Source organism: Saccostrea echinata, unplaced genomic scaffold (assembly GCF_033153115.1).
Source record: "Saccostrea echinata isolate AGI-Se365-2 ecotype Australia unplaced genomic scaffold, CSIRO_AGI_Sech_v1 ptg000033l, whole genome shotgun sequence".
NCBI lineage: Eukaryota > Metazoa > Mollusca > Bivalvia > Ostreida > Ostreidae > Saccostrea > Saccostrea echinata.
In genome coordinates this window covers 28,067,305-28,139,393 of record NW_026889782.1, presented here as the reverse complement: position 1 = coordinate 28,139,393, position 72,089 = coordinate 28,067,305, and the positions used below count along the sequence as shown (strand labels likewise).

Here is a 72,089-nt window from a genome sequence, read left to right as displayed (position 1 = left end):
TCAAAAGTCCATTAAACATTACAAAATAGGTGCACGGAGACCTCCAAAACATTAGAGGTAGGATCAGGTGCCATGGAGGAGTGAGCATCCCTTGCCGACCGGTCACACCCGCCGTGTGCTCCTTGTCATGATCGGAAAAATACCGGAAAAAATCTGTCGACAATTCAGTGTGTAAATAATGGCCTAACAAATAGTACGAAAAACGTCAGTCAGCATTTGACTCGATGATAAATTGTATTTGCTGACAAGGTCATTGTATCGACCACAGAACTTACGAAATGATACATGTAACAAAGAAAAAATAGCACTTGGATTTGAAACTTTGCAACATGCAGCAATAAATAGAATTATGTATCTTAATGTTGTCTACTTGTGTGCCAAGTTATATTGAGATCAAAAAAAAATGAAGGAGGAGTAGCGTTTAAAGGAAGTTCACAGAAATTTCTATTTTTAGTAACCATTGGCAACAACGTTCATCGAAATCAAAAACTGATGCACTAAATTATGTATCTTAGTGTAGTCTACTTGTGTGCCAAGTTATATTGAAATCAGACCAAAACTGTAGGAGGAGTAGCATTTTAAAGGAAATTCACAGAAATTTCTATTTTAAGTAAGCATGGCAACAACGTTTATCGAAATCAAAAACCGATGCACTAAATTATGTATCTTAGTGTAGTCTACTTGTGTGCCAATTTATACTGAAGTCAGGCCAAAACTGTAGGAGGAGTAGCATTTTAAAGGAATTTCACAGAAATTTATATTTTTAGTAAGCATGGCAACAACGATTATCGAAATAAAAAACCGATGCACTAAATTATGTGTCTTAGTGTAATCTACTTGCGTGCCAAGTTATATTGAAATCAAACAAAAACTGTAGGAGGAGTAGCGTTTTAAAGGAGGACATCGGAGTATAAATAGCAGCCAATGAAATAAATGGTGGGTTATTTGATTTTTCTGGCCAAATTCAGATTGCAGAGAGTTATTTACAAATATTAAAATACGGATTCCCCTTTATCATCAGATGTTTGTCATGCTTGTTCTTCTCATTAATGTGCATCTTTGGTCAAAAATTAAATTTACTGTAAAAAATTTTCTTAGCTGTATTTTTCATTGAAATATTTGAAGCAGGGCCTCTGTTTCTATTTGATATTCAAAACTGCCAGCAGTGGGCGTGATTTAGTTATTGTTTACACCGGATGTTGTCTACATCACATGCTGGCATGGCGGGCAGAACTGAATGCTGCAGTGTTTGACTTACTTTCATCTCTAGATAAATCCAACCTCCAAAAGATAAAATCCATGATTCAGATTTGTGACATCTGTATTGAAATTAGAATACTTATAAAATCCTCACAATATAGTATAAAATAAATATCAAGTCAAAACACCTAGCCTATACAAACAGAAACAAATAAACAGAGAAAAAATATCAATTTGATCATGTTGATTGACTGTCAACTGTGAAATAAAAATTATTCCCACAAGTGACCGATGTATTGTACATCTTTTGGATTTGGTAGCCATGTTCTCACAGTATTCACTACACATGTCGGCATAATGTCACGTCTGTGCTATTCCTGTCCTGGCTGAAAATGTTCCAAAGCTCGCATTTTGTTCTCAGCATATCGGGGATCACTCCAGACTCCACGATGTAAGAGCACTGTCCAAAACCTTTTATATTTCTCCTTTCGTAGTTTTGAATTCCTGGGATGGGGCGGTCTGAATGGTTCTACATCCCACCATAATTGCCTGTTGTCGTCGTCTGTGATACAGGGTTTGCAGAGGCAGAATGGGCATTCATCTCTGTAACTGTCTTGAAGGATGACAAATATTTCTTCATCTTCATCATTATTGCCACTGCATTCAGCTTCTATTAACTCCAGCATCTAATTCTATATTTGTCTGCACACCTTTGTCTACACATTCTGATCTTGCACTTGTGTTCCCGCCAAATTTCTCTTCCTGTGATGTGTCAATGGGGCGAAAATTCCAGTCACTATGAAAAAAGAAATGTTTTATGGCCTCCATTTGCATTTCACTCACATCCAAAATTAATCTCGGTCTTTCCCCCATTTTGCTTACAAAATACAATAACACGTTAATGGAAAATGACCTCTAAATGATTACAGTGTAGGTACTAATTGATGCAGTGTAGGTACTAATTGATGCAGCTGTGTGAAGTCCAACCTCTCCACATGATTAAATGGGTGATAAGAGAATAGTTTATTAGTTACTGCAATTTTGTGGATAGGGTCAAACAAAGGAGAATTTTATTTATATTAATATATATTTTTAATTCTGTTGATTTCTGGAAATAACAACTTAGATATTAAAAAAAAAATAGACAAATAATCAAAGTACTGAAAGTACTGATGGGAGTTGATTTTATGCAGTAACGACGAGAATCATTTTCAGTATGATACATTTGACATTTTCAGGGTTTCCAACTCATAATGACCTCAGAATTATTAATTGAATACATTCAAGATACCTATTTATGACTTTATGCTCACTATGTACTGAAAGTGTGCCTCTTGTTACTTCAGAACGAATATGGGTTAAGTACTTCTTGGATACCAATTACATCTTGCAAAGAAATGTTTTTATGATATTGTTTGGACAATACAATCTTATGTAGAGAGTAAAAGTATTTTAACCAACGTTTGTTGTGGTATTGACATCAAGACCAAAAGGCATCTTCTTTTTTAAGGATAACTTACATTTGTTTTTTGTTCAACATCCCTCTCAAGAATTTTCACTCATATGGAGACACCACCACCTGCCGGTGGAGAGCTGCAAATTTTGTTCTATACTCGGTTTCTTTCATGCCAGCACCTACTGCGACATAGGACCTTGATTTATACGACCAGTTTCCACTTCCCACACTGGGATCCAATCCCCCTATGTAAGGATCAACTCCTTAATCTGTGACTCTATAGCAGACGCTCTTAGCATTGCACCACACGGGTGATTACTTTCATTTTTATGTTTATCCTAAAAATTGTTCTAGAGATTTTGCTCAAACACTCTATAATAAGCAGTTAATGCAGGGAAATTGAAATTTGAAAAACTTCAAACATAGTGTTACAGGCAACATGCTAGAATAGCTTACAAAGTGATGTTGATTAACAGGTTTCATCAATTTTTTTTTCAACTAAAAAATTAATAAATGAACAAGATTATCAAGTATTTATTTAACAAGTATAATTTGACAGTTGTCAAGGCTATAACACAGAACAGGTTTATTATGCACCACCAAACGTATATAGACATTGAAGGAAGAATGAGCATCAATTTTTTTTTTTTTTAAATACAAAAATATGACTAAATACACAGATATGGACACAATGCTGCCAGATTTGTTGTATATTTAGAAAAATGTATTTAAAAAAATTAATGCTGACTAAATAAGTATGAGTACATGAAAAGTAAAAACAAACTACTCAAATTCTAGTATTACTAAAGAAAATGTATTATATTCTAAAACTACATATACATTTTAAAAGTAATTTCAAAAATGTAATACAATCATGCCATAATCTTGTATTCAACAACTTCTGTAAAAATGGATTATATATGCTTCAATAAAACTTATCGTAATCTAAACATTTAAACAGCAAGAAAAACTCCAACTAATAAATTCCAAACAAATCTTGCAAATGCTATCCAGCAGATCTACTCTCGCAAACAGGAAAAATATCAAAATGCTCTTTATGCTAGAATTTTTCGTAAATTTAGAGAAATGTAAAATTTGACGAAAGAAAAAAAATGAGATGTTGTTTAAAATCAGCCATGAGTACCTGAAAACTAAAAAAAAAAACAACACAAATTCTAGTACTACTAATGAAAATGTAAATCATACTAACTCTCCCTATTCATTTTAGAAGTAGCTTCAACAAGAGGCCCAGGTGCCACATCGCTCACCTGAGCACTGTGGCCAGGAAAAAAGGAAAAATCAGTTTAGTATTGAAAAACTTATATGCATAAATGGTCCCAACCTACCCCTAAAAGGGAGTGGGGGGGGGGGGGTATGACTTGAACAAAATTAAATCTACACTGCTTAAATATTTTTTTGACTAACTGTGACTTTTTCTCTACAAGTTTAAAGTTTCATTGTGGCCCCACCCTACCCCTGGAGGTCATGATTTGAACAAATTGGAATCTACACTATCTGAGGATGCTCCCATATAAATATTACAAACCGTAGCTTTGCTGTTCCTGAGCTTTTTAAAGGTTTTTCTTATATATTCCTATATAAAACTTTGAACGTTCATTGTGGCCCCATCCTACCCCCGGGGGTCATGATTTGAACAAACTTGAATCTACACTACCTGAGGATGCTTTAAAAAATATATCCAATCAAAGCTTTGCTGTTCTTGAGAAGAAGATTTTTCCTATGTACATCTATGTTAAACTTTGATCGTCCATTGTGGCCCCACCCTTACCCTGGGGGTCATGATTTGAACAAACTTGAATCTACACCACCTGAGGATGCTTCCAATATAAATATGACCAATCATAGCTTTGCTGTTCTTGAGAAGATTTTTCCTATATATTCCTATGTAAAACTTTGTTCGTCCATTGTGGCCCCACTCTACCCCTGGGGGTCATGACTTGAATAAACTTGAATCTATACCACCTCAGGATGCTTCCAAATAAATATGACAAATCATAGCTTTGCTGTTCTTGAGAAGAAGATTTTTGACGATTTTTCCTATCTATTCCTATGTAAAACTTTGATCGTCCATTGTGGCCCCACCCTACCCCCTGGGGTCATGATTTTAACAAACTTGAATCTACACTACCTGACAATAATTCCATATGAGTGTCATCTTTCCTGGCCCATTGGTTCTTGAGAAGAAGATTTTTCAATAATGCCATTAATTTTTTGCTATTTCGTAATTATCTCCCCTTTGAGGAAGGAGTGGCCCTTCATTTGAACAAACTTAAATCCCCTTTACCCAAGGATACTTTGTGCCACGTTTGATTGAAATTGGCCCAGTAGTTCTGGAGAAGAAGATGAAAATGTGAAAAGTTTACGACAACAACGACGACGACGCCGACGACAGACAACGGACAAATTTTGATCAGAAAAGCTCATTTGAGCCTTCGCCCTCCCGGTAATCTTTTCAATACTGAACTGATTTGTACTTTTGCCTACCAAATGTGCTCAGGTGAGCGATGTGGCCCATAGGTCTCTTGTGCATTATTGGTCCTAGGATTTCAGAAAAAAATAAGATGGCTCATAGCTGCCGGTTACAGGAAGAAAAGGTTGTTTATGATGTTTAATATGTAGCATTTGCACATTACGTTTACACTATCCTGAATATATATACATATATGTGCATCTTTTAAAATTTATGATTATTTGTTCCGATTTTGTTTGCTCAAAATCCAGTGTAGCATTTATTAGTAGCAAAGACTAAAACATATTGTATTAACGGGAAATCTTCTTTGCAGATGTTTAGCATCAAGAAACTTGAGGCTTCAAAGCCGAAGCCTTACTGCAATCCCCTGAAAGTGAAAGTATTTGGGATTGGAAACACCTCGACGTATACCACAGTGGATGGAAAAGAGAAAAAATGTGTAGCACTTGGGGTAGCTGAAAAAGAGGATGCTATAAAGGTGGCACTGTACGAGTTAGAAAAATTAACATTACTCAAGAGTGGGCAGTGTGTAGTTCTTACAAACTATGTATATAAAGCAGATCCAGTACCGACCGTAGCCTTGACAGCAATGAGCAAAGTTATGAAAACTTCAGTATTCCCTGTTCCGGGCAATATTGAAGTTATGGCGAAAGCCATAGCTAATCCAGCAACCGCCAAAATCATGACAATTCAAGATGCCAAAAAGAGTCCAGTCAAGTCCATGGTCTCTATAAGAGGACGAGTAACTTCAGTATGTTCATTTTCCTTTATATTTACTTGATTGACACATTGCTTTGGTTGCAAGATTGAATCTTGTTTATCCACTTGTTATTGTAAATATGAACTGTTGTCAGTACACAAGGAGTTGTAGGCATTTTTTATGGAGTCAAAACAACTTTAAACATAGGTAATCAGAGATTACAGAGCTCACCTCAATGAATGTTGTCTTAAAGTAAGGCAAAGTCCCACACTAAACTAATAATCTAGGAGTGTGCATCCCTAGATGCAACATTTATGCAATTTTGGTCTGATCGGGCTTCCAGTTACTTGGGAATAGACTTATCTGAAAACTTAAACTAGTCACTCATCCAGAAAATGCAAGTCAAATCGAGCATCCGAAGCAAGTTTTGAGATTGTTCGTCCCTTGATGCATCATCCATGCAAGTTTGGTCAATATAGGGCTTATAGTTACTTGGAAATGATGTCTGCTCCAAAAACCTTAACCTGGGCACTCATCCGGAAAATACAGGTCAGATCCAGCATCCGAAGCAAGTCCAGTAGTGTGCATCCTTAGATGTATCATCCATGCAAGCGTAGTCAATATAGGGCTTATAGTTACTTGGAAATGAAATCTGCTCCAAAAACTTTAACCTGGTCACTCATCCCAAAAATTTGGGTCAGATCCAGCATCCGAAGCAAGTCCAGTAGTGTGCATCCTTAGATGTATCATCCACGCAAGTTTAGACAATATAGGGCTTATAGTTACTTGGAAATGAGATCTGCTCCAAAACTTTTAACCTGGTTACTCATCCGGAAAATATAGGTCAGATCCATCATCCTAAGCAAGTCCAGTAGTGTACATCCTTAGATGTATCATCCATGCAAGTTTGGTAAATATAGGGTTTATAGATACTTAGAAATGACATCTGCTCCAAAAACTTGAACCTGGTCACTGATCCATAAAATATAGGTCAGATTCAGCATCCGAAGCAAGTCCAGTAGTGTGCATCCTTAGATGTATCATCCATGCAAGTTTGGTCAATATAGGGCTTATAGTTACTTGGAAATGATGTCTGCTCCAAAAACCTTAACCTGGGCACTCATCCGGAAAATACAGGTCAGATCCAGCATCCGAAGCAAGTCCAGTAGTGTGCATCCTTAGATGTATCATCCATGCAAGTTTGGTCAATATAGGGCTTATAGTTACTTGGAAATGAGATCTACTCCAAAAACTTTAACCTAGTCACTCATCCGGAAAATGTAGGTCAGATCCAGCATCCGAAGCAAGTTCAGTAGTGTGATCCTTAGATTTATCATCCATGCAAGTTTGGTCAATATAGGGCCTATAGTTACTTGGAAATGAGACCTGCTCCAAGAACTTTAACCTGATCCAAAAACTTTAACCTGCTCCAAAAACATTAACCTGGTCATTCTTTAGCTGAAATTGCAGCATCTGAAACCTTGACTGGTACAATAAAACACACTAGAAGCATCCTCCATGCATCTCTGACTAATATAGGCCATAGAGGTACTTGAAAAGAAAACTGCTCCAAAAACCTTAACCTGAGACGCCGACGCCGAGGGTATTACATAAGCTCCCCCAACTTCGTTGAGGTGAGCAAAAAATGTTATTTTCTTTTTAGAAGTCTTTAGTGTTGAAGGAAAATACAAAGTTTTAACACGCTTTTCAAACTAACTTGCAACAAAGTTTAACAATGAAAAATTCCCACAAAGTTTTTATCCTGAAGAGCTTTTATTTTGTACACTTTTGACAGGAGGAAATGGTCCGTACAGTACAAGTTCGAGGGAATGACGTTCTTCAAGTCAGGAATGTCAGAATCAATGATGGTTCAGAAGAAATCAAGCTTGCCTTGTGGAGAGATCAAGTAAATGGATGCAACTTGGTCACTTCCTCCTACATGGAGGAGGTGTCCCTATCAACAACACAAAGAACAAAAATAGAGGTATGAATTATGATTATTTTTAAAGATATATTTACAACGGTTCACATTGTAGTGTGTAATCCTCTGACACCCTTGTGTAAACCAGGGACATGTTGATCAACCGGATATCACAGCAATCTGGAATATCAGTTTTTCAATATGCCTTAAAAATTAGACTTCACATCTTTTAACTCCTTGTTTGAGAGGTAGAATTTTGTATAATTGATGTTTCGTCAAGGTTGTGTTTGTAAATTGAAATTTCATTTATTTCCATAACTTTTGAGACTTATTTTTCCAAGTAATCATATAACAAAAATTATATGTGTGCATGTCTCCATAATATACAAAACCCCCCAAAAATTGTTGCCCAGAAAAGTACTTCTTATTGCCTCAGTCTGGGTATTCGAGTATTTGGCAAAAGACAATTATATTCATTGAAAGAAAAATACTTGTAATGTTTCTTTCACAAATGCATTGTTTCATATTGCAGCCCTGTGAGGAACCTTCATCCATTGTGAATGGATCTGTTGTCGCCTACGAAAAAACAGATGGGGGATATTCCCTTCTTATTGAAGAGAATGAACGATTCTTCACACACAGCATTTCTTTAGGAATACTGTGTGCAGGTCTCGGTTCTGAAGAGGCAACTGTAGAGCGCACAATGTCTCTCTTAATACCTCTTGACTGTGAAGTACAATACACAAGGGGAACTGTGGAAACATTTTCATGCAGATCTACCCTAACAACTCAGCAGAAATGATTTCTATGCTAATTAGGTACAGTGGAGTCTCATTAATATGGATACCTGTGTTCCCAGCAACTTGTCTAGATAAATAAAACCCATGATTTTTATAATTGGTACAAATGAATGTTCACTCCGTTTTCCACAAACTTCATTTGGAATGTGAAAGTTTAAATTATTTTGCATCTGCATTAATGAGGCTCCACTGTATCGGAATTGGGTAATTGTGACCCCTTTCTTTAACACAAGAGACACAGAGAGGTATTTTTTGTAACTGTGAAAAAAAATTGCTTTATCACTTTTAAATTTATTTGAGGCATATCATTGTGATTTTTGTCAGATTGTGTAAGTGTATATTGTATTGGAATTGAAAGTTCTATTATTATGAACTCTTTTTTTGTGTATCAGCAACAGAAATTTTTAAGCAGCTGTGTTTTTTTTTTGTTAATTAGTAACATTATAAAATAATATGGCTGCACTCCTTAAGGGTTTGGTTTTGTGTTCATCCAAGTGAAACTCGTACGAAATAAAAATCTCAATATCTTAATAAATACTTCTTGCTTACTCTTGAAAACTGACCTATGACACCTTCCATGGGAATGCTGTCTTGATATGTATGCAGTTTGATTGTCACTTGCAGTGTCATGCAGCAATAATGTGCATATTACACTTGCAGGACTGCACAGCTACAGGTCTAACAAAACAATAACATGACATTTGTTGTATATGTGCAGATAGTTGAACGTCATGGGTACAACTATTTGTTTCGTTCCTAACAATTCTGTGCGTACTTTTTCCATAACTGTCTGTTTTTCTTCAACTAGGCATGTCCGCCATGCGAAATCTGGGGGCTGCCATTCCGGTATTGGAACCAACTGACTATTTCTGTAATCTGATGTCTCTAGTACCCCGATTACACAAAGCAATTAGAGAGATATTTCGTAAAACATCTCCAGCTATTAGAATGTTTCGATCTAAATGTTTAATATTGTTTATTATAAAAGTAACATCGATGTTTACGTCATATCAGGGAATGCTCCGTCTTCGATTTTACAATGGACAGATAAATTAATACGCGCCCAGTTTTAGCAGTTCCGACTGAATTTAACGTCTGTTATTTCTTTTGCAGGTAAGGCTATTAATTACCTTTTATCAAATAAGCATATTAATCCTACAAATGTAGGACAATGTCATATAATATTGAAAAATATTGCACGAAAATTAAGAACTATAATCACTCAGCGTAGTTTATTTCTGAGGTCTGTCATGCGATATTCGGCTAAAGTGAAAGTAGGAGCTGGTAAGTCGATTTGTTGTGTTTATTGTGATTTATGAGCCTTATCTCAGAAATACGATATAACTCCTAGTATCAGTAATGCATTTTGAGTGTGACAACGCCTGCGATCTGATGCACATCAATTTTAAAAAGGTTAAACGTTATACAAAGGATCTGAGAATTTCCACGTGTTTCATGCTGACCACAATTTGGTAGCGGGCAATATTTAAGGTTCCTCTAATAAATATTACTGTGTTTCAAAATACTAAAAGTATTCGTTATTGTATAAAAATATAGTTCAGTCAAAAACATGGTTTCAAATATTATGAGTAGAGTAAAGAACTAAATTTTGTTTTCATTAATGAGCGATTTTTGTGTAAGATCCTTCATTGAGCCTCAGACACACCAAGTTAAATGTCCAATGACAGCTAAGTGAAGTGGCTCTACGTAGTACACATATATGGTAAATCAGATGTGTTATTTGTAGATCAAAATTTTGATATTCAAATTTTATTGCTTTTTTGTTTTACTTTTTGTAAAAGAGATGCAAGTATTATTAATTATTTATATAAATAATTTTCACATAACTTTGTACTGTATACAAACCATCATTTTGGACTTGGTCCTTCTGATTGCAGATTAGTGCAGTATATGTAGTTCTCATGGGGAAAAGTAAATTAAACGATAAACATTTTCAAGGATGTCAACTTCATTTGCTTATTGCTTGATATGTAAATTTTTGAATGTTCATCAATTTGATGAAGAGTGCAGCAAAATTGAAAAATATTTTTTTTTTAAAGATGAAAATTGCATAAAGTATTAATAATTAATATTCTCTAGTTGAAATGGTTAAGATTGAAAACTTGAATTTCTGCAGCTGCATTGGTTTCATCAAAAAGGGAGTATCATAAGGGGGTCTTACCTGATCTTAAGTTACCATTGAGCATGCTGAATCAAATGCTACCAAGCATGCATGTTTATTTTTAGTTGAATGTTCATTTTATGAAAGTTTTTCATATGCTCAATCAGACTTAGGTTGTTGGTTGCACTTGTAAGGAAGAGATAAGGTGCTGGGGGTGGGGTGGGGGGTAAACCTTGGTATTGATCCATAAATACCATAATATTCTTGTAGAAACCTCTAAGATTTTTCTATAAAATTGAAGAAAAAAAATGAATGTACATGTAGCCACCACTTTATCTCAAAGGTTATTATTATTATATTTTTTTTGAGGACCTGCATTTTAATGGTACAGGCAAACCTTGTTATTTCTATCCTGATGGGACCAATAAAAAAAAATCAAGAAATCTGGTATAGTTTGACACATTGAGGTTAAAATGCTTAAAGAAAAAAATGGAAGAGACTTTCAATGAAATATGAAGATAACAAACAATAATCAAATTCAAATTCACATAATTTCGAGAGATGGAAGCAAAACTCTATTCTTATAATGTCTCATAGAAAAAAAGTTTTATCGGACACAGTTTCAGGAAATAAATACCATTCAGTTAAAACACTGACACCCTTCAACATGTTCAACAAAGATTAATATGAATATCTAGATTTAAAAGAATTGTTTTTGAACTTTTTTCCTAAAATTTATTATAACTATGTTTACCATGTTTACAGAATGCCTTGTTTCACAAAAAAGAACACTGTTGACAGATATTTTCTCTGGACTGTCAATTTCTGCATTTCATAATCATGTGATACCTGTGTTGAAACCCTCCCAAAAACCTCCCCTGTAAGGTAAGTTTTATATCCCAATGAAATGATTCTGTAAATTTAATAGACATGTGTATAAGGGTATAAGGTAGGTGTTATAATCACAGTGAGCTGACTAGTCATTTTCATTTTGTATAATTGGATTCAGATGTTATTCTATGTGTACAGAATGAAAGAATGTACAATTTTTATGATGAGAAATATATATGCGGTTGGATGAAAAGAAAGATTTTGTTTAAGTAAATGTTGTATATGTGTCCATCACATTGTCTCAAGCCATGGTTGGAGTCCGCCTACAGTTCTCTCCTACCCGAGGCTGCTTGAGTGAATTAAGTATTGTTATCATGAATAATCAAACCTAATATGTGTGATGTCACGTTATAACCCAATAAAAGTAATTGTTTATATTGCAGTTGACTTTTAACGATAAAAAAACAACTGTTAGGTAAACAGTGACTGAAAAAAGGAAGTCACTTCAGAGGTTATTTTTAAATAATTGAAAACTTCAATCTCTTTTGGAAGGAACTGTTTTTGATCATCTTCTTGTAGCTTACTAACACACATGTCATCATATCAGGTTTTTAAAATTCTGCCATCAAATCCTTACCTTGTCATTTAACCTTCAGATTTTGTACTTGTTTGCTTTATTTCATTATGATCTTATATGCTTGTCTCATCTACTTCCCAAGGCAAGATGACATGACCATCACTTGGGTTTACCTTAATTGATGTTATTTATGTTTGACCTCTTTGTATACATACAGATTAGACTCATTTATCTCTATATGGATTAAACTACTCTGATCTACACTAATTGTAAATTAAAATAAGATATATTCAGTCCAACAATCAGTGTTAACCAACATTTACAATGTGAAGATCATTGCTGAGGGATGTGTAGCCTTTGACCCTGAAATTTACATGTCTATCTTTGCATACTTTTTACTTAGTCATGATGTAAAGATTTAACTTTCAATTCAAGTTCCCTCTTTGAGAGTGATCAACAGTATTGTTTTTTTAGTGGTATGTTATAAATTATTTATATTTAATATTTTACAGATTTCAAAGTCAAGGAGATCATTCAAATGACAGAGGGTTTGGTCCATGTTGGTTTGTCTCAACAGTTAATCTTTTGGAAAGCAGTGTTGGAGAAAATATCAGCAAAATGTGAAGACTGTGATTTAGTTTCATATGATATGACTAAAGAAAGTTAATATTTTTGATTTCATGGTTGTATGAACAAATGCTATGAACTTTCCAAACATCATTTAAAAAAAGTTAATATGATGACCAAACAAAAATACATATTAATTTGAACTTTCCACGAGTTTACAATGAAGAACATTTTGGGATCTTGATACAGGATATTATAATAGTGTTTTATCTAATTTATTCATATTGTTTAGTGCATTAAATGCAAAAAAATGTTTTAAAGTCACTCTTGTGAAACCCATGCTAAGAAAACAGGTCTCAAATATCTTAGAGAGTTATATTAGAGTTATATTGTTAGAATTGAAGCTTATTTATAAAATTATACCTTATATCTTTAAAGAAAGTTTCACAAAAAATAGTCAAACATACACTGATTAACATATTAAAAGAAATATAATATCCTGGAAGTGATTGAGAATAAAAAAAGGTCATTTATCATCCTTTTCTTTTGTTCTTCTTGGTGACTTTTTTTTTTACAATAATCAAAGACATTTACATTTTAGCTCATCTGAGCAGAGGCTCTATTGAACTTTTCTGATCAAAGAGTCTCTGGTGTCTGTCCATCTGTCATCCATAAAAATTAAACCCTAAAATAGGGGTATCAAAGTTTGACATGGGAATAGATAGGAAAAAATCATCCTTTAATGAAGAACAAGGTAATGATTTACTCATAATGTATGCAAGCATCCTCAAGTAGTGAAGATTCAAGTTGGTCAAAATCATTTGCCAGACTTATTATTATAATAATATTAAAATATTCCCTATTTGTATTTTTTTCATTTTTTTTTTTCTTCAATTAAATCTGAGATCAGATTTTATATATAAATTGGTAAATGCATGTATACATGTGAAAAAAAAAAAAACTTTAGGAAACATATAAGCCATGTTAGCCATATTGATAATGAAATATCCTCATGTTGTGGAATCAGTTTTGGATTAGACATGGCCTTATGACCCAAGGTGGGGCCACAATATTGGCTCAAATTTGTTTTTATGAGAATTAAGGGGGATAAGAATGTCTTAGAAATCTGAAGAACACCAAGGTAACTCAAGTGAATGTTGTGGGCCAGGCCTCTTATTTAAATTGCCCACTTTCATTATCCCTGCAGCTTTTTAACATCTTATTTGGCATATTTTGTTAAGGAGAAAATTATTTTTCTAACATTAATTTCACTGTGTTTTGTACACACCATAGAGTAATATTTTAGATACATCTGGGCTTTCATATAAAGTGCTATTTTAGATCAACAGTGAGTCTCTTTAATTCTATTTTTAACACATTGCCATGTGGTTGGGACTACTTTCATGGCTAACATTTTCTTGTTTAACAAACAAGTATGCATTTAAAGAAATGTACCTATTGTAGTGAGTTTACATTTAAATCAAAGGTTCTTCACAAATAGTTGTAGCCACTTAATTGGTTTAACTATTTCATATTTTTTTGGATTTTTTGGTGCACTACTAAAACCTGTGGCTGCGCAGTCCTGCAAGTGTATTGTGCACTTCATAGCTGCAAACTGCTGCAAGTGTCAATTAAGCTGCATATACCCAGAGATTGTTTTCATTATGAAGATGACATGGACCAGTTTTCAAGTGTTAGCAAGGCTTAATTTTTGAGATATTAAGGTTTTTATTTTTAGTGAGTCTCACTTGGCTGCACACAAAACCAAACCCTTAAGATATCTTTATTTGTCAAGTAATGTAAAAACTGTTTCGTTAACGTATGAGATTTTTTGGAGAGAAAAGAAAAAAGCAGACTTGCTCTTATGTCAGATAGAAATCGAGCCTTTTTCATGATAATTATGCAATCAAAAATATGTATAAGCCTTAACCCTTCTGAACTGAAACATTTTTTTTTATGTTTGTGTGTTTCTTCATACTATGTTTTTTAGAGCTTTTTTATTTTCCATTCATCTGTAGGAAGTTTTTCAAGCAATACTTCCTGTGAATTAATTAGCTATTCATGAGAAATTGTTTGGAAAGTCCTATCATTATATATTTTTGCTTTTTGTAAGTGGTTTAAATGTAGATTTTGTATACCCTATTTTCTGAATTTTGCATAACATGGAGAAAAACAGTTCACGGGAAATAATGAAAATTAAAAATATTTTTGAGATTAAAGGAAATATGTGTAGTCATGAGTAGAATTGCGTCATTGTTTTCTAACTCACCTGAACCAACAGGCTCAAGTGAGCTTTTCTGTTTAAATTTGTTCATTGTCTGTTATTGTGTCAGCCATGATAAGTCACTTTTATTAGAGCATCTTTAGGTAGTATAAATTCAAAGTTAATCAAATCAGGATTTCTGGGGTAGCATTGGACAAAAATATATGATACAAATATATGGAAAAAAAGAGCAACAGGGTCCTAGTGACTCAGGTGATCATTGTGGTCTATGGGCATCTTGTAATCATTCAGCCGTTTTCCAGAAATTGCTGAACAAAGGCACATGACATTATTGATTGATATGTCTAGAATTGCTTTATATTGAAGTACCTTTTGTATTAGAATGCAAGTACCTTTTCTGACTTCATTTACTGTCATAGTTTTTTGTGTGTGTGTCAATGTATAATTTTCTCTGAAATATACATTGTTTTTAATAGGAGAACAAATTTGATGACATTCTTTTCAGCCATACCATGTCTGTCATTGTCCTTTAGTCGGTCCATCTGGAAAACTCCTGTATAACTGATTCAAAGAAACTAATCAAAATATCTCCATTAAGTCTTGTGTGCTGATACATATTTGATGAGAGCATGTATTTTGTCTTAATGTTGACCTTCATCTCATGTTTCTTAAATTTGCAAAGAAATTATTCATCATATTTTTTTATCTTGACACTTACGTAACACATACACATACTGATACATATCAATGAAATTTATTCAACTGTGTCCAAAATATATGACCCTAACCTTAATATGTTTTAGTTTGTCTTTAGCTCACTGTCTTCAGTTAATAAAAATATTCCGAACATTTTTATTCAAACTTGTGCATGATACATAATATGATGAGAATTTATCATTTCTTTAACTTGACCTTCTTAATGACCTTTGATTACACAAGATATTTTCATCAGACTGCATACACTAATACACATTTTCTATTACATAATTGATGAACCCTGGGCAGAGCATATGTTTCTGATTTACTTTTGTACTTTACTTAGTCACCAACTTTTTTACCCTTAGTTTATAAGGTTATACAAGAGGGACATTTTGATATTTTTCCTGTTTGCAGGATAAAATATGTTAGTCATCATTTGCAAGATTTGTTCATTGTTAATTAGTTTGAGTTTTTCTTGTTTAAATGTGTAGATTAGAATAAGGTTTATTGAAGCATGTATAAGCCGTTTTTACATAAATTGTTAAACACAAGAATAATAGAATGATTGTATTACGTTTTTAGCTCACCTGAGCCAAAGGCTCAAGTGAGCTTTTCTGATCAAAATTTGTCCGTTGTCTGTCGTAGTTGTCGTTGTCAACTGGGCCAATTTCAACCAAACTTGCCACAAAGTATCCTTGGGTGAAGGGGATTCAAGTTTGTTCAAATAAAGGGCCACGCCCTCTTTGAAGGGGAGATAATAAAGAATTAGTGAAAAATTAAAAGCATCTTTTAAAAATCTTCTTCTCAAGAACCACAGGGCCAGGAAAGATGAAACTCATGTGGAAGCATCCTCAGGTAGTGTAGATTCAAGTTTGTTCAAATCATGACCCGCGGGGGTAGGGCAGGTCCACAATAGAGGATCAAAGTTTTACATAGAAACGTATAGGAAAAACCTTTAAAAATCTTCTTCTCAAGAACAGCAAAGCCCTGATGAGTCATATTAATATGGAAGCATCTTCAGGTAGAGTAGATTCAATTTTGTTCAAATCATGAACCCGGGGGGTGGGGCGGGGCCACAATAGAGGATCAAAGTTTTACATAGAAATATATAGGAAAAACCTTTAAAAATCTTCTTCTCAAGAACAGCAAAGCCCTGATGAGTCATATTTATATGGAAGCATCCTCAGGTGGTGTAGATTCAAGTTTGTTCAAATCATGACCCCCGCGGGTAGGGCAGGGCCACAATAGAGGATCAAAGTTTTACATAGAAATATATAGGAAAAATCTTCTCAAGAACAGCAAAGCCCTGATGAGTCATATTTATATGGAAGCATCCTCAGGTGGTGTAGATTTAAGTTTGTTCAAATCATGACCCCCGGGGGTAGGGCGGGGCCACAATAGAGGATCAAAGTTTTACATAGATATATATAGGGAAAAAACTTTAAAAATCTTCTTCTCAAGAACAGCAAAGCCCTGATGAGTCATATTTATATGGAATTATCCTCAGGTAGTGTAGATTCAAATTTGTTCAAATCATGACCCCCCGGAGGTAGGGCGGGGCCACAATGGAGGATCAAAGTTTTACATAGAAATATATAGGAAAAACCTTTAAAAATCTTCTTCTCAAGAACAGCAAAGCCCTGATGAGTCATATTTATATGGAAGCATCCTCAGGTGGTGTAAATTCAAGTTTGTTCAAATCATGACCCCCGGGGTAGGGCGGGGCCACAATAGAGGATCAAAGATTTACAAAGATATATATAGAAAAAACCTTCTCAAGAACAGCGGAGCCCTGACGAGTCATATTTATATGGAAGCATCCTCAGGTAGAGAAAAATGATGATGATTATGGAGGATTTAGATATGAGACCATCCTTCAGGGCTGATAGAATAGGAGAAATTACAGATTTGGTTAAGTATAGTTTTTTGGAGGATCATGAGGATACATTCTGAAGCACTTCCAGAAGACGTACTATTGTTCAGCAACATATTAAGAAAGTGACGAAAGTGAGGTTAATCAGCTCTGGATACTCGAGACTATTGACATTATAGAAAAACTGCCTTTTTAATAGAGGTGAAATCGTAAATTTGAATATCTTGTCATATGCATACTTATTTGGAAAATAACATTCTGATTCTACTTTAAGGTTGATAATAAAAAGATTAAGTCTTCTGTGCGGTTTGAAATTTCTAAGGGTACTCAATGTTCTGTTTAATTTGAAATCTTTTTTTTTTTCATTTTCAACATAAATTCAACAGAATTTTAACATAAATTCGACAGAATTTCAACATGAATTCAACAAAATTTATTTAAAACGCTCTACATTAAAAGAAGTCCCTAGAGGTGGCTCTCAATTCGACAATTAGATATAGCGACGGTATTTATCTATCGGTTAACGCTCGATCGATTAACAATGTTTATTTTCATTTCATTTGTTAATCGATACCCATAATCATGGCAAATACATATTAAAATCGGTTTTTTGTCATTTAGTCTTCAAAAAGCTTAAAAAAAGTACAGAAAGGGTTAATCCAGACGAAAATATGTTATTTCATCTAAATGAATCGAAGACTCCTTTGGTGTCGAAAGAACCTTTCGTGACTGTGCCAACTCCAAATGCTCTAAGCTATCCAGAAATTTTCAGTATCTTTCAAAAGAAATTGACTCTAAAATTGATGAAAGTTATGCTACAACTTTATTGATGAATAACCTTGAAAAGTATGCAAAGTTTATAAAAAGGGGAGGAAATAATGTATTACGGATTTATATTTTCTTTGGTTTGTATAATAGAATAAAAGCAGTTCTGTAATTGCTGCTGGCTCACATGTTATTGTGCAGATTTGAGCACCATAACAGGTATGTTGTTTAATATTAATGAAAAAATTGCAAACACAAATTTTTGCATCACAGGGAAGAGAAACCATGTATAGTGTCTTCAATAGAATGAAAGATATGAATTTTAACGTTAAAACACAGTTAGATATGTTTGAGAAGTCGACGTAGATCTTTGGTCGTGGACGATAAAGAAGGGATGGTGGGATGCAGATCATTTAGCGACGCTAGAGCAAAGTTAAAGTAAAAATTATCACTTTGTTCTTCCGAGTTGTAGTCCTGCTGCTTTAGAAGGGATTAACTTGTAATTAAAGCTCTGTACTTTAATCCATAGGTAAACATCTACTGTGAGAAATTTTATTCCCCTTTGATTAACATTCCATAGCGAATAATGTCACCGTGGACTTGTATCAAGTCGGCCGATTCCATGTAACCTCGTACGTTTTTGGGAGCTATTTTCCAGGTAAATGCTTACAATTCTGTTTGTTTTGATCTGAGTTCCATTGTGTATGACCGCCATTGTTATGTAAACATTGTATGCTGAATACTCTGTGCGTTCTTTTTGTGAAGTGGCGAATGTTTTAGTAGTCGGCCACAGTTTTATTCGTCGCCTTGAGCAGTCAATAGGATAGAATGCAGGGTGTAGTGATAATTTTGGACTAGATATAACTTTTGCACAATCAGATTCTACGGAGTCGTAGGTACCACTCTAAATAAACTCGATGAGTGTCGATGGTGCGTTTTTCACGAGCTTCAGAACTTAAATTTCACCCGTGTTATTGTAATTCAGCTGGATGGAAATGATTTGTGTCATTGACATTGAAACTAGAAGTTTTTCGAATCGATTGTTTACAATTACAGCAGTGATTCATTTTGAAAATGGTGATCATGGGTCCAAAGGACCCCCCTTAATGACAACAATGAGTCCCATGACAAAATCAGTGCGTCCAAATCCAAGGGTCATATAATAGATATTACAGAGGAAATTCTGGTGAAACATATAGTTATTGCACGAAAGAGCAAATGCTTTATTGTTGCTGTGAGTAGTTTTATAATTTTACTATCAATTGTCCAAGTAAGAGTACATGATTTTGTGTCATAAATATAATATATAGTCAACTGTGCACTTCGGTTCTATTTTTAGATCGTACATACGATCTCACACATTGTAATGTATCAGTCATAAAATGCACAGAAGCAGAATGAAGCAAAAAAATTTTAAGAAGAAATGAAAAAACAGTCAGAAATAAAAATGATTAAATTTTAAACTTCTTAGTTTGTAAGGAAAAAACAAAAAACAAAAAAAAAAAATGATACAGGTTACATGTATAGCTTTTACAAAGGTACAGTATTCGCTTCAGAAATGTTCCACAGTACAGACATAATCAGTGATAATCGAACTAAGCTATCTAACTTTCAAATATTTTCTGATAATTGCTGGTTAATTGGCTGCAATTGTGAAATCTGACCTGTTGTTGGCAACCTTATATATACCTGTTAAAATTGTTCATGCATATCGCTTAGCACATGGATATGATGTAATCGGTCAAGTTTAGAATCGGATTATACCAAATAATACACGTTCTTCTATAAAGAACAAGGCACGGTTTCAATACATATCTGGCCCTGTATTTTTCTAAAATTTAGAAGTGATGTAAGAAATTTAAATTAATCCTTTCTGAATTATTGAAATTCCATGCAGTAAGAACATTCAAATCGTTTTTCCAATATGACCTCCTAAATGCTAATTGTGACGTCATGAACTTGTGCATTTTCCCGTATTTTCTTTAAAAGTTGCAGAAGACATCAATTTTCAGTGGAATTTTCTTTTAGAAATATACAGCGCATGCATCGCCCACAAAGATTTTGAGATATGTGATTTTTCAAATCATTTTACACAATATATCTAAAAATTGACGTGGGCGAGGGCTGCGGACACTATTTTCTAAAGGAAAATAAACACAGAAATGAGTCATTTCGAGGCTTTTCTGCATTAGAAATTTACCAAATTAATGACCTCATATTTCCAGAATGGTCCTCCTTTATGCCATATTCTTTAATGATTTATCATATTCATCTATTCAACTCATTTTATAGCCAATTTCATAACCTTTTAAGAACATTAAACTTTTAGGGCACAATGAAGCCCAAATCGTACCTTCTTTATTGCGTCCATTGGGATGCACATTTATTAATATAATGCGTCCTGAGCAAAATTTGTGCATAATTTACGCAGGACGCACACCAAAATGAATCATTGATTACAGTTTTATAAAGAGAATAGCTGTTTGTGAGTTTTTCAGTCGTTCAGATCCACAAAATGTGACGGTCGGAATGTACTCTTTTCGACATGATATTGTTAATTAAATGTTGAAGAACATGTTAGAAATTCACCCTAAGTTGATGTATTTGGGATATTTACGTTTAATGAACAGTCCATTAGCCATCTTCAGTGTAGATGGTGTGCATCTGCTGAAATAGGAAGTTCTATAGGAGCTTAAGTCTGGCAATTCTCCAGGCTATAAGGTATTGTTTACATTAGTCCGAAATATCTGACGTTTTCCAGGCTTTTTTCACGATTTTGATATTTTACGTGCCAGGAAAACTTCCTAGCACGTAACATATCAAATTCGTGAAGAAAGCCTGGAAAACGTAAGATATTTCGGACTATGTTTACATGGTAAGTTACACATGTAGTCTATAATAGACTAATTTAGTAAAAACAGAACTGTTGTTAGAAAAGTATTCAGAACATTGCAGACCCGTTTACTCTTACGATTTCGCCGTATTTTGTACGGATTTTCAGTCCAAAATACGTCTTACGTTTTGCTATAACGAAAATCCGTTCATATGGATTTTAGCAATTAGTTTTCGTTATCTGTCTCAGTTTGACGCTTTTTAATCGCTAAAGAAGAGAGAATTTTCAAACATTTAAGTTGCCAAAACGCGGTGGTTTAAAAAATGACAGAAATCACTCAAAAGAGAGCAGTGTATGACGTTTTGCTTTGTTATCAAACCATGTTTTGGTTATCAGATTTGTAGCTGTTTTCTAGTAATATATGTACAGTCGATGAAAAGTGAAATCTTACGGGCAAATGCCAAATCTCACTGACAAATCTAATGAAAAATACTGAGAGACAACAATATGGGTAAACAGGTCTGACATTGGTTCAAATTCTTTTACTCTCATACCATATAATATTGTGAGTCTTGTGCAACCACTTAGGAGATTGTTAATATCTTAGTTCTTGTTTATGCTCATTTCTTTTCATTGCTCAGATTTCAAATGCTAAGGTATTTTTATTTTTTGTTATGCATTTAATGCTTTATTACCTTAAGGGTAAAATTGACCATTCTAGCATTCTATTTGTTTAAGTAGATGGGGTAGACATTGAATTATCATTTCAGATTATATATATTTAATTATCCTAATGGTCAATGAATAGTGGCATCTGACATAAGCATGTGAACGTTTTATTTTATGCAGTAGCATGTTGCAAATTAAGCATGAAAATATATATTATTGTTAAGAAATATACATCAATACTTGATGCCTGTTTAAAGGTTAAATAATTATGCTGGCTGTGGCATGCTTTATAACTCAAGTATGTTAAAAAAAAAACAAACAACAACAACAAATGACCAGGCTGTTGCTTCATTAAAATATATATAACACAAGTTTATTGGCCTAACACAAAAATACTGTATAGTTAACTATAGTTTACTATAGTATAGTTAATTTACTATAGTTAACTATAGTAAATTTTGGTTAGGGATGTTCGATTTTGTATAAGTAATGTTTTACAAATTATAAGGCAGGAAGATTATACCTGTTATGAATTGTTAGTGCCAAGGATGATGGTATTTAAAAAAAATTATCAAAAAACTTTGGCATGCTAAAATGAAAAGCATGTATGTTGGCATGCTAATGAATATTCTTAGCATGTTTTTGCTTTATTTGCATTTTGTTATTTTAGAACACCATAATGGGTCCCAAAACGTACTTTTCCTCAGCAACCCTTGGACAGAGACCAACAAAGAAACAGCGGACATCTGACAGTGCAGTGACAAATAAGTCTAGCATCATTCAAAGTCTGACCCATTCCATTACTGCAAACGTTTTGTCCGAACTTTTAAAAAATGGGGTCCTACCTTCTGTTGAACAAAAGAGGCTATCGCAACACAAGCGCAAAGTGGACAGCATATCAACAGGAGCAACCTCAGAGGAAAATGTGAGTGAACCTCAAGCACCTCAACAGGGAACCGCTTCACCAGTAGCATCTTCCCCATCCTCAACCCTACAGTCCACTTCAGCTCATGGTGGGACAGCACAGAAAACAACAGTGAATGCAGCACCAGTGCTTACATCAAATGAACAGCAGCTAGTTTTGTGAATTTGACAACAATTTAAGGGTAATGTCGAAAGTACATCTGAGTACAAACCTCTTGGTAGACCCCTTCACACGTATGTTCCTAGCAAAATCAAAGTGAATATATTAGCTAATGAATTTGTCCAGATGGGTTATATTTTAGACTTCCCTACTAATCTGGAATTTGTTGACTTCCACCTGTCAGTAAAAGTTAGAGTTAGATTAAGTTCTAATAAAATGAAAAAAATCATATATAGTGATGTACCGATTAAATCGATTATCTAATCGAAATGGCCCCCGATTATAGATAATCGATTATACTTTTAATAATCGATTGATCAAAATAATAGTTAAAAGCAAATCATTCCTTTGATTTTTGATTCATTCTTCTTTGAATTGAACTAAAACCAAATAATAATCAAATAAATGAATCAATGATACAAAGTATTTCAAAAATGTATCCTAGAAATCACTCCAGAATTTTTTTACCAATTTATTCGTCATTCAAAAATGAACAAATTTAATACTTGAAATCAATCAATAATTAATCAATTATAGTGCATCCGATTATTCCAATAATCGATTATGGGAAAAAAAAAATCCGATTTCCCATCACTAATTCATGGCATAACCATCGAAGAGTGGACTGATGCATTCAATATCTTCAGTTCAGTGGTAAGGCATGGCAATCCGAATGATAAAAACCTACCAGAAGCTCTGGTAGTGTATCTGCACTTAATACACTCCATACATAAAGATGGGTGAGGGGGCTAATTTCATTATGATATTACATTTAGAAAGGCCAGACGAGAGGATATGTTGATAAGGTTTTGTATAGTCGGACTTCAATGAAAAGTTGGAGGCACCTGTAACTCTACTGCTACGAATCAGCTTTTTCGTCCCCACTGCTTCAAATTTAATGAGGGAATTTTTAAAAGCTCAGTGCACGTCGCATAACAGAACCTTTTTCTAACTCTCCATTTAACTCTTTAAAGATTTCTCCCCTAGGTATAGTGCCTATCAATATTGAATGGTTCATCACTTATCTTACCCTACCAAAATGGAAAGGTCAAGCTAATATGGGTATATTTGACGAGGCAGCTCCCATTCAGTATGCAGGTATATTTCTTTTTATGTTGTTTAACGTCCATCTCGAGAATTTTCCACTCATTTTGTCCTATACTCGGCACTTACGGCCTTTGAGCAGTGCGGGGTCTTTTTCGTGCCAGCACCTACTGCGACACGGGGCCTCGGTTTATACGGTCTCATCCGAAGGACCGGTTTCCACGTCCCACAGTGGGATTCGAACCCGCGACGTAAGGATAACTTCTTACTTCGCAAAGTATGCAGGTATAAATGATGCTGTAGAGTATATTAAACAACTAGGGGAAACTTCATTCTGTTGCAAAACAGACATTCGGTCAACATTTAGAATACTGTCTGCATTACCAATGGATTATGAGCTTATTGGCTTTTATGTGGGAGGACAAATATTTCTATGACAAGTGTTTTCGAGCAGTTTAGTAATGCAATTGAATGGATCGCTAAGAATAGGTTAGGCTGTAGTTCATATACTGGATCGCCGAAATATGGCTGAAATATTGCCAACTCGGCGTTAAACAATAATAATCAATCAATCAATCATGTACTGGATGATTTTCTTTCTATTGAGCAATCCAAAGTTTTATGTTTACAGAAATTTAAATGTTTTCCTGAGCTTTGTGCGGACATTGGAATTCCCCATCGCAGCAGAAAAATCCGTTCTTCCTACACAGATTATTGAGTTTGTTGGAGTAGAGGTAAATGTTAGGTTAAGGAAACCCGCTTGTCCAGAGATAAGATTTTAAAATGTACATATTTGCTTCAAAGTTTTATTAAAAAAAGACAGATGTTCTATGAAAGAGATGCAATTACATATACGGGTTTTGTCAGGTCGTGCATTTCTCGAATGTTGTATAAATGTGCTGATGAAAGTTTCTGAAAATAAAAGGTTTATAACCATTGATACGGAATGTAAACAGGATATGTTCCTGTGGTTGACATTTCTGGAAGGGTATAATTGAAAGACTATGTTTTAAGACGAGAAATTTCTGTATAGCAACACCCTCCAGTTGTATACAGATGCTGCACAGTTAAAAGGCATTGAAGGAATCCATAAACTCAATAGTTGTATGGTAGTTTTCCTGAAAACTGGAAGAACTTAAATATTACGACTTTAGAGTTTTACCCAATAGTCCTTGCAGTTGCTATTTGGGAAGATTATTTGCTATTAACTCCATTCTGTTCTTTACTGACAATGAAGCATTAGTTCTGTTATTAATAAACTAACTAGCAAAGATTCAGTAGTGTTGCAGATGGTTAATTATGTGGTCATGCAATGCTTGGAGCATAATATTGTATCTAAAGTAAAACATATACCTCGTAAACACAATAAGTTGGCAGATAGCCTTTCTCGATAACAGGTTCAAGAATTCTGGAAGTTAGCACCGGGTGCACAAGCAGAACCAACCATGGTGTCAGCAGCACTGATGCCTCAAAACTTCTGGACGACATTGAAAAGCTTACAACTGCAGCTATAGCACCATCAACAACAGCTACATATAACAGAGCTTGGCGGGCGTTCGCATCTTTCTTTTCTTCTTACAGTATGCTATTGTACTGCCTTTGACTTCAACCATAGTTGCTCTTTTGTAGCGCATCTATTTTCTGCATCATTTTTCTAGTCTATCAGCACTAGGAAACCTGCACAAAATTTTGAATTACTAGGATCCTACAAACTCTTCTTTATACAGAAACTAATTGTTGGAACTTATCGTTTGGGCAATACATTTTATATTAGATTACCAATTATAAACCATATATTACACCAATTTGTATCATGTCTACCACAAGTGATTCCGGAAGAAAACAATCAGAAAATGTTTCTATCTTTATTCCTATTTGCATTTTCGGCATTTGCACGCATTTAAGAATTAGTCGGCTCTGAGGGTCATTATGACCAAGTCATCCAACTTTCAGATGTCACTTTTACATGTAAATCAAGAAAGGCTTATAGGGTCAATGTAAAACTTCATCCAACTTTCAGATTCTCTAATGGGACGTAAAACAATATATAATCAATCAACAATAGACAGAAGTAAAAAATGTTCAGTGAGATACGAATGGGCTATTCCTTGATAAATATTAAATAAATGGTTACATCTAAGCTGAGTGACTCTATCTTAGATATTTAAGTACAGGTCCACGTAAGAATCAGGCAAAATCAAATTTTCGTGATAAGTCAGTGTTTGAGAATTGACTTGAAACTTCACATGGTTATGCATCAGGACATATATATTGCATATGTTCAATGATTTGGAAATATTCAGGCTTGTTCTAATTTAATAGGCAATATATTGAGAAAGTATTATGAACATGAGTAGTACAAATCTATACAATGGTATGGATATTGAAACCTTAAAAAATTAAAACAGCAAAGGTTATGAGAGAAAGTGATAATGAACAACGAAACAGATATTTAAAAATTATAATTTTAAATTTTAAAAAGTTTGGAAAATTGCGAGTCTAGCGTTTACTACCCCGATAATTACTTCCAATATTAGTGAATTTCAGTTATCGTTCTTGATTTATGACTTAATTTGTCGCTTGAGGGCGCTCCGTTTTTAAGTACGCTGATGCCGAAAAAACAGAATCAAATTGATTAAACATAGAATTTGGCATTTTATTTTGGTTTAATTAATCTACTGAAAATTAAGGAATTTCTAACTTCAAACTAAACATCTTTTTCCTTGAAATCTAGCGATACAGTGGATGTCAAATTTGATCGGGTTCAGGTTGCTCGAAACTTGTCTGTTGTCATATGGTGATATGCGGATTTGGGCAGGATTATTATAGTTTTACAGTTTGACTGCGTTATCAAAGATGCACAAGAGTTTATAACAGACTTCAAAGAAAATTGGTCTTCGAGTTACACAACGCACTTTAAACAATCGTTTCCAAACAGCAGTTTTATCGAAACTCTCAATCATAAAGTCATGTTGGCGAGGAAATGCGGACTTTTTCGAGTCATGCGACACTCGATTTGAGAACAACAACATAGCCTATGTAAATTATATATCTAACATTTATGGATTTATTTCCCGAAATCCTGCTGAAATATGGAAATTATCTTCTCACAAAAAAAGGAGTTCATGTGATGCAACACGTGCAAGTAAATAGTTTGTTAAGCTAACAGTGAGGAAAACCCTTTTGATGTCAACCAAAAATAATAAGCAAGCTTTTTCCACTAAGCTTTAAGTGCATTAATTTTTGGTCTTTTTCAAAATTATTTCAAAGTTGGGTGTAATTTTTTTTCGTCTTGAAAGTCCTTCCTATGAATTAGGCCAAAAAAAATAATAGTCTTGTTTCCTGCTACCCAACCTACCCTATTTTTTTGCACCCGACCCTAAAGTTTTTTTTCAAGTTTTGGGAGAAAAAAAAATCGGGAATTTCCGGAATTTCATCGTTCTGTCACTATAATCGGTTTCCGTGTTAACACAAAACAAGCATTTCATGAAATTCTTGTTTTAAATATTGACTTTCATAAAATACCACTTGAGTTGTGCATTAAAGACATGAAATTCAATTTTAAAAGACAATGTTGACCTGTGACATGTTTAATTTTACCTTGTATTAGTTCATATCCAAAAAATGCTGTCGGAAAAAAATAAAATAAAAATAAAAAATGAAGTAATTTTCCTACCTACCTACCCTATTTTTTTCAGGCTGGTAGCAGGAAACAAGATTATTTTTTTGGGCCTTAGGAGAACCCCATTTTATAAAATGGGTATAGATATTTTTTTTTTATTTTAAACTACCAATTAAAAAAAAAAATCTTGCTTAAGACTTTAAAAATGTTTTTTAGAGATAAGGAATTAAATTGTTTCATAATATTAAATTTTATGCTTATTCAGAGTTTAAAATACTTGGTAATATGCCACTGCATTTAATTTTTCAGACAAGTTCAAGTTGCAGAAGAGTTCTTTGGTCGAGTTTTTCTTCTCCTGTCCAAATTTCAAAATTTAGTGAAAAACGAGGAAACAAACTTTACAAATGAAAGAATTTTCTAAAATCACATCGAGCAGTGAATCTGGTGCCTTTTGGTGTGTTTAACCATCATAAAAGCTAGTGACAGTAGTGTAGGTAGAACTTTAGTCCTACATTGCTCATTAACTTTTGTAAACAAAGGGAATAGCATACCAATTGAGAATTAGAGTGGCGAGTACTATATGAGAAAACAACGGAAAACATCCAAAAGTAGAAGCACCACAAGTCCATATATTAAATTGATCAAGTTCAGAATTTTGAATGTGCATGTCTGCTTGAGAAGTACTGTAGTTTAAAAAGCATTTTTTTTTTTAAAAAATCATGGGATGGAATGATGATTATAAAGAACTGATATTGTAACAACTTTTCTTCTACAAATTTTGATCTTTGTATAATGTACAATGTAATTAATATATCAAGTAAATTGTTAACATTTAATAAACATGTTAAACCTTTTTGCAAATTGGTCATTGTTGATTTCTTAAGAATAAACTTGGAAATTTTTATATAAAAACATTTAGTTTAGTGTGTTGAACAACATGACATATTTATTAAATATGCAATTAAAAATAATATCATATTGTTGCTCATATAACGGTACAGTAAATCAAATGTTGCAGCTGCATCATTTTCTGCAGTTGAACAAAATCCTTTACATTCCTTTCATATACATGTAGTATGATTTAGAAGGAGTCGAAGAACTTAATGAATTTATAATTTTATCTATAAAAGTTGACAGTTTTAGGACATTGCTAGCAGAGACCAACATACTCTGACTTGTTTATACATAATAATTATGTCTTCATGTAGCATAATGTATTCTCAGACTTTGTTGTTATATATAAGTTAGTATTTGACAAACAGTAAAAGCTGAAAAACTAAATGAAAAAAAAAACATAAATGCTTATATAAGAAGAGTCACCCAGATAGATAGTGATTGGTCATCATGTTTACTATATGAAAAAAGTAATACAAGAAAACTGGATGCACCTGCTTAGTTTTGACAGCTGTTTAAAATAAAAACAGAAAAAAATCTGGAATCATCAAAGTTGGGTACTTAATATACATAATTTCGATCCCGATGATAATTCTCTCCAAAACTATTTTAGAGATATAAAATTAATTCCAGAGTAAACTTGGTACATTGAATAGAAAAATTCATAATAATGTGATAAATGTAATTAAGAAACAATTCAATAAAAGTTAAATTTTACACACAATGCACTTAGATTTAGGAAAAAATCTTGTCGAACTTCAAGCAATTTATCAAAATTTCTCAATAGTTTTCCTTTTCATAAAAAGCTGCTAATTTATTTTTCGACACTTTTTAAAGTGGAAAACTAATAATGAGCAGTTGTTTTATTTTTCCATGTGTAATAAGCTACATAATGTGTTTGCTGTTTTTAATAATATTGTTTTAAATTCACAATGTTTGTGACATCCGAAATGTATTGACATATAATTACAATGGTTACTATGGATACGACCTAGATATCAACTCCATGACAACTAATACAAGAAGGATACAGACTACTCTCAAAATAAAATAAGGTTAGATAATTTATGAAAAACAACAACACTTGTTACTTCTGTACTGAAATTCCTCTTTTTTGGTTGACATTTTGGCCCTTAAATGCCCGAATCTATTTATAGTAACATCACAGCCTGGATGTGCCTTTTTGGAAAAATCATGATTTATTTTAATTACTACTGTATCAAGTAATAATATAAAAAAATATTGGCCGAATATGAAATATTCGACTTATCACCGATTGCCTGATTCTTACGTGGACCTGTACTTAAAAATGTTTGCTCTTGTGTAGTTGAGATGGTACAAAACATAAGGGAAACAGCTGCTACTGATAATATACAAATTAGGTTTATGGGGCGCTGGCAATCCAATACATTTTAAAGAATATATAAAATCAAATCATGTGCCCAGAAGTGAGTAACCTCTCATTGGTCTTGGCTTTCAGCTTGTGTTTATCGAATACCTGCTTGGGCCGGTATTCAGTTAGTTGGTATACATTTTACCCCGGCTTAACCATGTTCTATAAATATATTGTTATAGTCTTCCTACTGATTCACAGTGTGATTTTGAATACCTGCTAGGGCCGGTATTCAATTTAGTTGACAGAAACATGTATCGATACCCCTTGCTCGGCTGTTGCTAAAACGCGGAACGGAAAACGGAACGGAAAGCGGAACGGAACGGAAAGTATGATTCAGGTTAAATCCCTTAAAATATCAAAATAATACCAGAAACAGTAAATATCATATAATTTTTTTCATATTTCATCCTTAATTATGAAAATACGAGTTGATTTAGTCATGTTCATTCTCTTATTTATGAAGATGTCTGAACATAGACAAAGCACAGGGTACGGAAAACGGAACAGAAAATATCTAATGCCGTACATATATATACATGTAACATGTTTTGAGCGAATGCATATGTACCCATGCACCTTAGGTGTGGATAACATACATCTCTGTAACCCCCCCCCCCCCCCCCAATATAAATAACAATTTTATATTTTCTCGAAAATATGTCATTTCCCAATCAATTTCATCTAGACGTTATTCTGTGGAATAAGTTTGTGCTGTTTTGCACAATTTGGCCATATACATGTATGCTATATTTCTTCAATCCCGGTATCAGGTCCCTGTGGACTGCATCAACGCGGATCTGTATTAACTTTTTGTACTGTTTCCAGTGATCATTATCTCTAACACAAATGTATATATACTCTGTTTTTCTCTTTCTTACTGTCTGTTTCAAAACAACATTGCCCCTTTTATAATCAATAATGATGATTTTGTCTTTGACGAATAAGCCATTTTTAAATTCAGATTTGGATGAGTGATAAGTGCAGGCACGGATCCAGGAATTTTTTCCGGGGGGGGGGGGGGGGTCCACCCCAGTGAAAAAAAATTCCAACTTAGAAATTTCTTAACAAGCAAAAAAAAAAAAAAACAAAATAAAAATAATTGAATTATACCTATCTCTAATTCATTTGAAGATAGGTACAATTGATTTAAAGATAGGTACAATTCATTTGAAGATAGGTACAATTATTTGAAGATAGGTACAAATATTTGAATATATGTTAATTTGGCGTTCCATAGTTTTTGAGGAAAAAAAATCATGAATAAATCACATTGTTACGATAACTTTTAATGAGATATGATTTACATCTATAAGATAAAGAATATTGACTCCTAAGTCTGAATTATACCTGTGCTTAGTGAAAACTTGACATCAAATTTTCCGTTTTCCGTTCCTTTCCGCTTTCCGTTCCGTTTTCCGTTCCGCGTTTTAGCAACACCCCCCTTGCTCGGCCAGATAGTATAAACTTTATTACATAAATACCTGCTGAGGCCGGTAAATGTATGATGGCCCCCATGACACCCGTAAAAACAAAATGTTTAAGCCCAACAAAAGAATGTTGTTTGCCCTGTAGACGTTTAACGAAAGCGGTTGCATTGCCTAAATAAGAAAATTATACTTGGATTTTAGAGAGTTTTTCCGACCAAAGGTTGGATTCTACAGTTCTTGGTTCTGTTTCTGTGTGTGAAAGTTGCGTCCACAAGTGCCACTTAGCGAGTGAATTTAAGAAAAATGTGCTTTAGCAATATCACTCATTTTCTCTCCCAATACACGAGACAAAAATGCATGTACAAAACGCCTCCATCTACACTAAAGGCGTCGGTGGCAAAGGATATCCAGAGGTCAGTTGAGATATTTATTAATCTTGCCATTCATGTAGAAGACAAGAAATTTTTTTTCGCCAGGATAAACAAATAAACCTGACCATGTCTATTGCAAAATGAAGACAAAAAAATAATGAAGAACATGATGATATAACGACTGCTGAATTGTTGACAAAATTGAACAATAAGATATCTATTATATCAAGTATCTTAACTCAGTTGAAGGAGTTTCCAGATTTGGACAAAGTGTATTATTTTTAAAGGAAGTAGAGGATCTCTGCAAGAAGAATTGGAGACCTTGTAAATGAAATGTGTGAAAAGTGCCCTGATCTTTTTCAGGTGCTTTTCTCTGCCATAGGTATGTCATGTTCATGTAAACTTCATATCCGTTGTAACATGTATTCTTGATTCCATACCTTGCATATGAGTTCAAATGTATAAAACACGTATTTTCAAGATATTTATTTTTATTAGATGTAAGGAATAATTCAGATTAATATTATTGCAACTTTTTTTCATTTTAATGTTAAGGTAACAAAAGTCAATGGAGTCAAAACTTGCAACTATGTCAACAATATATTGTATAGTCCACTGTCAAAATGTGAAGGCCTGCGCTGTGCAGCGCATTTTTCACATATTATGTTGAAAAGAAATATGAAAATAACGAACAGTATTATTTAATATCGAAAGTCCAACGATACGATACAAACAAATTTGGAGGAGCGCAAACACGAAGCTCAAAAATTAGAGGTGATGTCAGGTGCCATGGAGGAGTGAGCATCTCCTGCCGACCGGTCACACCCGCCGTGTGCTCCTTGTCATAATCGGGGGAAAAAGACTCAGTTCCGTGTATAAATAATGGCCTAAGAATTAGTTTGTATGTGCTGACAAGGTCATTGTATCGACCATAAAACTTGCGAAATGATGATTTGAAACGAGACTGTTGATATCCTTGTTTCATCAACTTGTTTCTCAATAGCTTGCCTCGTTTTAGAAATTTTTCGTACGTAAAGCATGCTCTTCCGTATCGAATCAACTGAGAGACATAAACCCCATATGCAGGTGATCAGGGTATATTGCTACACAAGTAAGGGAAGTTGACAATTGAAAAAATTGAAGTCATCACGTTTATCATAAAGCTTTGTTGTTGGATTACCATGAAGGTCTTTTTCTAGTAAAATATTTAAATTTGAAACCGATGAGTCAGACTCGGTGGTTTCTTTTATTTCTGGCTCACCGGGATATACCGAGTTGATATGAATGAAAGTAACTATTGTTAATTGATAATACGTCGTAAATATATCTAAATGTCGAGTTGAAGGCTACAACAATTGTTTTCTTCTTCTCATATAGATTGTATGATGTTTTACGCTCTATTCGAGAATTTTTCACTATATGGACACGTCACCTTTACTAGGCACTCCGGGCCATCGACAAGTGAGATATCTTTATCGTGCCAACGCCTGCCGTGACACATGGCCTCGGTTTTTAAGGTCTCATCCAAAAGGCCCGTGACTTTCACTTTCTTGTGCCACGCGCTTGCTGAAGGAAAAGTCACTACCTTTGTTAGCGTCTCAGGTTTGACGCAGCGCGGCAAACGAGACTTCCCGAAGCGAGCGCCCAACCACTGGGCTACCGAGACCGGTTGACGGCATTGATGATGAGTCGCACTACCCGAGTTTCATGATATTTTGCATGCAAATAGTAAATTAATGCAAACAATGATACTTATTATGAGTCCTTTGTGTTATAAAAGGTAAAAGAACTAGGATGTATTGGAGGAGAAAACTTCAAAACAACTGTTCGAAGAATACTGTCCCACATCAAAGGGAAGGAACTGGCAACCCATGTCAACTGGGTGGGAAAAAGGGACAAAACTTCCTTTAAAAGCCTGAAATTGCGGAATGTTTTGATCCGTACGTTTTAATGATATTTCTTTAGCGATTTGGTTTCATGTATTTATTTGTAATGAGGATAAATAGATGAATTCTTGTCTAAAGTTTAAGTAAAAGTGATATATACTGCAAAGATTGTAATATGGTGTTCACACATGCTATCAGTGTATATGTGAACATCCAGATACTGATGAATTACTGTAAGTATAAGAATGATCCAATAAAAGTATCAGAATACATTTATTGGATCAAGAACTTCTGAATGCTTCTTAATTTTTAAAAGGTTCTGTGAGGAAAAATAGATTTACATTCAACAGCTACTGATTCTGAGATAGAGGAAGTTGCTAGAGATTGGTTCAGATTTGCCAAAGATGGGCACGGCGGACGCAAGGAGAGGGAAAGGAAAAAAATTAGTTCAAAAAGGAAAAGGCAATGCCAAATGAAGAAGATGAAACAAGTGAAAGTTTGTAACTTCTGAACTGGGACTTTTTGAATGTAAAAAGTAAAAATCTTTATATGATCAAGCTTTGTATCAACACCTTTAATTTTTATATACATTGTGTATAAAGGGAATTAACAATCAGTGAAGTATATTTTTCCTTAAGGTTTTTGAGGTGATCAAGTACACGAAGGACCTTGATCTTAAGAATCCAGAACACCATGTTGATTAATGTTCAGGACTTGCTGTTGTCAGGTCATTGAGACTTGTTATGAAATGTGTGTTTTAAGAATAACATTTATTTTTATGTAGGGTTTACGTATTTGACCAAAGTTGACTATCTTTCACTTTACTATGTAGAAGCAATGTTCATATAAAATTTGGTTGGGATATTGCTGGACCAATATGCCAATATTTATTGACAATGTTACACCAGTTTGCTCTTGCTAAACTAAACTACTAAACTAATCGTTGAAACGGCGCATCATTTAACGTCCCATCCGACGGACCAAAAATTAAAAAAAAATATATGAAAACAGTTTATCGATAACAAATCTATTGATAAACAAATGCTTGTTAAATAAAAACATCTAGATCTTACTGTAAAATTCAGTTTCTTGTTAGTGTTATTAAATTGAACAAGGATTAATGTTTGTAAAAAGATCATGCATCGACTACAAATTATTAAAGTGTCTACTTCGAATAGGCGAAAAATCAGTACACTCTGAAAGGGTATGGTGTATGAATATATTTTTTTTCTATAAATTGACCAATAAACTCACAAAATCTGTATATTTTATCAATTCACAAAATCTCTGTATTTTCATTAACCGAGATAGTCTCCATTATGTTTTGTATCACTATATTTTGAAATAATAACTTTGAATAATATTTTGATTCTATATTTACTTCTTACTACCTTCACAATGTTGATGACTGTTTGAATTCAAAATATACTTAAGAGAAACAATAGTTTCAGAGAAAAAAAGCAAAATGTACACAAATATCCGTCAGAATTAACTGAAACTCGTTATATAATTGTTCATATAAATAGGGAAAATTTCTCGAAACACGAATGTTACAGAGATGTACGAGACATGTCTTGTAAAAGGAGAGACAACCGCCAGTGGTCTTTGCTATTGAAGGGTAACAAGAATGACCTATTAATGAATTCAAGGGGGATTTTTTTTTCTTTCACACCCAAGTTATGAGTGTATATATGCTTCCATATAACTTTATATTTATCTCTCTGTGATCATTCACTCGACACATTTAATGGTAAGCCATTCTATGGATAATGAATAAATTGAATAATAAATGATATATTATGTTTATTACAGACAATAGCGAAGAAAGATCAGTTTCCTAACCAAAAAGGAATTTTTTCATTATAACATCACCCCCAACCAAGCCAAGTCCCCCCTGTTACGGGAGGTGGACAATTTCGTTAATTTCATGAGACCACCAAACCCCACCTGTCCCAGCGACCCCGTAAATATATATACCTAAAATGAATCGTTAAGCTTTAATCATAATCATCACAAACCCCACCTGTCCCAGCGACCCCGTAAATATATATACCTAAAATGAATCGTTAAGCTTTAATCATAATCATCACAAACCCCACCTGTCCAAGCGACCCCGTAAATATATATACCTAAAATGAATCGTTAAGCTTTAATCATAATCATCACAAACCCCACCTGTCCCAGCGACCCCGTAAATATATACCTAAAATGAATCGTTAAGCTTTAATCATAATCATCACAAACCCCACCTGTCCCAGCGACCCCGTAAATATATACCTAAAATGAATCGTTAAGCTTTAATCATAATCATCACAAACCCCACCTGTCCCAGCGACCCCGTAAATATATATACCTAAAATGAATCGTTAAGCTTTAATCATAATCATCACAAACCCCACCTGTCCCAGCGACCCCGTAAATATATACCTAAAATGAATCGTTAAGCTTTAATCATAATCATCACAAACCCCACCTGTCCCAGCGACCCCGTAAATATATATACCTAAAATGAATCGTTAAGCTTTAATCATAATCATCACAAACCCCACCTGTCCCAGCGACCCCGTAAATATATACCTAAAATGAATCGTTAAGCTTTAATCATAATCATCACAAACCCCACCTGTCCAAGCGACCCCGTAAATATATACCTAAAATGAATCATAATCATCACAAACCCCACCTGTCCCAGCGACCCCGTAAATATATACCTAAAATGAATCGTTAAGCTTTAATCATAATCATCACAAACCCCACCTGTCCAAGCGACCCCGTAAATATATATACCTAAAATGAATCGTTAAGCTTTAATCATAATCATCACAAACCCCACCTGTCCCAGCGACCCCGTAAATATATACCTAAAATGAATCGTTAAGCTTTAATCATAATCATCACAAAATTCCTTAAATGATCTTATTTATTTAAGATAAAATATGTAAAATAAAAAAAAAACACATATTGATAATTGAATGTTTGTTAAGAATTCTTTGTTTACCATTACATTGTTTTCTGAAGTATCACGATGAAGTATGAATGCTGAGGAAGACGATAAACAGACAATATCCTAATCCATGCGATGGTGATGATTTAACAGCCATGATGAAATAGTCCACGGTCTAATAAAGCGAATGGAAAATGCAAATATGGCCTTTGACTAGACAAAACGAGTAGTTGTGGTGGTTAGATTATTAAAAGGTTATTTTAAAAGTTAAATGAAATAAATTGTCTTCCAAGATTTGACAAGTTACATGAGACCATCAGAATTTAGTCGAGGTTTCGGCTGTTAAGGAATTATAAAGGGAAAATGATTCCCCACAACTGGGGATAAGTTTATGACACTACGTAGAACAATTCTGTTTGCTGAAAGCAAACATGGTATTTCAAGAAGATAGAAAAAAGAAAGAAGCAAATGAATTTCAGGAGATGTTTGCAGCACACTGGAACTAAAGAGTAGCGTGCGTAGCAAACAGAATACAAAGACTCCGTACTCTTAACTCACCAGACAACATGCCATCATCAAAGGATCATATCTGCTTGAAGAATCACGTAGAACTAGAAATATGTCCATAGGACATGAATGCCCTGCCGAGAGTATATTACTTAAGCAACATAAAAATTTGTTATTAGTGTATGAAATTTGATGGGAATATCTTGAATAGTCTTTAACATTGAAATTGAAATCTAAAAGTTGGATATAGATGATAAATTCTTACCAAATTATATATAAGTGCATAAGCTTACATAAGTATATCTTGAATGTTTCTTTACAACCAAGCAAAATGCAAGTTTATGAAAAGTGAAGTCAAGGTCACAGGAAAGTTCAGGCGTTTTTCTGATGCAGTTGAATAGTTCTCACAAATTCATATCAGCATATTAAGTTCGATGAAAATATTTTGTATGGTTTATCAAAAACTGAGCTTTGAACCTAGCTAAACGCATAGCGCGACGGAAGGACGGAAGACGGACATGACAAACACTATATGCCCCTCCATATTAATGGAGCATAACAATAATTAAAATTACAAATGAAAGTCAGGAATCCAACATACGACCAAAATGTGCATTTAGCACAATTGCTGATTGTGAGAATAACATTTTCCAATAGAAGGAGAATCTCTGAAGGTGAATTAATTTCTTGGTAGATTTTGAGAAGAGGATATCCGAACGAGATATTGGAGACAATTAAAAAATTATGCATTCTCTTGAATATTCAGAGAGGGCTCTTTTAAAGAGGTAATTGTTCTATTTTGTAAATGAAACGACTCATTTACAAATACAACAAAACAAACAAGATTCAGAACACATGCAACTGGAATAAGGTCTTGTGTAACTTAGTTTTTATGCAATCAAGTCAAAGATCAGTCATGCTTATGTATTAGAGCTCAAGTATTTCAATTTCATAAATTTTGCCCATTTATGTGTGGAAAAAATCATTCAGAATTAAAATTTATATCAGAATCAGTATGTCTGTACATAGTAAATGCAGTGTACAATGATACGTAGGTCACTTATGATAGTATTTTGACGCAAATGGGCATGGGTTAGGTAAAGTACATATTACAGATAATGTAAGTGATTTTGTTATTGACTTGTTAAAAATTGCGTGGATTAAAAGGGATTTCTTTGCAGAATGGAATTATTGGAAGTTTGTGGAAAAAGTACCAGGAAACTCCGGAAAGTCTTCATTTTATTATCCCCCGAGATAACTTCAGGAATCAAGCATCTGTTGTCCAAGGTGTACATGCTGATGTAGCACCGAATAGCAGACACGTTTTTCATGATCACAGACAGACTTGCCATTAGATGGATGTGCAGCAATGAGGCAGATCAACGCCAACTGCACCGGGTAGTCAGAACTGGAATTAATCAGAACAAGATTTATAAGAAAATATCTTGCTATATCAACGCAGGTAGGAAGTTTTATTTTGTACATTTAATTTGTTTCCCAATAGTATATCAGTTATTCCTCTTTATTTTAAGCATCTGTGGTTATTATTATCTCTGCTCTCAAAGACTAATATAAGCTTCAGATATTTAAACAACAACATGCTTTCTGCGTTAGCGGGTTAATTCATTTTTTGTGTAATGATAGCTACTTTCATAGTCCGCATGAATTGCTAAAGAAGGCATTTGCTGTTTATACATCATTGGAACAGGTTATGTATTTTTTTTTTATATATAAACCGCTTTGCAGTTTATGAAGCCGAAAATGCCCAACCAGTTTACATTTAAGGACATTCTGAATTCTTTTAACGTCACAATCGGTTTTTGTAACTACCACAAGTTGTCAAAAACAAAACCAAATATACCAATGGTTGAAAACTATAAGGATTTAAAGATAGTAAAGAATGTATATCAAATGTATATCTATATGTGCAGTCACATAAAAGAAGTGGTCAGAAGGGGATGTGACATTTGCTAATTACCCAACTTTTCAGAATTCTTTTTTTTTTGCCCATGGAAATGAACCTACAAAGAAACAATTAATGAAGATCCTGACAACTTATTCAGCAGCCCTCATGACTTATTTACAAATACAACAAAACAAACAAGATTAAGAACACATGCAACTGGAATAAGGTCTTAGTGTGACTTAGTTTTTATGCAATCAAGTCAAAGATCAGTCATGGTTATGTATTAGAGCTTAAGTATTTCAATATCATAAATTTAGCCCATTTTTGTGTGGAAAAAATCATTTAGAATTAAAATTTATATCAGAATCAGTATGTCTGTACATAGTAAATGCAGTGTACAATGATAAGTAGGTCACTTATGATAGTATTTTGACGCAAATGGGCATAAAAGTTAGGTAAAGTACATATTACAGATAATGTAAGTGATTTTGTTATTGACTTGTTAAAAATTGCCTGGATTAAAAGGGATTCCTTTGCAGAATGGAATCATTGGAAGTTTGTGGAAAAAGTACCAGGAAACTCCGGAAAGTCTTCATTTTATTATCCCCAGAGATAACTTCAGGAATCAAGCACCTGTTGTCCATAGGGTACATGCTGATGTAGCACCTAATAGCAGACACGTTTTTCATGATCACAAACAGACTTGCCATTAGATGGATGTGCAGCAATGAGGCAGATCACCGCCAACTGCACCGGGTAGTCAGAACCGGAATTAATCAGAACAAGATTTATAAGAAAATATCTTGCTATATCAACGCAGATAGGAAGTTTTATTTTGTACATTTAATTTGTTTCCCAATAGCATATCAGTTATTCCTCTTTATTTTAAGCATCTGTGGTTATTATTATCTCTGCTCTCAAAGACTAATATAAGCTTTAGATATTTAAACAATAACATGCTTTCTGCGTTAGCGGGTTAATTCATTTTTTTTGTAATGATAGCTACCTTCATAGTCCGCCTGAATTGCTAAAGAAGGCATTTGCTATTTCTATCATTGGAACAGGTTATGTATTTTTTTTTTATATATAAACCGCTTTGCAGTTTATGAAGCCGAAAATGCCCAACCAGTTTACATTTAAGGACATTCTGAATTCTTTTAACGTCACAATCGGTTTTTGTAACTACCACAAGTTGTCAAAAACAAAACCAAATATACCAATGGTTGAAAACTATAAGGATTTAAAGATAGTAAAGAATGTATATCAAATGTATATCTATATGTGCAGTCACATAAAAGAAGTGGTCAGAAGGGGATGTGACATTTGCTAATTACCCAACTTTTCAGAATTCTTTTTTTTTTGCCCATGGAAATGAACCTACAAAGAAACAATTAATGAAGATCCTGACAACTTATTCAGCAGCCCTCATGACTTATTTACAAATACAACAAAACAAACAAGATTAAGAACACATGCAACTGGAATAAGGTCTTAGTGTGACTTAGTTTTTATGCAATCAAGTCAAAGATCAGTCATGGTTATGTATTAGAGCTTAAGTATTTCAATATCATAAATTTAGCCCATTTTTGTGTGGAAAAAATCATTTAGAATTAAAATTTATATCAGAATCAGTATGTCTGTACATAGTAAATGCAGTGTACAATGATAAGTAGGTCACTTATGATAGTATTTTGACGCAAATGGGCATAAAAGTTAGGTAAAGTACATATTACAGATAATGTAAGTGATTTTGTTATTGACTTGTTAAAAATTGCCTGGATTAAAAGGGATTCCTTTGCAGAATGGAATCATTGGAAGTTTGTGGAAAAAGTACCAGGAAACTCCGGAAAGTCTTCATTTTATTATCCCCAGAGATAACTTCAGGAATCAAGCACCTGTTGTCCATAGGGTACATGCTGATGTAGCACCTAATAGCAGACACGTTTTTCATGATCACAAACAGACTTGCCATTAGATGGATGTGCAGCAATGAGGCAGATCACCGCCAACTGCACCGGGTAGTCAGAACCGGAATTAATCAGAACAAGATTTATAAGAAAATATCTTGCTATATCAACGCAGATAGGAAGTTTTATTTTGTACATTTAATTTGTTTCCCAATAGCATATCAGTTATTCCTCTTTATTTTAAGCATCTGTGGTTATTATTATCTCTGCTCTCAAAGACTAATATAAGCTTTAGATATTTAAACAATAACATGCTTTCTGCGTTAGCGGGTTAATTCATTTTTTTTGTAATGATAGCTACCTTCATAGTCCGCCTGAATTGCTAAAGAAGGCATTTGCTATTTCCATCATTGGAACAGGTTATGTATTTTTTTTTTATATATAAACCGCTTTGCAGTTTATGAAGCCGAAAATGCCCAACCAGTTTACATTTAAGGACATTCTGAATTCTTTTAAAGTCACAATCGGTTTTTGTAACTACCACAAGTTGTCAAAAACAAAACCAAATATACCAATGGTTGAAAACTATAAGGATTTAAAGATAGTAAAGAATGTATATCAAATGTATATCTATATGTGCAGTCACATAAAAGAAGTGGTCAGAAGGGGATGTGACATTTGCTAATTACCCAACTTTTCAGAATTCTTTTTTTTTTTGCCCATGGAAATGAACCTACAAAGAAACAATTAATGAAGATCCTGACAACTTATTCAGCAGCCCTCATGACTTATTTACAAATACAACAAAACAAAAAAGATTAAGAACACATGCAACTGGAATAGGGTCTTGTGTGACTTAGTTTTTATGCAATCAAGTCAAAGATCAGTTATGGTTATGTATTAGAGCTTAAGTATTTCAATATCATAAATTTTGCCCATTTTTGTATGGAAAAAATCATTTAGAATTAAAATTTATATCAGAATCAGTATGTCTGTACATAGTAAATGCAGTGTACAATGATAAGTAGGTCAGTTATGATAGTATTTTGACGCAAATGGGCATAAGAATTAGGTAAAGTACCTATTACAGATAATGTAAGTGATTTTGTTATTGACTTGTTAAAAATTGCGTGGATTAAAAGGGAATCCTTTGCAGAATGGAATCATTGGAAGTTTGTGGAAAAAGTACCAGGAAACTCCGGAAAGTCTTCATTTTATTATCCCCAGAGATAACTTCAGGAATCAAGCACCTGTTGTCCAAAGGGTACATGCTGATGTAGCACCGAATAGCAGACACGTTTTTCATGATCACAAACAGACTTGCCATTAGATGGATGTGCAGCAATGAAGCAGATCACCGCCAACTGCACCGGGTAGTCAGAACCGGAATTAATCAGAACAAGATTTATAAGAAAATATCTTGCTATATCAACGCAGATAGGAAGTTTTATTTTGTACATTTAATTTGTTTCCCAATAGCATATCAGTTATTCCTCTTTATTTTAAGCATCTGTGGTTATTATTATCTCTGCTCTCAAAGATTAATATAAGCTTTAGATATTTAAACAATAACATGCTTTCTGCGTTAGCGGGTTAATTCATTTTGTGTAAGATAGCTACCTTCAGAGTCCGCCTGAATTGCTAAAGAAGGCATTTGCTGTTTATACATCATTGGAACAGGTTATGTATTTTTTTTTATATATAAACCGCTTTGCAGTTTATGAAGCCTAAACTGCCCAACCAGTTTACATTTAAGGACATTCTGAATTCTTTTAACGTCACAATCGGTTTTTGTAACTACCGCAAGTTGTCAAAAACAAAATCAAATATACCAATGGTTGAAAACTATAAGGATTTAAAGGTAGTAAAGAATGTATACCAAATGTATATCTACATGTGCAGTCACATAAAAGAAGTGGTCAGAAGGGGATGCGACTTTTGCTAATTACCCAACTTTTCAGAATTCTTTTTTTTTTTTTTTTTTGCCCAAGGAAATGAATCTACAAAGAAACAATTAATGAAAATCCTGACAACTTATTCAGCAGCCCTCATGACTTATTTACAAATACAACAAAACAAACAAGATTAAGAACACATGCAACTGGAATAAGGTCTTAGTGTGACTTAGTTTTTATGCAATCAAGTCAAAGATCAGTCATGGTTATGTATTAGAGCTTAAGTATTTCAATTTCATAAATTTTGCCCATTTTTGTGTGGAAAAAATCATTCAGAATTAAAACTTATATTAGAATCAGTATGTCTGTACATAGTAAATGCAGTGTACAATGATAAGTAGGTCACTTATGATAGTATTTTGACGCAAATGGGCATGAGTTAGGTAAAGTACATATTACAGATAATGTAAGTGATTTTGTTATTGACTTGTTAAAAATTGCGTGGATTAAAAGGGATTTCTTTGCAGAATGGAATTATTGGAAGTTTGTGGAAAAAGTACCAGGAAACTCCGGAAAGTCTTCATTTTATTATCCCCCGAGATAACTTCAGGAATCAAGCATCTGTTGTCCAAGGGGTACATGCTGATGTAGCACCGAATAGCAGACACGTTTTTCATGATCACAGACAGACTTGCCATTAGATGGATGTGCAGCAATGAGGCAGATCAACGCCAACTGCACCGGGTAGTCAGAACTGGAATTAATCAGTACAAGATTTATAAGAAAATATCTTGCTATATCAACGCAGGTAGAAAGTTTTATTTTGTACATTTAATTTGTTTCCCAATAGTATATCAGTTATTCCTCTTTATTTTAAGCATCTGTGGTTATTATTATCTCTGCTCTCAAAGACTAATATAAGCTTCAGATATTTAAACAATAACATGCTTTCTGCGTTAGCGGGTTAATTCATTTTTTGTGTAATGATAGCTACTTTCATAGTCCGCATGAATTGCTAAAGAAGGCATTTCCTGTTTATACATCATTGGAACAGGTTATGTATTTTTTTTTTATATAAACCGCTTTGCAGTTTATGAAGCCTAAACTGCCCAACCAGTTTACATTTAAGAACATTCTGAATTCTTTTAACGTCACAATCGGTTTTTGTAACTACCGCAAGTTGTCAAAAACAAAACCAAATATACCAATGGTTGAAAACTATAAGGATTGAAAGATAGTAAAGAATGTATACCAAATGTATATCTATATGTACAGTCACATAAAAGAAGTGGTCAGAAGGGGATGTGACATTTGCTAATTACCCAACTTTTCAGAATTCTTTTTTTTTTTTTTTTTTGCCCAAGGAAATGAATCTACAAAGAAACAATTAATGAAAATCCTGACAACTTATTCAGCAGCCCTCATGACTTATTTACAAATACAACAAAACAAACAAGATTAAGAACACATGCAACTGGAATAAGGTCTTAGTGTGACTTAGTTTTTATGCAATCAAGTCAAAGATCAGTCATGGTTATGTATTAGAGCTTAAGTATTTCAATATCATAAATTTTGCCCATTTTTGTGTGGAAAAAATCATTCAGAATTAAAATTTATATCAGAATCAGTATGTCTGTACATAGTAAATGCAGTGTACAATGATAAGTAGGTCACTTATGATAGTATTTTGACGCAAATGGGCATGAGTTAGGTAAAGTACATATTACAGATAATGTAAGTGATTTTGTTATTGACTTATTAAAAATTGCGTGGATTAAAAGGGATTTCTTTGCAGAATGGAATTATTGGAAGTTTGTGGAAAAAGTACCAGGAAACTCCGGAAAGTCTTCATTTTATTATCCCCCGAGATAACTTCAGGAATCAAGCATCTGTTGTCCAAGGGGTACATGCTGATGTAGCACCGAATAGCAGACACGTTTTTCATGATCACAAACAGACTTGCCATTAGATGGATGTGCAGCAATGAGGCAGATCACCGCCAACTGCACCTAGCTGCAATAATGTAGCCCTCTCCGATTTTTTTAATCTCATATTTTCAGGAGAGGGCTACAATTCCACTGCATCTCCGTAATGGTGCAAATATATTATTTAGATACGGGTGACTGCAGGCAAAATAAATTGATTTTGCATTCAACTTACTTCCAATAAGACGGAATTTTTATTCACTATCAACATCATAGCCCTTTATACGCGAAAACCAAGTAAAATAAATCTGCGTGTTTTCCAGTCGTTCACCTCAGCAGCCATGACAGTTCTCGCGTGATGTACTGAGACTTGCGCTTGAAATTTAGAATCACTTGATAATGTAAATGTCGGTGTTGATAAATGTTTGTATTGTATGATATAACTAAACATCGATAAATAAAAGCATTCCACGTGATATTTTTATCATAAACAGTGATATTTATGCTTATAATAAGGGAAATCCATACAGATCCGCTCCCCTAGATCCCAAATTCTCATTGGTTGTCCCAAAATAAAATCGATCAAGGTCAGTAAACATGGCAGATAAATTCAAGTTGTGATGTTGACATACACGAAAAATAATCGATATGCGGATTGTTCTGTATATTTTTGAATCAATTCATGTCCTGCATAACTACATTTTATGAGTTCAGGTAAGATATGTTAATAAAATACCCAGTTACTGACAATTTGAGCCGAAATCTGTGCGGTAGTGAATCACTCCCGCACTTGCACCATTACGGAGATCCTAAGGAGTTGTAGCCCGCTCCCCCCCCCCCCCCAAAAAAAAAAAAAAAGGAGAGGGCTACATTATTGCAGCTAAACTGCACCGGGTAGTCAGAACCGGAATTAATCAGAACAAGATTTATAAGAAAATATCTTGCTATATCAACGCAGGTAGGAAGTTTTATTTTGTACATTTAATTTGTTTCCCAATAGTATATCAGTTATTCCTCTTTATTTTAAGCATCTGTGGTTATTATTATCTCTGCTCTCAAAGACTAATATAAGCTTCAGATATTTAAACAATAACATGCTTTCTGCGTTAGCGGGTTAATTCATTTTTTGTGTAATGATAGCTACCTTCATAGTCCGCATGAATTGCTAAAGAAGGCATTTGCCGTTTACATCATTGGAACAGGTTATGTTTTGTTATAAACCGCTTTGCAGTTTATGAAGCCTAAACTGCCCAACCAGTTTACATTTAAGGACATTCTGAATTCTTTTAACGTCACAATCGGTTTTTGTAACTACCGCAAGTTGTCAAAAACAAAACCAAATATACCAATGGTTGAAAACTATAAGGATTTAAAGATAGTAAAGAATGTATACCAAATGTATATCGATATGTGCAGTCACATAAAAGAAGTGGTCAGAAGGGGATGTGACATTTGCGAATTACCCAACTTTTCAGAATTCTTTTTTTTTTTGCCCAAGGAAATGAATCTACAAAGAAACAATTAATGAAGATACTGACAACTTATTCAGCAACCCTCAGGCGTTGATCCTTAACACTCTCAATGCTTTAAAAGCAAGGGCTTAAATTTTCTTCACCTAAATGCTAAATCCATACTTTAAAAGGTTCCAAAACTGCAAATAATTGCAACAAAATCAAAAGCTGCAGTATTAATTATATAGGAAACTTGGTTAGATGACTCCGTTACAAACTATAAAGTCAATTAAGAAGGGCATTCCAATATTAGAAGGGTAGTAACCGACATAGTGTAAGCATATATATTCGAGAATACATTGCTTTTACACTACTGACACTAATCTGGGTAAAAAGGAAAGCATTATATTTGGGCCTAAATCAAAACTATCCCAAGCAGCTGAAGATTTTTGTGTTAAATGTTACAATCACACTATTGGTGTTCAGAATTGTACAAGATATTTGGGTATTCTCATAGGTGAAATATGGAGATAGCGGACATTATTCAAGCTCAAAGTCCATTAAAACTATACAAATCGGGAGCAGAGCAAACACGGACCTCCAAAAACATGAGGTGGGATCAGGTGCCATGGAAAAGTGAGCATGCCCTGCCGACCGTTCACACCCGCCGTGTGTTCCTTGTTGTGATCGGTAGATAACGAAATCATCCGTCGACAATTCAGTGTGCAAATAATGGCCTAACAACGTCAGTCGGCATATGACTTATTGAATAGATTGTATTTGCTGACAAGGTCATTATATCGACCAGAGAACTAACGAAATGATGACTTCAACGAAACTGTTGATAGTTTTGTCTCAACAACTTGTTTTTCAATAGCTTACCTCATTTTAGAAATTGTTCATGCATAGAGCATGCTCTTACGAATCAACTGAGATATATACACCCCATACACAGGTGATAAGGGTATATTGCTGTATAAGTAAGGGAAGCTGACGATTGAAGAGTTAAAATCATCACATTTATCATAAAGCTTTGTTGTTAGATTACGATTAACGTCTTTTTCTAGTAAAATATCGAAATATGATTGATTGTATTTTGATTAACGTCCCTCTCGAGAATTTTTCACTCATATGGAGACGCCACCACTTGCCGGGGGAAAGCTGCAAATTTTGTCCTACACTCGGCACTTACGGCCATTGAACAGTGAGGGATCTTTTTCGTGCCAGCACCCACTGCAACACGGGACCTCGGTTTACACGGTCTCATCCGAAGGACTGGTCTCCACGTGCCATAGTGGGATTCGAACCCGCGACATAAGGATCAACTCCTTACTTCGCGACTCTAGAGCAGACGCTCTAACCACTGCGCCACGCGGGCGACTATCGAAATATGAAACAAATGCGGTGTGTCAGACTGTGTGGCATCTTTCATTTCAAGCTCACTGGGATATATCGTGTCATTCAAATTATTAGTGTATTAACCACATGTGTCATTCATTCATTCATACTTTATTTCCCTCATTAGAGGATAATGTGAAGACATAAAGTTACATATATACAATCAAGAATAAACACATAGTAAATATAGATACAAACAACAAAATAACATGCAATAAACGGCTAAACGAGCAAGGTGAAAGGGAAATAAGAAGGTAAATAAATTAGTCAATTAATAAATAAATAGTATCGATATATTCACAAACTTGTAAATTAAATGTCACTTTAAATTGTGAGTGTAAGTCGGTTGAGGCATTTGCTACTGGAATTGGAGGGCTCGGTTGTAACACGTGGCAACAAATGAAAGTCACGAATCCAACATACGACCAAAATGTGCATTTAGCACAATTGTTGATTGTGAGAATAACATTTTCCAATAGAAGGAGAATCTCTGAAGGTGAATTAATGTCTTGGTAGATTTTGAGAAGAGGATATCCAAACGAGACATTGGAGACAATTCAAAAATTATGCATTCTCTTGAATATTCAGAGAGGGCTCTTTTAAAGAGGTAATTGTTCTATTTTGTAAATGAAACGACTCATTTACAAATACAACAAAACAAACAAGATTAAGAACACATGCAACTGGAATAAGGTTTTAGTGTAACTTAGTTTTTATGCAATCAAGTCAAAGATCAGTCATGGTTATGTATTAGAGCTCAAGTATTTCAATATCATAAATTTTGCCCATTTTTGTGTGGAAAAAATCATTCAGAATTAAAATTTATAATGGAATCAGTATGTCTGTACATAGTAAATGCAGTGTACAATGATAAGTAGGTCACTTATGATAGTATTTTGACGCAAATGGGCATGAGTTAGGTAAAGTATATATTACAGATAATGTAAGTGATTTTGTTATTGACTTATTAAAAATTGCGTGGATTAAAAGGGATTCCTTTGCAGAATGGAATTATTGGAAGTTTGTAGAAAAAGTACCAGGAAACTCCGAAAAGACTTCATTTTATTATCCCCCGAGATAACTTCAGGAATCAAGCATCTGTTGTCCAAAGGGTACATGCTGATGTAGCACCGAATAGCAGACACGTTTTTCTTGATCACAAACAGATTTGCCATTAGATGGATGTGCAGCAGTGAGGCAGATCACCGCCAACTGCACCGGGTAGTCAGAACCTGAATTAATCAGAACAAGATTTATAAGAAAATATCTTGCTATATCAACGCAGGTAGGAAGTTTTATTTTGTTCATTTAATTTGTTTCCCAATAGCATATCAGTTATTCCTCTTTATTTTGAGCATCTGTGGTTATTATTATCTGTGGTTATTATTATCTCTGCTCTCAAAGACTCATACAAGCTTTAGATATTTAAACAATAACATGCTTTCTGCGTTAGCGGGTTAATTCATTTTTTGTGTAATGATAGCTACCTTCATAGTCCGCATAAATTGCTAAAGAAGGCATTTGCTGTTTACATCATTGGAACAGGTTATGTTTTGTTATAAACCGCTTTGCAGTTTATGAAGCCTAAACTGCCCAACCAGTTTACATTATTCTGAATTCTTTTAATGTCACAATCGGTTTTTGTAACTACAAGTTGTCAAAAACAAAACCAAATATACCAAAACGATGTTCCTGGAGCAAAATTTATTCACATAAGCATTGAAGAACACACTAATTTGCAACTTAAGAGATGGCTCAAATGTAGGGGTCTTTCTACATCTGGGAAAAGAAAAGATCTAATTGAAAGGTAAAACAAATAAAAAGTTTGGTAAACTATCTCCTATAAAATTCTGTTATTGTTTACTTCATTAGAATAGACTGGCATTTGTAGCTCAGGCTGACCAAGAGAAATATGTTAATAATTTTACACATTTAAGCAACATTGATATCTTTAACTCATTGGGAACCAAATCATCCACATTAAATTTTTAAACTATTTCACAGAAACAATTCATGTTTTATTACCCATATTTATTTACATGCACTATATTAGGGCTATAAAGTATAATATCACTCTTGACCCATGCGGGTACTGTTAAATGGGATAATGACTTAGGTCATGATAATTATTGAAAATTAATAAATGTAAAAAAAGTAGTGATTTAACTTAAATAATTTTGTACTTAGGTGTGAAAATGCAGTAAAGACTTGTGCCAAGATTGATCCTCGGGTAGATGAAGGAAAATGGTATGAGATGAAAAAAGAACCAACAAAACCCTCCCACCAAGTGCCATATCTACCAATATCAGGCTGGCATCCATTTCCCTCAAAAACCTTGCCCAAACATTTTGACTATGGTAATATATACCATTATCTTGTGGAGACTGTTACCTCTTTTGACTCCTTAGAAGTCTGCAGTGATACTGACAGTGATGCAGAAACTGGTCAAAGTTCTAGTGATGTGCACACCAGCAAGTCGTTTACGAAAGGGAGAAGCTTATTTAGAAGTGGACATGTGAAAAACATGGAAGATAACCAACAGAAAGATCACTACTTTTTAAAATCCACAGTTCTTGCATCATACTCGCAGAAATCTTATTCAGTGACACTCACAATATCAGAAAATTCAGGAGCAGTTAAAGAAGGGACATGTACATGCTCAGCAGCTGGGTTAGGTAGATGTGCACATGTGGCTGCCCTTCTATTCGCTTTAGAAGATTTTGTTTCGGAATTCGGGTATGATTTACCCACCTGTAAAGAAAAACTATGTAATTGGAATAAAGGAAGAAAGAAAAATAAAACACCATCAACTGTTCATTCTAAGGAATACTCATCGATGAAAAAAGAACTGAAGAAAAAAAGGGCTAGTGGAATCGAAATTATTACATCTGACCCAAGACCAAGCAATCAAAGACATACCGAAATTTCAAAAGATGAAAAAAGTAGCTTTAGGTCTGACCTGTGGCACATAGGTGGGGATAGTGGCTGTACAACCCTCTTAGACTATGAATATGATGACTTTTCCCTTGACGACTATGGTATTGAAATTCTAAAACAACAATGCAGTCAGTTTCAAGAAAATCTTAAAACTGCATGTGAAGAAAAATCTCACCCTTTCATGGCAGATAACACAATTAACCAATCAGAATCTGAGATGTGGATGTTTCACAGACAATGCAGAATTACTGCATCTAATTGCAAAGATGTTGTTTGTGTAAATAAGGGTCATACTGGGTTAGTAAAGCGTCTTTTATGGGCAGGCTGTCCTTTAACTCCAGCTATTTTGTATGGGCGAGAAAACGAATCTAAAGCATATGAGCAATACCTGAAAGAAAGTCCAAATTTTACAGTTGAAAAAACTGGACTATGGCTTAATCCAGCACATCCACAGTTAGGTTGCAGTCCAGATGGACTCTTAAAAGATGACCAGTCTGGACTTGAGGGACTTATTGAAATAAAATGCCCTTATGTCTTGAAGCATTGTGATCCCAACAACATGAACAATTGTAAGAATGTCTTAACAAAAAAGGAGCTAAACAACTTTTTTTGTACAATTGAAAATGGCAAACTTCGATTGAAAAGAAATCATAAATACTACTATCAAGTGCAAATGCAGCTTGGAATTTGTAAAAAATCTGTTTGTGATTTTATTGTGTGGTCACCAAGTGGAATGTCTGTCGAGCGTGTAAACTTTGATCAGACTTTCTGGAAAAACACATTTCCTAAGTTGGCGTCATTTCACAGGGAATACTTAGTACCTGAATAAATACCAAGAGAATTAGAAGTTTGTAAATTGTCAAATATTTGAAGATTATACTAATTATGAATAAAATCAATTAGTTAAAACTTGTTTTTTAAAGTTTGATTTATTACATACATATTTCAATAAATTCATTTTAATACAAAGCTTTGAAAAATTAACCAGACAAGGTACAATAAATACTCTTTGTGAAAATGTTGTAAGAGTGTTTAATGGGACAATTTTTTTTAATATTTTAAATTTCTTCATTCTCTCTATAACACGCTCTACATGGATCCTCAACTTGGCATTAGTTCTTGTCTGTGCCCCTTCTTGTGGCGTTAAGTTTGCCCTGTCTCCCAGAAATGGAGAAATAACTATATCTGCACCTTTTTTCAGTAGTAAGTCCCTTATGTTAAAACCACGATTCACCATGACAAGATCTCCCTCATTTAATTTGTTTAAAATCCCACTTTTCTTAAAAATATCTTTGTCAGATATCGCACCTTCATAAACATCTGATATAAAAGAAATGGCTCCAGATGGTGTAATCCCGACTAAGACTTTGCATGTGCAGTGATTTTTGTATGAAGAATACAAATTCCCTTGTTGTTCATAATTTATTGGAGCTTGGGTGAAGAATTCTGTGGCATCCAGGATGACTCTTACATTTTTAAATTTTTTGAAACTTTAAGGAAGATGCTTTAGGATTTTCTTTCGAGAAGGAAACATGATGTTTCTAAGTCTATTGAATTGGTGAAACAGAAACTGTATCCATGTTGTGACAATATTACTAACAGTTCATTCTGAAATAGTAAATCTGTAAGCTAAATCTTCATGGAGAAGGCCCAGTCTCAATCGTATCAAAGTTAATAGTAATTCGTCCTGTGGTGTGAGCTTCCGCCTAGGCACCCTTGCTTTTGTTGGTGTTACTTCATGTTTTCTAGGATAACTCACCCTTGAAATATTTCTTGTGTTTGGTCCAAGAAAATTCCAAAGGCGAAGGAAAAGGGAATATGAAAGTCCAGTGTAAAAACGCACATCTTTATCACTGTCTTTGAGGATTTCAATGCTAAGTTCCTTTGATTTTGCTATCTGATTAATTTTTTTTCTTCAGGTCTTCATTCTCATGTTTCAGTTGATGATTTTCAAGTTTTAAACTTATGGATTCTTTTAAGTCTAAGCAAAGTGATGTTGTCTGAGTTGAATTTTCCTGTAAAATTCTTTGGGCCCCTCTTTCTATTTCAGATGGAAATGCTTCAGTAAATGTTCTTTTCAAACTGTTGCTTTTCTGACTACATTCTTGTTGAATGGGGGTCTAAAATAATGTGTAACATCATAAATTATGTGCAGGAATAAGAAATTTATACCAGTTTTAATGCCAGAAAAATAATTTCATTCCATTACCTGTAGCAATGACAAGAGTATGCCGGCAGCTTCATGTGTCTGTATATCCTGAGCTGTGTATGTGTTACTGTTATTAGTTTCACAATCAGTAAAACTTATAGATAGTACTGTGCTGGGCATGTCTAATTTCTCTGATAATTTTAATTTCCTTCGGACAGTTTTTCTCGGTTTCTTTAAAAAATTTTCTACCTAGGTAGTAAATAACATAAGCTTAGTATGTGCTATGTACTATGTTAGTTTGCATAATTTCTTGTCTGAACATATAAATGTAGTAGTGTGTGAGTTGATTTATTTTAACAGATTATAAAATAAATTTAATTTAAAACATTTATCATTTACAGTAACAGCTTTCCATAAATTTATTCTCATTCTATTTAAATATGTCAGAAATGGATTTCCATACCAGTTCTGGTCAGTTTTTCATGGATCATTGAATTCTTGTTTTGGTTGGCTGAAAGTTTAAGTCATGTGATTTTTATCTTGAAGTTTCTATTAATATTATTATTTTTCAAATTGAGTCTGGAATGATCAGTTTGGTCATTCAGTTCTTGTGATATATTGATCTTGGACTTTATTTATCCATAGAAGGTCAGTTGATTTTAATATTATAAATACATTCAATTGATGAATAGTAAAAGTGAATGTGTGAATCATTTTTTTTATAAATTAATAAGTAAAGAGTATATTATGATATTTGTTATTATTCAGATCCACTTGATATGATGTACATGTAGCTGAATTGCTGTATATATAACAAGGGTCTGATACCATATATTGGGTAAGATATGTGATGTATATGTTTGTATCATGTTAGGTGTAATGTGAGTCTGTATATTATGTATTTACATTCCATTGTTATGTGAATCATAACGGGAAACGTATCTATTTCATTAATAGTAGTGACTTACATTTGAATATCTGCTGTCGTATTTTATTCACTGAAGTTTACAAGAATTACGAAATACAAAGAAAGTAAATCATATACAGTTAATTATAGTTTTTGTAGGAATAATCTCAATATTATACTAATATGAGAAATAGTTTTTATGCCTGAAATATTTATTGAATAGTGAGTATTAAGAAACAAGAAGAGTTATCTCTCTTTGTGTATTTTATATGTGTGTGTGTTATTGTGTGTTAAATAATGTCTGTGTTTATTTCAGACTGTTGAATATTGAATATTGAATATTGGATATATAAAGGATTGGAACACCAACAATATTTGTTACTTTGTGAACCCGGTAACATAAATGAGTCTTGTTTATTTAACACATGATAAAACAACAACATATGCATAAGCCTGTTTACCTCATATTTGGTAGCAGTTGCAGGAATTGGATCTGGGTGATCAGATGTTGGATCTGAATTTCCAACAAAATGCAAACTACAAATGTATGTGCCTTTTTTCACAGATTCTGCTGTGGATTTCTGTCGGCAACATGTTTTAGCCCAACGAGCACATTTTTCAGGTTCTCTGTGTTTTTGAGGGAAACGAATGAAAAACACATCCTTCATTTCAGCCCTATCTAGATACCTAGAATCACTGTTACATGTCCCATAACAGCAGTGTTTTGTAGCCCCCTTTTTAAGAAAACTTGTCATAATTACAACTGGCTGACTTCACTATAAAACAAGCTCTGTTTGTCCGAAACTGATATGGCTGCTGTGCGGGCATGATGGGTTAATCTATTTTTAGCCGTGAGGCTGAATTACCGATCGGTGCTATTCCTAGTTCGTAATCTTCACCTTTTTCATTGCAACCGTTCATCCCGTAGTAAGAATCTATTATTGTTTATATTTGTATGATCAATCCTTTAAAGTAAGTTTCAGTACTTTTCAATAAACGTCGAAAAAGCTATTTAGAGATCAATTTCGTTGAATACGTACGAGTTACTATTCTCCAAGCTATAGACTACTAGTTAATTTGATCTTCTTCATTTCGATTTAACGATAAAGTGTTAGGTAGTAATGATATGCTAATGCCCCTTGTGTGAAGGTCAGCTTACACGTAATACAAGTTGTATACCTCATGTCGTGTGCAGCAAAATGTAACTGAATGAAACGCGCTATTGCTTTTCTGTCAGTTTTTGAGGTAGAGCATGTGGCGTCATCGAAGACATGAAATATTGGGCAGAAAATGACCCATGGGACATTAGTAGTCAATCTTATTCAAAAAAAGTTGTGAGACAAAGGCTTTGGAGAGAATTAAAGATGGACTCCAAGATAAATTCAGTGATATGTACATTTATTGCCCTACGTTGGCAAATATTTCTTTTCTCAAAATACATACATTTTACCTAGCGCTGAAGGCCAGTTTAAAGTATAAGGGCAGCTGTGTAAGGGTTTACAAAGAGCTAAAAGTTAAAATGCAGTGTAATATTGTTTCCAAATGATAAAACTGTTTTAAAGCTCAGAATTCATTATAAGTCCCTAAATATTAATTTCATAAATGCAGCACCATTTTCATCACATTCACTTTCATCATTATATATACTGGTTCACCGCCGCAGACTGTGGGTGCGATTTGCAGACTGGGCGCGGCTAGTTTCCCATAACAGATATCTATTTATAGGTCATGCAGTGTCCATATTGCCTACAAATCTGGCACATAAAGGATGGTTCAGGCGAGCCCCTTCTATGACAGTACGCGACACTGCAACACGCGTATTGGGAGTTCCTCTCCGGGCCGGGTGGGCGGATGCTGGTCTTGAACGGTGTGCGGGCTTCCTCTCTCGATCCCTTGCCTCTAGCCGGTGCATCCTTTCACTCGCTGTGTCAAAACTTCCTCCATATTAGTAGAGGTTGGCTAAGGTTCCTTGGTTGTAACTGCTGCGACCGGGACCGTAGGCTGCCGATACCCATAGCCCCCCCCCCTTAGTTTGGCCTGCTGGAATGCGGCTTGTAGATTCTTTGGATTCGCCGAGCGGACAAAGAAAGGAGTTTTTAGAGAAGTCCATTTATAAATTTGACCGTAAGATCCCTCGCTGACTTGTACAGCCTGAACCCTTTTTCAAGAACTTAGATGTGGAAGCCTTCTATCGGAGCCCCAGGCTGGAGGATCAAGACGTCAAAAATGGCAGATTCCGGAAATGACCACAAATACTTTTGCTGAGGTATTGGGCCTGAAATACCCCCTTTAGTACTATCCAAGAAAGTTTATCGGCAACGTCCAATGTGGTGAACTAGCCTTTAGATGTAGGTGGAAGGCGGCTATCATCCTTTTGTCGTCCTGTAAATTCTGTAAGGTGTAGAAGATTTGTCACGGAGGTGACCGAGCAATTTTAACTCTTATGATTTCCATATACATATCCAATTGTTGGTATATATCCGTGATTAGTAAATCCTGGTAACTCTTGTAATTCTCAATCCAAATAAAAAGTCAGTAAACAATGCAGTAATTTATTTACATATATACATTGAGGAGGCACAGTACAAACGAAAGATGTTACATGTACTGTCTAAATCCTAGTAAAGCACTCCCGACTTCTGAACATTTCACACCTATTATATACGAATCTTAGCTCCAATAGATGATTATCTAAAACATTAGCTTCAATCTATTAATTAACTAACCCCAACTCTACAAATATCTTTATCAAACTGTCCAAACTCTAATCTGACCTTAACTCAATACACGACTCCACTAATTAAAACCTCATTATTCTTGACCACACTAGACATTGCTCTACTCTTAATTACCCTAACACAGCTTGAATAGTCTGGGCAACGCATCCTTATGCCTGTGACTCTGAACATTTAATCATAAATCACTTCTTTACTTTTAAACCTTAAATTACTACTCATCAGATTCAAATTCTTCAACAAAGTTTTGTTCGTTTTCACAAGAAGAGCCGTAAAGTTTTACGAGAACTTATTTAATTCTACATTCAAACTCGCATCTAATCTTTGACAATGTCGCCCACTTTCGTACTGTCCAGCCAATTAACTTAAAGATAAGAATGTTGCATGAACGGGGGGGGGGGGTCCGTATGACATTAAATTTACAAGACTGAAATTAGGTTGAGCTAAGCATAACAAATTCGAAGAACACAAGATCTAACCATAAAGTTGATAACAAAAAATTGATAAAGTATGAGTTTATGACATTAATATCGTGAAACAGGAAAGAGATATCAAGGATTAGATTTTGCTACCATGTGAAAAAATGCCCTTACCAAACATTTAATAAAACAATTAACCTTCGACTACATATGTCAAAGAAAAACGAAAATTAACAGACTAAATATATAGAAATAGATAGATAATTCATAGATTGTCATTTATTAACCCTTATAATATACATACACGTAACAGCAGCACTTGCACTGGTTCATTATATGCTTCTCTCATATACGCATATGCGTATAGGGGAAATATACTCTAACTTACAGACAAAAGTACTTTAATATACTATTTTAAAGTACTTAACCCCCCCCCCCCCGACCTAGTTTCAATTTCTTACTGTAGATTCCTTATTTTTCGTGAGTACTTATTATCGCAAAATGGCTTTAACTTCTAATCGCGAGAACAATAATTCGCGAGTGGACGGTTAATAAAGAGATTTTACATGCATTTTACTTGTAGCACCATAAAATAAAAGCGAATTATTTTATTTTGCGAGTGGTTTTTCTCTCGAAATTAAGCGAAAATGAATTCCTTGCGTATATTTAAGAATTCAAACGTTGATTTTATGATTCTCTTGAGATCTCTGAGCAAACTGATGAGAAGGAACTTAATGACGAGAACGATGTCCAAAAGAACAAAAAAAAATCGGCTACAATAAAAGAAAATCAAACGGAGCTGTGGCTGTTACAGCTGAAGCTGTTAATGTTTTGAGTACTATTAAGAATAGGAGTTCAAACTCTGCCACACAATAGGATTCGTCACTGGACAGTGAAGATGGGGTTTTTGCTAGATGTCTGTCTAATGAGCTAGGGAAAATTAAATCTAGTCAAATTAAAATTAGTTGGAAGAAATAACGTGATGCACAGGATAAGGTCCTGCGACATGATTTTTTCCGAACATGTAATGACTTTTGACCTCCTGATCTTGAAGTTCATGACACTCTCCCCGTCATGACACAGCTCAGGTTAATAGTGACATGATAGAGATTCATGACAAGGTAGTTTTACTTAATGCCGCATCTAAAAGTCTCTAAGAAGCGTAGGGAAATTCACCTGTAGGAGTACTGCTGCCCGAAATCGGATATAATTTACAAAAGTAGACATATTTAAAATATTTCCTCGTAAACCTGAGCTATGCTTCGGGATATAAATTCACGAGAAACACTTTTCAAACTCGTATTTATTATATATAGTCGCGCCTGTTTAAAGAGGTCACTTGTGGGAGAATGTTAAAACGGATGGCCTCTTATTCCAGGTTTCAAACGAAAAAAATCCCTAGTACAGTTGTATACTACTTTTCATTTTCAAACAAATCCAACACATTTAACAAAGAAAGAAGTTTTAAGTCCCATGAAATCCTTTTATTTTAGATAGATTTCTGAGAAAAGTATGTTATTGTTTTGTGTTGGTAACGGCCATACTATTTTACAATGTCACACGAATTCAAGACATGTTCCAGTAAATAAGTCATCATCAGTCATCATTTCCCTGAGTCTGTAAAATGCTTGTAATTTCATCCAACTCTTTCTCCAGACGAGAATCTGATGTACTGGAACATCCCAGTCTATGGTATTACATGTAGTGTCACAGGTGTTAATGTCCTGCATTTATGTTTTATTACTTCACAACCACCCTCTCTGCGTATATGCATATGTCACTATAAGTTGTTAATCAAATAATTTTTGCCATAGTTTTAATATTCAGAAATTTTCTGACATTCTACAAATTAGGCTGCACACTCAGTTATTAAATACCAGATAGGTTGCGATTTCATACGTTTAAGGTACGTTTTGGGGAAATTCATAAATTTCTCATTGTGTTAGGATTTTGTGTTACTACAAATGTTTTGATATCATTCCTTAGCCCGTTCGTAGCAACAGGTAACAATACATTTTCCGTAACATTTCGATTGAAGCAGTTTTGATTAGTCTAGTCTAGTTAAAAACCTTCTACAGATTCTGTAACCTTATGTTTCATTTGCAACACAGACAAAACTAAGAAATTGTCGAACTCTCTGAATCTTTCCTGAAACAATTTATTAATGATATCTGAATTTGACTTTTGCTGAAAAGGTAGAAAATTGTACCATACTTTTGCATGCCCTTCTAAATGAAAAGAGTTAGTTTGATTGTTTGTATGTTGTTTAAGTCCCTCTCAGCAGCAGGGGGTGTACTTGACACTCAGAGAAATGAGGTCAAGGTCATGACCTTGACCTACTTAAGGCAATTCAAGGTCATGACCTTCATCTACTTAAGGACATTTCAAGGCCTTGACCCCAAAAATTAAGGTCATAACGGTCAGGGTCTTGACCTTCCTTACTACGAAATTAAGGTCATGTCCTTGACCTTTTTCACAGGTCAACATCAAGGTCATGTTCTAATTTTGACCTAGATCATGTCCCGATTTTTGACATAGGTCATGTCCCAATTTTTACTTTCTAGGTTAATTTCTAAGTGTAAAATGGTCTAGTATAACAAAAGTAGGTTTTTAGGTCAAGGTTACATTAACATATAAAACTGGTCATTGAATTCTCAATACTTTCTTTTTTTCGATATTGTCATAGGACATATGGATAAATAATTCGAGCATAATGAATGCCGACCAAAAAAAAGACTCAAAGGTAATCAAGGTCTTTTCTTTCTTTTTTTTTTTTTTTGCGAATTATGTTATTAAACTTGTTGCATGTAGTCTTACTTTTCTATGAAAACTATCTTGCGTGGGGGGAAAAGACTATATTATTACAGAAAATAAGGTTTGCTATGTTCGAACTAGGATTTCCAGTATATTTTGTTGATAAGATCAACAGTAAGAGTTAACTGATATCTTATAAAAATTTAACAAGACTTCTAACTTTCAGAACAATGTAACTTCAGAAGTTTCTAGTTTACCATTAAAGACATTGATACTGGTATTAAGTGTAATACAAGGGCACGGTATGCATAGAGTCAGGAAAAAAATCGAACCAGTTTCCAGTATTTGTTGTCGATGTGACAAATCGTTAGATCTTTGGTTAACTACATCTAAAATTTTGTCTTCAAAACAATTCTTCATGAATCGATTAAAGAAACACTAGAGTCTTAAATTTAAATGACATTGAATAAAATTAAATTCGTTTAAAAGAATTACTCAAATAGTTCGATATGCATATAGAGTCAAAGAAAATTTATCGAATTAGAATTTCCTTTTTTTTTTTTTTTTTTTTTTGTTGACGTGACAAACTGTTAGATTTGAGGTTAATTACATCTTACACTTTCTCACCATAACAGAAATAAAAATATTATATTAAATCTACCATTTTTTTTTTTTTTTTTTTTGGTAAAATCATTCTTATACCAAATAGTCTTCATAATAAAAAATACGAAAGTCGTAAATTTAAATGACAATAAAATTATTTGTTTGAAAAACAACGGAAACATTTTAAGTTTTACGTGTTTAATATCAAATGTTTAACAAGGTATATACAACTATTAACCTTTTTCAATATTGAATAAAAAATGATTAATACTATAAAGATATACAAGCATATCATTTTGTTTATCGTCCAAACTAAAATATAATATTAAATTCTAGTCAAATGTACATGTAGAACACAACACAAGAAAAAAAGTTAAATTTAATGTCCGTTCTTGACAACTGTGCACATAAAAAGTAAATTTATTGTCAATCGTTAGTCACGGTAATCGGGATAGGAAGACGTACAATTCTTCATTTTTCACAATATTATCGGCTTAAACACAATGTCTAGATATACAACCAAAGGCTTAAGCTACACCTTGAAGTTAATGTCCATTCCCAATAAACTAGACAGTTCCAGTAACGAACGGTTTTTGCACGGAAACAAAATTCACCCTCCGTATTCTGAAAAAGCCCTCCAGGTAGTTAATAAGAGTGTCCATCTGTTGGAGGTTGACACTCATGGCCTCTTTCAGTTCTCTCAGAGACTTTAGTTCTTGATGGAGAGGATAGGGGTGCACAACAGGCATTCTCTGCACCATTCTCCTTTTCAGTCTATGACGTCTTCTACAAAATAGGAGGAGAAAGAAAAGAATGAGTTTGAAAGGTCAATCCATCAGAAAGAAAAATATGTATGCTATCTCACAGTTATATTCACCAATGTTTTCTAAATCTGACTACATTCTAGGTTATCAGTATACACTTTAAACTTGCTTCACGAGAATTAGCGATGTGAATTTTTTTTTGAATTATACATACTATTTGAATGTAAAAGATTAGTTACTAAGATATTTTATGTGAATTTTTCAAGCATATTGTATTGATTGCTCACCTTAGTTCGGTTAGGATAGAATCCTCTACGCCTGCGAATGCTTCGTTTTCTTGAAGGATATTTCTTGGGGAGATGGTGGTAAAGGCGGAGTTGTGTGATGGGGTGATACTCTCCGAATCTTTTGGTGGTGTTATAGGTATAAACGCTGAAGGGGTAATTGTGGACTCTGGTTTTTTTGTTGAACTGCATGGTGCTGATGTTCCTCTTTTGAGGATGGTCTTCACTGATGGAGATGTCTTTTCTGATGTCTCCAAATGTTGGGCTGGTGTGGGCTTGTCGGGTACCAGATACTTTTGGAAAAGCACACTTTGATCGTCCATATCCGAGAAGTCAAGGGTTGGAGAAATATGTTCTTCTTGTGGAGAGTTGCTAAAGTATATATTTACATACGTCAGAGAAGCTTCTTTTCAATGATTTATATGATTAATTACATTGAGAAAATATTGATAACATATTACCGAAATATAATACAGAATTTTTTTCTGTTTGTCGTTATTTAGTTCGTTATTTGACCAATATCCCAAGATTTACTCACCCAGAATCAAAGTTTTTCAAATCCAACTCCAGTTGGAGATTGTTCCATAGTGTTTGGAATTCCGAGAAGTTCTTCGGAGACGTGTTTTGTTGTTGTTGTTGTTTTTAGGGTTCCTGTGCTTGTTTATTTTCACACGGAAATACATTCAATTACATTTTTTTAAATATATAAATCTGTGTCTAATTTTGAGCTATACTAACAAAACACCTAAGATTTTCTTTCGTGTTCTTCTTCCTTTTTTTTTTTAAAGTAAAGTGTATCTCAAAATGAGGGGCGCGTTTTTCATAAATTATATCTCAAGTACGTTTATCCTGTGTTGGTGAATGAACGACAACTCTGATTGAAATAATGTGTATAACGCAAGACCTTATAAAATTTACTCTTTTTGTCATTAGGTTTCATATTTGTTATCAATTGTATAAACCTTACACAGGACAAAAAAAGATAGAGAGCTTTGAAAGTAATGTTTTTGTTTTAATGTTTATAAATCGACTATATAAATAAAATATACTAGTGCTTCATTTGACTTTTAAAAAACAATAAAAACAAATCGCACATTAAAATATTCAATAAACTCGCATAAAACATAAATATTTATATCGAATGATTTTTTTTTACATTAGGTTAAAAGTATAAAAACACGCTTTTTTAATTTATTTTTTTTAATTAAATCTATCAACATAAACTTAAAAACAAACTTTTGAAAAATATAACTTAAACTGAAGAAAAAAGAAAAGAAAATATATTTACTTACATGTAAGATAACTGAGCCTCAGCCATTTCGGAAACTAACAATTTTTGTAGATCTAGGGCTATCAAGGTCTGTAGTCAAAACGAACGTGTTAAGAAACTATAACGAAAACGATTATTTTCCTCTCATATATATATACCTAGATTGTGACCTGTATTAAATATTATAAATGACCTATAACTTTATAACATAACATGTGAACTTGAAATCCTTAATTAAGCCTACATGTCTTATATAGGTCTACATCTGTAGGTTATTAGAGATGGTACCAAAGATATGAGCGCGAAAAAAAAGTTATTGCTCACTTTAATCAGCCTCAATTTGACCCTTCAATGAGCGTTTGATAATTTCTCTCTTTTTCGCGCTCAAATATTGGCGCTCGATTCCCATGTATACCGAACATGACCTTGAAATAGATATTATATCGCTGCTTATTTTTTCGCTTGAATAAAGTTTTCGCTCTAATATTTTAAATGTAGATCGAAGTATGCAATAATTGTTGTTTGGTATACTTTTAATAACTTGATATTGCTATTTTCAACAATTGTAATTCAATAAAAAGGAAAGGATATGCACAATTTTCAAATACAATAAATAAATTAACCATAAGTTTATCTTTTTTAAATAGTGATATGTTACACCAGTGTAACAGTAAACTATTGTGTACAATTTTTACATTATATACAGGACCCACCCCACAGGATATGTATTGTATATTAAAAGATGCAGTTGACGTAAAATTACTCATAACTGCATGTTAAAATAACATTCATGTAGAATCTCTCTCTCTCTCTGAAAAGATATATAATAATTTAAATTTTAAAAAAATCTATATTTAATTTTTGAAATATATTTTCAATTATTTAAATATATTTATAATATATAATTTGCAAATGAAAATAACCAATATTCGATACTGCCAGTGTAATGCTCTTCGTATAGTTACGGATATAACCGAATATTGTCGAATACATATCGCATTGATACTGAAAACGAGGTCGGTTTCGAGGAGCGGCCATGGCGAGGAGACTGGGTATAGGCGTTACACTGCTAAGCCTGCTAAGTTAAGTTGTATTTGTCCAAGTTGAGGGCAGAGCAATTAGGCCTAGATGTACCAAGTGTATGAGTGTTATCTTCATTTGCGAATTGTTTAAAACCCGGGCTATGTTACGAAGTATATGGATCACCCAGGCATGTGATTATCGCTCGGTGCGTCGACACCATTTACTTCTATCCGCCAGTCTCCCGGTACCACGCAGAGATCAAGACAGTTGATGGAAAAGCATGCAGTAAGTTTTAATTTCTAATTGGATGATTATTTCTTAAGCTAGACGGGGAGTCTGAATAAAGGAATATTTGGCGCAGTTCAATTTGGCGCTTTTTTTTTATTCATGTCAGGCTAGCTCAAGCTTAAGATGTAAAGATGTTAATGAATGTTATCAATTTAGTGGAACATACTGATGATTTAGGTTTCTTTTGGTACCATAAGGTTTTCAACATATTCAATCCAGAGAGAAAAAACTAAAAATCTTTAAGGGCATAACGGTCAATTAAGATTAGTGGTAAAATTTATTTATTGTCTTGAGACAATTCCCACTCCATTTACTTTTATCCACCGAAATTACGACACCACGCAGAGATCAAATCAGTTAATGGAGAAATCTGCAGGAGGTTTTTAATTTCATGACTAATTGGATGAAGACGGGGGTTTGAATTAAGGAATATTTGACACAGTTCAATTTGGCGCTTTTTTTTTCATGTCAGGCTAGGTCAAGGTTAAGATGTAAAGAAGTTAATGAATGTTATCAATTTAGTGGAACATACTGATGATTTAGGTTTCTTTTGGTACCATAAGGTTTTCAACATATTCAATCCAGAGAGAAAAAACTAAAAATCTTTAAGGGCATAACGGTCAATTAAGATTAGTGGTAAAATTTATTTATTGTCTTGAGACAATTCCCACTCCATTTACTTTTATCCACCGAAATTACGACACCACGCAGAGATCAAATCAGTTAATGGAGAAATCTGCAGTAAGTTTTTAATTTCATGACTAATTGAATGAAGACGGGGGTTTGAATTAAGGAATATTTGACACAGTTCAATTTGGCGCTTTTTTTCATGTCAGGCTAGGTCAAGGTTAAGATGTAGAGAAGTTAATGAATGTTATCAATTAAGTGGGACAGACTGAAGATTGAGATTTAGGTTTCTTTTGCTACAATAAGTTTGTCAGCATATTCAATCCAGAGAGAGAGAAAAAAAAAAATTGTAATAACTAAGGGTCAATGTTTTTAATTATTTAAATTAAGTTTTAAATAATAATTTAAATACCATTTCTTTTATCTATTTATTTCAACAAAAACAAACGACTCAAAGACAATCAACACACATAACGACTCCAGGAGCACCACGCATAACAACTAGACCGGCAACCCACGTAACGACTCCAGGAGCACCACGCATAACAACTAGAACGGCAACAAAATCAGAATGGAGAATGTCAAAACAAACAGCAACTGGTCTAACTCTAACAACACCAACAACACAACTTAAATTAATTACACCTGGTAAATAAAATTACATAGTTTTTTGTAAACGTATTTGTCTATATAATTTAGTTCTTTGTATTTGCCTATATATACTTGACCTTCCCACCAAAAAAAAGTTGAATCATGAGTAAACTTATTTATTATATTTTTTGTAGAAGTTATGCTGACCCTAGAATGCATATCACCATTAATTGATCATCATCCTCATAATAATTATCATCTGTAAGAAGTGTTGTGCACCATGTCAGTCTGTCACTGCTACAGACACTACTACTAGTACTACTTGTCCAACTACAACAAGTGTCTCCACTACAACTGCACCAACATCTCCATCAGCATCTTCCATTGAAGTAGAAGACACCCTCCCGACCTTTGTGTTCTGAAGAAAAAGAAGTGAGGAAGCAGCCTAACAGAAAAGTGAAGAAAACTGCAAGAAAAAGCATTCCTTGGCATTAAATTTTTTTTTTACCGTTTTTTTTTTTTGACAGATCTATGAATGATATATTCCATTTTTATTAGGTCACCTCAACGAAGTTGGGGGAGCTTATGTAATACCCTCGGCGTCCCAGGTTAAGGTTTTTGGAGCAGTTTTCTTTTCAAGTACTTCTATGGCCTATATTAGTCAGAGATGCATGGAGGATGCTTCTAGTGTGTTTCATTGTACCAGTCAAGGTTTCAGATGCTGCAATTTCAGCTAAAGAATGACCAGGTTAATGTTTTTGGTGCAGATTAAAGTTTTTGGAGCAGGTTAAAGTTTTTGGAGCAGGTCTCATTTCCAAGTAACTATAAGCCCTATATTGACCAAACTTGCATGGATGATACATCTAAGGATGCACACTACTGGACTTGCTTCGGATGCTGGATCTGACCTATATTTTCCGGATGAGAGACCAGGTTAAGGTTTTTGGAGCAGATCTCATTTCCAAGTAACTAAAAGCCCTATATTGACCAAACTTGCATGGATGATACATTTAAGGATGCACACTACTGGACTTGCTTCAGATACTGAATCTGACCTATATTTTCCGGATGAGTGACTAGGTTAAAGTTTTTGGAGTAGATCTCATTTACAAGTAACTATAAGCCCTATATTGACCAAACTTGCACGGATGATACATATAAGGATGTACACTACTGGACTTGCTTCGGATGCTGGATCTGACCTACATTTTCCGGATGAGTAACCAGGTTAAAGTTTTTGGAGCAGATCTCATTTCCAAGTAACTATAAGCCCTATATTGACCAAACTTGCATGGATGATACATCTAAGGATGCACACTACTGGACTTGCTTCGGATGCTGGATCTGACCTATATTTTCCGGATGAGAGACCAGGTTAAGGTTTTTGGAGCAGATCTCATTTCCAAGTAACTAAAAGCCCTATATTGACCAAACTTGCATGGATGATACATTTAAGGATGCACACTACTGGACTTGCTTCAGATACTGAATCTGACCTATATTTTCCGGATGAGTGACTAGGTTAAAGTTTTTGGAGTAGATCTCATTTACAAGTAACTATAAGCCCTATATTGACCAAACTTGCACGGATGATACATATAAGGATGTACACTACTGGACTTGCTTCGGATGCTGGATCTGACCTACATTTTCCGGATGAGTAACCAGGTTAAAGTTTTTGGAGCAGATCTCATTTCCAAGTAACCATAAGCCGTATATTGACTAAACTTGCATGGATGATACATCTAAGGATGCACACTACTGGACTTGCTTCGGATGCTGGATCTGACCTATATTTTCCGGATGAGAGACCAGGTTAAGGTTTTTGGAGCAGATCTCATTTCCAAGTAACTAAAAGCCCTATATTGACCAAACTTGCATGGATGATACATTTAAGGATGCACACTACTGGACTTGCTTCAGATACTGAATCTGACCTATATTTTCCGGATGAGTGACTAGGTTAAAGTTTTTGGAGTAGATCTCATTTACAAGTAACTATAAGCCCTATATTGACCAAACTTGCACGGATGATACATATAAGGATGTACACTACTGGACTTGCTTCGGATGCTGGATCTGACCTACATTTTCCGGATGAGTAACCAGGTTAAAGTTTTTGGAGCAGATCTCATTTCCAAGTAACCATAAGCCGTATATTGACTAAACTTGCATGGATGATACATCTAAGGATGCACACTACTGGACTTGCTTCGGATGCTGGATCTGACCTACATTTTCCGGATGAGTGACCAGATTAAAGTTTTTGGAGCAGATCTCATTTCCAAGTAACTATAAGGCCTATCTGAACCAAACTTGCATGGATGATGCATCAAGGGACGAACAATCTCAAAACTTGCTTCGGATGCTGGATTTGACTTACATTTTCTGAATGAGTGACTAGTTTTAAGTTTCCAGATAAGTCCATTCCCAAGTAACTGCAAGCCCTATCAGACCAAAATTGGATAAATGTTGCATCTAGGGATGCACACTCCTAGATTATTAGTTTAGTGTGGGACTTTGCCTTACTTAAAGACAACATTCGTTGCGGTGAGCTCTGTAATCTCTGATTACCTATGTTTGAATTTTTTGAAACAAAAACAGTTTTAGAGAAATTTGGGTTTTTTAAAAGAATGGATGTTAGTCTCTCTGTTTAATACATGACATGAGAGAGAGAGAGAAAGGTGTCTTGGTAATATGAATTTTTTGGGGATATTTTGTAAACTACATTCCAAAGAACTGAAGAAGATGGAAATTATATACTTTATGAGGCTTTAAGATTTATTTTTACAGTTGTCTTCCATAATAGTGAAATGTGGAAAAACTATTTTGTCAATCAATTCCAAATCAAGGGTTAATTTTTTTGAGTGATTTTTACATGATAGTGTTATATACAAAAATAGGAAATTTTACAATTGAGTTGTTTCGTGTGTGATTTTATCATTGAATGTGATAACCAATAGAAAATGAAATGAAAAGAATATGTTAACCAATTTTATATCAATGTATATATTTTAAAAAAATAATTTTTGAGATGTAGAGAGACTACATTAAGTAAAGTTGAAACAAATATTTTGTTATGTCTTTCATTGCTTTGTAAATTTGGTGCATGTCCATGTCATAATACATTAACTATACACAAATACAATTTAGGTTAAACCTTATAATAAATTATGTGTTTTCAAACTAAGCAAAAATGTTTGATACATTTCAAAATAAAAAAGTTCAGTTCAGTGATGAAAATGTAGAATATCTGCTGCCAGCCAATGAAGACCGAAGAGATCCATGGATGCAGATGCTATTGATCATGCTCATTTTCAAAGACGAATAGAAAAATTGAAACCCGTTCTTGAATCGGTTTTAGAAAAGAAAATAACTTTAATTAGAAAAACCTTATCTTCTCAAACACCACCATTAAGGGAAATATGAATTTCTAATTATAATTAATATTAAAGGTGTAAAATGAAAAGCACAAATAGTTCTGTACAAGAAATACTTAATTCTCTTCACGATGAAGAACTTGTAAATTATTTTGCAAATGTTCATGGGATAGTGGGGGATCCGGATGTGGATCGTCGATTGGATGAGATACGTGGTGTCAATTACAATCCTGATGAGGAAAATTCTACGAGTTTTGTTCAAATTGGGAACGGGGTGGATAATGAAGGTGGAGATGAAAACTTCGTTAAACCTTATTATGTGTGGAAGAAACAGGTGAAAACTTATAAGAAAAAATTGGCAAAAGATACAACATACAAAGTGAAGTTTAATAATAACTGGAACGGTGAAAAATTACGAGATTTCTATGGAAAATTACACGAAATGTTCGATGATGTGTTGCGTCTAGCTAGGGGACATAATGCAGATCTTGGTCGTGTGGTTCTTAGTCACCCTGATTTGATAAACCCTTTCATAATCAGTAATGATGATTTTGTCTTTGACGAATAAGCCATTTGTTAAATTCAGATTTGGATGAGTGATAAATGAGATATTCTGATATATAATTTGGATGCGAGTCTAATTATTGTGCATTTTATTGACCATTGCATGTATATGCCGCATGTTTTGAGGGGAAAATCTGAATAAATCACATTGTTACAATAACTTTTAATTAGATATGAACCACATGTATTAGGTAAAGAATATTGCTTCCTATGTCTGAATTATACCTGTGCATAGTAAAAAAGGCCACATCATATTCTCCGTTCCGTTCCGCTTTCCGTTTCGTTTTCCGTTCCGCGTTTTAGCAACACCCTCCAAAACATACATGCTACATATACTTCACAAAAGTTTAAAATAAAGAATCACCTTAACTATATAGGTAGTACATGTATGGTAGGAATGAAACTATGTCCCGATTGCAATGTTATCAGGAAATATACATATGTTCCAGAACATGTCTTTGGATGTCCAGCTACCCATTTTATATCGATTTGGGCCAGTTTCGGCCGCGATTCGAACTCACGACCTCCCGATCACGGAGCGAGAAAAAAGTTTGAAGTTTGAAACACATTGTGTCGGTGATTTGTCTACAATAATAGTCATCCAAAACATGTGGAATGCAAGATATACCAAATTTGTTTTGTGCAATCCATAGCAAGGCTGTTGAGAATCGTTCAAATATTTTACAAGATGAACTTGAACCAAACTGCAGACAGGTATCAAAATAGTATTAACCCAACAAATTTTAACTGTGTGTGATGTAGATTAATTATTCTAAATACTGACTTAATGTCTGTTTTACAACAGATTGCACCTTCCCCACATTGTTTTTCTAAAATAGATAAGTATTAAACAAATGGCTCATCAAATGGTATGCCATTATAGATAGATTTGTTTTCTCGGTATGATAAGTGAAGAACTATTCTATCTTCACCTGGCTCTTTATTTTCAATTAAACCTAATGATGAACATTGTAAATTAGGAATTGGCTTACTTTCAAAAGGGCCCTGGATTCTACCAGCCAAAATTTCTTTATGTATTTATTTTGATCAATGATTTCAGGTTATGCAAGAGCAGAATTCAAATTCTTAGACTCTATTCCCGGACATTCTCCTTCGAATCCTAAATAGAACCCATTTGAAAAACCACCGATTAAATATTAAGTTTCATATTATCATAACCAGTGAGCAAATTTATCTATTTAACTTGATTGGAGTTGGACCCTTGCTTGGCAGTAGAGTTTGTTTTTGTTTGCATAGATTGTTCATTTGTGTTACCTGTTTGGTTTCGATATTTTTGCATAACACGAAAGGGGTGCTTAGTTGGTTTTGTACAGTGAATAAATAAGGGAGCCCCTGCACAGTTATAGCATCTATGCTGAAAACGACAGGACATTGTTTACCTGAATGATACTGGAAGCAGGCACCCTTGGTAATTGATCTATACTGTAGGTCTTTACTAGTTGTCTGGATTGTTGTCAGTCTGGCATTGACATACAACTCCTGTGGACATCCCCCAGGCAACTTGTCCCTGGGCAACGAGCATTCTTAAGTCTATATCATACCCTTTCCAATTGCCCTTTGCATACAATAAAGTGCAGAAAAATTTGTTCCGTGCATTAAGCAAGTCATGCATGGAGGAGATAGATGTGTCATTTGATGAATTATTCTCCACCTGGTGGATTGTTAACTTACCAGGACTAGCTTTCACCATCCTCAACTTGTAAGACAACTTACCTTTCTTCTGCTTGTCTTTTGACAGAAGTTTTATGAAGTCAGAATACTGGTTTGACCATATTTTGGACTCGAGTTGGTCTGAGACCCTAGCATCTATTGGGTCTGCTGTACTGACAAAACCACTGGGACTCCTACCTGCTATTTTTTAGCATGATTAATTACCAAGGCTTCAACCGATCGTTGAATAGCTTCGTCATTGGGTGTACTTGGGGCAGTTAATTCTGACCCACAAATAAAGAATTAGTTAAGCTTGGATTTTTATTGACAGAAGCCCCCGAAGTATTATTACTAATACTCCCCTGACTAGTGACTGTGGTGCTACTGGTCACATTACTAATCAGCGCTGTCAACTCCTCTCTGATTGTAGCAGAGACCCGCTCTTTTGCTTGTCAGGTGATAATTTCCAGCACATCAGGGGATAGAGGTATAGCTGTCGCCTTATCTACTATTCCTTTCACAAACACTCGATCATTTTTTGACTGTGTCTTTATGTTGGCAATTTGCTGAACTGATGAGAAGAGAAATCTGTTGATTTGAAGGTCTTTAATGTCATGAGATGTGTTCATAACCTATGTTAAAGATTAAAAGCAGTATTTCAAATAATTAAACATTACACAGTAATATACTGTACATTCCTAATTTTACGCGAGTACTTAATATCGCGAAATGGCCCAAGGGCATCAAATCGCGAGAACAATATTTCGCGAATGGGTGATTTATCTATAGATTTTATATACATTGAAGCACCATAAAAATAAAAGCGAGTAATTTTATTTCGCGAGTTGTGTTTCTCGCGTAATTACCCGATAATTTATTCCTCGCGTATATTTAGGAATCTACAGTAGTCCAATATAGTACATAAAATGAAATATTAGATACATTTGTATGTACAATGTTTTGGGCATCAAAAACACAGACATATATGTATATACAAACACACCCACACACATGCACACCCACTGTGCACCTTTCCCAAAATACCAACACAATCTTTTCTAATCTGTAAACCTTCCTCCTGCATTTGACATAACATGTCGCCGATGCACACAATTTTCCCGAGGAATGAACTGCATCTACTCTGCATAGCGCAGTATCTCCCCCAATGGCAAAACAGTACTATTACCAGGAGTTGCTCTTGAAAGACAAACACAGCAATTTTTACTCGGCATGATTTTTTTTTTCATGACACCTGAAGTATCGAGTAACACAAAGTCTATGATTCGTGTCCACGAACAAAGTGCTTACACTGAGGTATAGTTCCGATTGATTGCGCTTAGTTAAAGAGAATTTATGATCTGCATTTCCATAAATGTCTTTTATATAAACAGCAAACATACATTTAAGGAAGCGATCTCTTCCGTATTTGTTGATACCCGTCGTCTCTTGTTGTGTTGAGAGGCTGTAGTTGGCACTGTCCGAGATTTGCTTGATTTCCTTTTTGGTGGCATGATTATAATTGTTGAATAGGTAACTGAAAGTTCAATAAACTGTCTTTGGTTAGTGTACATCTTCATAATTTTGATCTCTTCTATTGACCACTATAAATAGAAAGCAACATCCGGTCGCTCTAAACAGAATCAAAGTACTCAGGAGTAGAGAGAGCCGGGCTCATTTACAGAGTAGATTTTTTTTTACACGAATCATACATTTACAACCGTTCACGGTAGCTCAGTCG

The 72,089-nt window shown here is 34.2% G+C and overlaps 2 protein-coding genes and 2 pseudogenes across 2 annotated transcripts; 2 read left to right on the top strand and 2 right to left on the bottom strand.

Moving 5' to 3' along the window:
* Nucleotides 1-5,748: 5,748 nt before the first annotated feature.
* Nucleotides 5,749-8,570, top strand: LOC133198365 (uncharacterized). The gene is made up of 3 exons (XM_061334463.1): nt 5,749-5,898; nt 7,643-7,831; nt 8,301-8,570. Exons 1-3 carry the CDS (start codon nt 5,749-5,751, stop codon nt 8,568-8,570), a joined length of 609 nt encoding a protein of 202 aa, XP_061190447.1.
* A 15,300-nt stretch (nt 8,571-23,870) lies between these two features.
* On the top strand, nt 23,871-51,151 carry LOC133199190 (uncharacterized). Its single transcript, XM_061335039.1, has 4 exons — nt 23,871-23,910; nt 47,902-47,992; nt 49,040-49,192; nt 49,573-51,151. Exons 1-4 carry the CDS (start codon nt 23,871-23,873, stop codon nt 51,149-51,151), a joined length of 1,863 nt encoding a protein of 620 aa, XP_061191023.1.
* Nucleotides 51,152-51,265: 114 nt separating this feature from the next.
* LOC133198819 (uncharacterized) lies at nt 51,266-54,228 on the bottom strand (annotated as a pseudogene).
* Nucleotides 54,229-60,355: 6,127 nt separating this feature from the next.
* On the bottom strand, nt 60,356-62,255 carry LOC133199189 (uncharacterized; annotated as a pseudogene).
* Between the last annotated feature and the right edge of the window lie 9,834 nt (nt 62,256-72,089).

Bases quoted from the DNA above. Each gene is read 5' to 3' on its own strand.
- LOC133198365 (XM_061334463.1), top strand. From the start codon at position 5,749: ATGAAAACTTCAGTATTCCCTGTTCCGGGCAATATTGAAGTTATGGCG. The intron at 5,899-7,642 runs GTATGTTCATTT...CACTTTTGACAG, and splicing joins TAAGAGGACGAGTAACTTCA to GAGGAAATGGTCCGTACAGT. The intron at 7,832-8,300 runs GTATGAATTATG...TTCATATTGCAG, and splicing joins CACAAAGAACAAAAATAGAG to CCCTGTGAGGAACCTTCATC.
- LOC133199190 (XM_061335039.1), top strand. From the start codon at position 23,871: ATGGGTATATTTGACGAGGCAGCTCCCATTCAGTATGCAG. The intron at 23,911-47,901 runs GTATATTTCTTT...ATGTCTTGGTAG, and splicing joins AGCTCCCATTCAGTATGCAG to ATTTTGAGAAGAGGATATCC. The intron at 49,193-49,572 runs GTAAAACAAATA...TTTTGTACTTAG, and splicing joins AGAAAAGATCTAATTGAAAG to GTGTGAAAATGCAGTAAAGA.